The sequence below is a fragment of the Homalodisca vitripennis genome, chromosome 1 (assembly GCF_021130785.1).
Source record: "Homalodisca vitripennis isolate AUS2020 chromosome 1, UT_GWSS_2.1, whole genome shotgun sequence".
NCBI classification, from domain to species: Eukaryota; Metazoa; Arthropoda; class Insecta; order Hemiptera; family Cicadellidae; genus Homalodisca; species Homalodisca vitripennis.
Window position 1 is genome coordinate 118,483,059 of NC_060207.1, and position 72,089 is coordinate 118,555,147.

The 72,089-nt window shown below is 34.4% G+C and overlaps 1 protein-coding gene across 1 annotated transcript; it reads left to right on the forward strand.

Moving 5' to 3' along the window:
• Positions 1 to 4,503: 4,503 nt before the first annotated feature.
• LOC124370377 (retinaldehyde-binding protein 1) lies at positions 4,504 to 48,230 on the forward strand. The gene is made up of 8 exons (XM_046828663.1): positions 4,504 to 4,565; positions 29,512 to 29,708; positions 34,780 to 34,939; positions 36,993 to 37,054; positions 39,400 to 39,593; positions 46,523 to 46,639; positions 46,786 to 46,879; positions 47,819 to 48,230. Exons 2-8 carry the CDS (start codon positions 29,513 to 29,515, stop codon positions 47,983 to 47,985), a joined length of 990 nt encoding a protein of 329 aa, XP_046684619.1. The 5' UTR covers positions 4,504 to 4,565; position 29,512; the 3' UTR covers positions 47,986 to 48,230.
• The last annotated feature ends 23,859 nt before the right edge of the window (positions 48,231 to 72,089 follow it).

The window sequence follows — 72,089 nt, forward strand, 5'->3', positions numbered from 1 at the left end:
CAGTGTCCCTGATTATGTTGTTCATATTGACGCTATATTCAACAGAAAATAATAAGAACAAAGATATCATTTTGTGGTTTATAAAAAGACATGACGGACAGCGGCGGCAGCGTGTTATTACAAGTGAGCCTCTTGGACAGTTTAAGGAACCTACTCACATGAGTACTTTTACTTTTGAAAAATATCCTCTTGCCCAGGTAAATTTTATGTATTAAATTATGCAATATTTGACATTGGAAACTGTGATTCCTTTGGTCTCCATTGATCATTTAGCTATAATCAATGGCAGTTGCTATGTGACAAGTCTATCAGATCATTTCAGCAGCACATTACTCGCTCATTCCACTCATCTTTATTCAATTTTCTTTAAAATGCCCATTTAGGCGTGTCTGCGTCTCTGGTTGTTACAGGCAAACGAACGACAATAACTTGTTATAAATTGACTCTGGTTCCATTTTTAGTTTTTCTGTTTATGCTGGAAGGAGTGTGAATGTAACAGGAATTCTTTCAGACAGTTGTCATTGTTCAATAATTCAAAACTCAGTAACACTGTTTCGAAAGATCTGCAATCTGATGTTTTTTCCTCAGGAGGATATTTAACATATAAATAACATCTTGGCTAATATAAACAAATCATATCAGATTGTGACAAGGATAAGACAAGACTAACAAGCCAAAATAAAATCCCCATACAACATCCATGGTAGTGTGGACAGTTTATTGGATTTGAAATACCTAGTACCTCTTAAACATGCATTGAATAAAACAGATACTAAAAATTATACTGATCTAAAGAATATAGGCCGCAATGGGTCTGCACTCAATGACCTACCACTGCATTTGACAAAGGTATTGCAGTTATAACAACATATGCTGTAGATGGAGCTTATATTGGTTACTGTTAACTTACATTAAAACATAAAACCAATATTTAATACTTTTATTTTTTTGTGAGGCCTTTCGATAGCGAGGCTATCTTCTTCAGACACTTTTTGTCGAAAGGCCTCACAAAAAAATAAAAGTATTAAATATTAGTTTTAATGTAAGATAACAACATATATTTTAGTTAGAAATCTCTAAACATAGTGTTACTAATTTCTTGGATCACAAAATAATCTTAAGAAATAGTCCACTACTATTATTTTTTTCAAATCCTATCTCGATGTAAGTTACTTCTGGAAATGTCTTTGCAGAATATTTTGTCATAACTATATGATAAAATAAGTTGTATTAAAGTAACATTTAAAATGAAAAAGTTTTATTTATATTGTATTTAAAAATAATATTTAATGAGAATTTGACTTTAAATTTCAAAAAATAGAATATCTGAATCGTTTGTGATGGGTGAGGAAGAGTGATAGTAATTTTTTCTGGTCAGATTCGTAAACACCTGACCTCCGACGCCAGATGTATTAAAACATTATATTGCAAACATTCATCACCAATTTTCCAAAAACGAGGAAACGTTGTCAGATTACGACCACTGTTGGATAATCCCATGTAGCGGACAGTCATCTAGAGCATGAACCACGAGCTAATTGTGCGGTTTCCTTGGAGGAAGCGCGGCCGTGAGTTTCTGCCAAATTTCTCTTTCTGCAGGACATACTGTGTGACCAAGTCACCTGTTACCCAATCCTTCTCTCCTGCTCTTGCCCTGCGACTCCTGCGTCCTGCCTAGCGTAAAGCAAGTTTCCTCTAGGTCACCACTTGCTTACCTAACCAGATCCACTTCCTGATTCGTGATAAACCCGCCGCCGCCGCCGCTGCTGCAGCTGCTATCTGTGTGTGAACTTTCATCCTCCTCAGATGGTCAGACTCGAGTACCGTGCAGAATCGAGATTCTCTTTAGTAGTTCTTTCACGTGTCTCCAAATTTGGAAATCATATTATTTCCCTAGAGCTCACATTTTTTAAAGAACGGTAGAAATATTTTCGTCTCTTTATCGAGTTATAGGAGAAAACACCAAACATTAAAACCAAGTAATCTTAGAACAGGTTTTGAAGAGTCACTGTAGTTGAGAGAAAAGTAAAGAGTTTCATTTGCTTTTGGAAAACGTCATTTATTTTTCATCTGAAACTGGATTCAATCTTCTTTTGACAAAATGAGTTTTAACAAAGCTTGATCGCTATCAAAAGGCAAAGTAAACTTGGCTGTCTGAACAGGTTGGGCAACTAATGGAAATAAAATCACTGTTAGCCGACGTTATTTAACAATATTTGTATATTCATACAAATTCTGTAGTTCTATTTCGCGTCAAAAGTACTTTTATAAACACCACAATTGGAGGCTCTATTGTGTATAATTATTTAAGTTTGCTAGATTCTATTTAATAAAAGTATATAAATACTACATATTATTAAATTATATTACTGGCCACACTAGTACCAAATAGTGGTTAGGAAATTCCGAAGAAGTTTTTGTGAATTATCATTTGTAAAATATTGATGGAATAAATTATTATTATTTACAGACGTAAATTGACACTTTTTCACCAAATTAACTTTTTTAGATTTATATGTATATATATATATATATATATATATATATATATTTTTATAAAACAAAACCTAAAATACAACCAGTGAAAATTTATTTGACCTTTGAATATGTTAACCATGGATACCATAATATTTACCTAATATTTATGTCTACTTCAGTTTGAAAAATATCATAGGGCGCTGTTATATTACATCAGAAATGCTTTCAATAAGAAGGCTACGCCCTTCGTTATAGAAAAAGGCATGTGTGGCCGCGAGTAACTGCTAGTAAGTAATAAAAAAGCGTAAAAATAAGGTCATTACTAGAAGATCGATTTTAAAGAAAAGAAATGTACCATGGTATAGCTACATGTAAATGTACATCGTGCCACGGCATCGCATACAATACTTATATGAAGTGACATCTATTCTCTTATAAAGTCTAATCTATTACTGTCTGACAAGCCCTTATTACCTATTAGCTTACCTAAATTGGCAAAGCACATATTACTATATTTTGACTACTTACACTATATTTTAATATCTTACTTTATTGGGAATTAATTGTCCACAACAAATAAATACAAAGTCCGATCACAAGGAAGAAAAAATGTAACTCTTGGATTTAAATTCAATCAATTAATCGAATGCGAGAGAGGTTTAGAAAAGTTAGTACTTAATACAAACCTTTTTATAGCGAACCTAGAATTCAACATGTTAAATAAACCTAATTTTTATTCAATTTACTTTATACAGTATTCAAATTTGTTTTTTTCCCGGAACTAACCTCTAACTGGGTAAAATGCAATTATAACTTTTCCTTCTTCTTGGTGAGTGTACTAACTCATTTAACTGTAAATCATGTACGGTATATATGTCGGTATTCATTAACAACAATAACTAAAAACAGAATAAACCCACTTACTGTCTAAGGTATTTCCAGTTTGCCTTCTGGCGGATCAAGAAAATGTATATAAACGAAAAATAACTTCGATCAAAAGCCTCTTCTCTCAGCTTTTTTAATTTACTTTCTGTCTAAGATTTTTCAAGTACCATAATTGTAGTTTGATTTTTTTCCCCGAAGAACGAATTATACATCTTACAAACGGCTTGAGTCTTAAGTTACTGTGGTTCTGGCAGATTAACTTCACTTCCGGCCTAATTTATTAACCTGATCAAAAAAATACAAAAATATAATATAAAAAAAACACACACACAAGATTACATAGATTACTATGATTACTTACTAAGATTACTAAGTTACTTAAGATTACTCAACGTAACTTGTTAAATAATACGTTTCACTATTTCTTTTATTTTTCGCACAATAGCTCAATACCTCAACGTTTCTAGTATTTCAGATTTTAGCATTGCAGAAATATACGAGTATCTTCTCATAGACTATTATATATATATATATATAATATTATATATATTATATATATATATATATATATATATATATATAAAAGTAATACTGTGGCCTGTGTTACAATGATCCGTGACACGCGACTACATCACGCCCGTCTGTACGCCCTGTCGTATCTCACAAAGAAAATACTTTTTTTTATTCTCTGAGCGTGCATTAAAACATTTATTGCCAACCGTATTGCATGATCCTTGTACACACTCCTGCTCTGTCACCTCTTTGTCCTTTTTAATCATCTAGCCAGATAGCTCAAGGATACATTCCAAGGTCAACTGTTTAGTGCTAAATGTGTAGTTTAAGGCCATTGTTTGTTGTAGAGGTAATTTTGACAGATAACTGCTCATGAATATTTAACTCTTTAGTGTGATTAATCAGAAATATGCACGGTAGTATACATTGTTAAAAGAACCCAAGAAAAATCCCACAAGTAAATTTTGGGAAATAATTAAGTTTTTGTTAAGTTCACCAAATAATTATATAATAAGTTGACCATGAGTATATAAACATTAAATAAAAAGAACTAATTATCCTTGAAGAAGAGAACCCGTTTTTCTCACGCGAGACACTGTTAAATTAGTGGTCACGTAGTTACATACAGAGTAATACAACCTGCGTTAGTAGCGACATTGTTAATATTCCTCCATTGGCTTTGTTGTATGGTGAGTGTTCCTCTACTGTTTCTCCAATACTTATACATTTGTTTGCCTTCTGTACATATATCAACGCCAAATGGCGATAGTTGTGTGGATCCATATTTGCTACATATAATATTTGATAATCAGAATACTTCACGTCACAAAATAGTATTATACAAGTATAGAATAGTTTTTTTTGTGATATTTTCTAAACAAGGTTTGATCAGCATTCAATAAATAGCAAATATTTATTACATTTCTATCTTAGTGTAATCATTTATGAACTATGACGGCCACACATGTGAGTAGTGGTCCTGCGCCGGCTCAGTCCCGTCAAGCACAATTCCAATCGAATTAAAAAATCCTTGACGAGTTATTTTAAATTCTTAAATAACCAAGTTTTATTAGTTAAAATAAGTTATATATTTTTGTTCTACCTTTTATCACACTATTCTTTGGATTTCCAAAACTTTTAAATAGTATTCTAGTTCAGATTTAATTCCGGTCATAACCGTAATACGCAAACCAAAATACTTCACAACCTTTTTCCTTTTTGTGCTTGTTTGTTTTTTCCATAGCTGGAAAATGGCACTGTTTTCAAACCTTGGAAGTAAACAGTGTTACTACTGGAGAATTGTTGAATTCAGTTAAAAGAAATTTTGGGAATAACATTTATAAAATTGCCTGATGCAATAGTAATGCTACGGGAGTACGACTCGTGGCAATTACATCTCTAATTCCAATGCGCCAGCGAGTCTGTAATGACAGGACCAGTGCGGCGTGGCGCGGCCGTATGGAGGTGACATGCGAGTATCTCATATAATTGCTGAGTTGCCATTACACTGCTTGTATGGCTTCCTTCATACCTGGGTCTCGATCATACTGTGGTAACACAGGGCTACATTTTATACAAATAATAAACTTATATGAATCAAACTTTCTCCTTTTGGTTACCAGGCTGCAATGTGAATTTAGCACATTTACGAATAGGTCTAAACAATCTAAGTTGGTACGTCTTTTTTGTTCCAATGCATTTTGGATTAAATTAAAATAAAATTGCTTATTTATCATATCTATATAGATGTTCTTGAACATAAATAATAAACATAATAAAACAAAACAAAATAACATTGGACATTGCTTCAACCTAAAAGTGTTTAATAAATTAAGCCAATCCTAAACCTGTAAGAATGTAATCAATTAAGTTATTTTGAAATCGTATCTACTAATTCCAAAACTAACGCCATTACCTTTACTTTTCATTTAATTTATGTGAGATAGTATAAATGTTAATTAAAAGAGCATGTCTTATGTATCAACCGTTCTGTCTAAAAAAAAGCAAAACAAAATAACATTGAAAATTGCTTCAACCTAAAAGTGTTTAACAAATTAAGTCAAATCCTAAACCTTGTAAGAATGTAATCAATGAAGTAATTTTGAAATCGTATCTACTAATTCCAAAACTAACGCCATTACCTCTAATTTTCATTTAATACATGTGAGATAGTATAAATGTTCTGTCTAAACTTTGTTTATTATTTTCATTTTTTCATTTATACAGATTAAATTCTATATGGAATAACACATATATTTATCACAGTTTTAGATTTCAGTGATTAGGTAAGTTCAGAATGTCACACCGAAGACTCCATTTGAAACAATCGGCAAGAACTAATAGAACTTTCTATACTAGATTAAAGTTCGTTGGAATGTGCTTTTGAACTAATGTACCAGTTCTAGTAATCTACAATATTAACAATAGTTTTAAGTTTATAAAGAAACAAACGTGTAGGTAGTATCATTGTTAATGTACTTTTACTTTACGTTTTATAAAATATTAAGTATTATATATAGAATGCAATGTTACTATCTAACTTTAACTATAAATTTAAAAACTGAAATAAAAACTCACTTAGTTCACTTTTGACAGAAGTAGGCTTCTCTGATCTTAGATATATATATATATATATATATATATTTATATATATATTAATTTTTTCTATACGAATATCTCTACTCGTACATACTTATATATAAGTTATCATGCAATATAACAAAAAACAAAAAAGTTATTGTAAACCCGATAATTACCGAAGTTCTTAAAAGTGCAGACGAATCTTAGTATATAAACAGTATTTGTATATAGCTTCGATGAGTTCGTTAACCAATGAAATCTTTTAAGATAGTGGCATTCACATTTAAGTAAGCGTTTTAACTCGAGTATTTCAGATGATAAATAAAAATTAATACTTTTCATAAAATGTTCGAGTAATTCAAAGCAACATTTATTTCTTTTTCTTCGATAACTTTTAACGTTTCAAGGTAGTGGCCGTTGGTATTTACTAAACCGTTATAAGGGAATATCTTTACCAAAAATATTTCGGATAAATTGTAACTAAATCAAGTCACATTTTTACAAAGATATATATATATATATATATATATATATATATATATATATATATATATATATATACATATAAAACAATTTTGTCTTATAACGTTTGAACATTATGAACTTTCTAAATGTTTGAAAGTGTCACAGTTATATTAACATGCCAATTATTAATATTGCCAATTTAAGTATTGTGCGAATAAAAAATCTAAACTAGCAATCAACAATGCATCTTCAGTATGTCATTTCGAGATTATGGCCTCATATGAAATGTACCTTTACTCCGACTGACCAGAAAGATTATTTTGTTTATGTTATTTGTTTATTCAAATTAATTTTCTGGTTATGTCGTTTTTGTTTGAGTTCTGTGTTTAATAATGGGTTTTTGAAACCCAAAATATTAAAGTTCCATAGCACACTGCAAGGTGATCACATCGTATAGTATCGATTAGTGGTCAGGTAGTGAGTGCACTGACAGGCCACATCTCGCAATCGGGTGACGAACTCTAATGATCGAACTTCGTAAGAAACAATTTGCCCAATGCTATAATGATCCTGGCGAGATGTCAAGGCTGTCCGGTGCCCGATGCGGTCAGACGGTGGAGGGATTGCACTGCATATGGAGATTGGAAACCCTTTCTCACGTACCCTTTGAAGGCCGCTCACATAATCTCCTGGATTACTGTGATTTCGGGGGCTTTGACGTTTGTCCTGCCCTACTGGGTTGCCAAAACATACCGTTGGTTGTCAACATTGTAACGGCATGTTCCACATACGGAAATGTTAGACAATAAAAGAGCGTATTTAGAATTTCAAAAATTAATACAATTAAATGTATGGTTCAGCTGTATTTATAAGCTTTATTTGATTAAAAAAAGTGTTTTAAAATAGTAAATGTATTGAAATTCTTAAAGTACATTATTGGCGACGCGACGTGGTGGTTGATTAGAAAACACAAAGTATAAATAACACCGTTAAGTATAACGTTCTTATAACAGATATGCTTGCCTCTTCAGTTGAATATATCGAAAACATTTCGGGCGATGGGTGGGACACAATATGTGACGCTCGACTACGGCATTCTTGCTATGTTTCCATGAGTTTATTTCGATGTATGCTTAAACTCGTATTATGGGTCACGTTTGAAGAAGGGAGCACATACTATTTATCCAAATGTTGTTCTAAGATATTGAAATCCTTAACAATGCCTTTCAGTCCTTATATTCATGCTTACAACAAAAGCATATATGGTCGAATTTACATAACAAATTTGACAAAACAATTCAAGTGATCAATTATTCCACGGTTTGTTTCTGCCGTTTATTATTAATTTGCAAGAGCAATAGTTTTAAGGTTATATTTGTAAATATTATAATAATAAGGTAAAATATTATTAAAATGAACTAATAATATTTTACATACTTATTTTTATATATACTTTTATTGACGATTGAGTGATTCTTAGAAAGAGTTGCTATTTCTAGATTAATAAAGTAAGTAAATAAGTAATACAAATAAATGCCTTAGTTTCGATATTAAAGAATCCACTAAATTGTTTACGTTGTTATATAATACTGAGGAAATATAGTGAAATGAGAATCATTATTCTGACATCCATAGGCACTAATTTACTTACTCTCTAGATTTAATATTTTGGTAACACTTTCTCTATTATTTAAAATCATCTCCACATTGCATCTCAGAGGAAGCACAACAAATAATGATCATAACTGTATTGTTTTTTCGTTGTAACTCGCAGATTTTACGCCCAAGTCAAAGAATGCTGAAATATGAACGCCCAACTTAAAAAATATATCATCAAAATACATTCAGGAATGAAATAAATCAAGAGGAAATTTAATTAATACGTTAAAGAAGGTTTTATCGTATACTGAACCCATTGGAAATCTTTCCTGGATTTGTAATTTTACAGTTAATACATGTTTAATAAAATATCATTTTTAATATTAAGAGAGAAAAAAAACATTTAATATTTGATGATAAACATTGCAAATTTGCTAAATTTGTTCATAGAGTATGTTCCTCCGAAGTGTCAGAATGTCATGGTATCACTGAGAAAGTATTTCTGGTTTAAATAAAAATAAGAATGATCAAAATGCTTCAGAACTGCGACGGTTATGTTTGAAGTTGTAAAAGAAATAAACACATTAAACGAATTGACACGTCAGATGGAAACAAAATCCAGATTCAAACTTTTAATAATAAACGTACAGTAAATTTAATTTTAAAATTATATGAGGACTTTCTATTGCCAAAGAAATATTTGTATAGTTGTTTTCTCAGTGGTTTGTGAAATTTACATTGTTAATTTTAAATTTAATTAAAAGTCCATTTATTTATTGCGGTATTAATGATAAATAATAATTTCATTTATTTTAGGTAAAATGCTGGATTCCAAATGATATGCCATCACTCCTATGATAAAATATTTGGTGGTTGCATTTAAATTAGATAAAATAAACTACTTCATTCTTCAGTGAAAACTATTTAAAGTTGTTATTCACGACACAACGTAAACGCCTGAAAACTCAATTTGTATGTTCTTGTAGTTTGTTGTGGCATATACGAAAACTATTCCGGCCTGCAATATGCAGTGTAACAGATAGTATTTAAATGCACTGAATTAAAATACTTATTAGAAAGAGTAAATAGATTTGCTGATATTACATAAATAGACCACTACGTTTCGAAGTTTTGAATCCATCACCTTCTTCATGTGTCATAAAACCATATAAACCTCTTCTCTGGTATGGGATGATACGTTCTGCAGCCTATTTGGTGCAGTGACATTCTACCCACTCTGGGGTCTCCACCTTTAGGTATTTGTTTGAGTTTTCTGACGTACAATTTCGTATATCGTTAACTTTGACACCTTAAAAAGATGACAGATTCCAATTCTCGAATTATAAATGACTTCCGAAAATCCCATTTATATCTTCCAACTTCACAGCCTCATATAAGTGAAATTGTACTGTTTAGCTAAACAATTTATATTTAAAACCTTACTTTAAAATGTAACAATTCATATAATAAGTTGAATAGTACAGTTGAAATTATGAAAGTTTTGCAATTAGTTAATAATAAACGTAAAGCAAGGAGAAACCGTCCCATCCTTGGACTTGGAACGGGTCAGTAACTTCCAGGACGCAGGTTTACCAATCGCTGCAATCCCCAATTACCGAGCCCCACATCTGACATCAGGTTTGCCAACTTCCCTTGACTAGCTGAGTAGATCACTGTTGAGGTTAGTTGCGAAACTGATAGTCAGCTCTGTGTCGGTTACTGATAACCACTTAAGAAACACTTATAGTCTTATCACAAGTGCGGTGCTTATTTGTCAATTTTATAATCGCGTTTTAAACTTTGTAACGGGAGGATTTCCATACATTTTACATACCTGTACTTGATATATGTGTTTAACTATATTTAAAATAAAATATATGCTGGCGGCACTGAATAGGAAAACTTGGCTCATGAGTCCCGAACCAGTACTGCAGCCTACTACAATTGCCAACAATAGTTTTCCCGATGAGGCTTTTACAAGGTTTGGACCTGGACCTCCCCCTGTCTTCTGAAATTACTGCAATGAGACAAGGAAGATTTCAGAGAAAGAGATTCCCCCCAGTCTCGATAATACAGAATAGAATAGAATAGTAATAAACAGGTTGGGAGACATCTCGCCATTTCGGTGGATATGCCGATGACACCTCTTTAGGGAGTTCTTGCACAGCGAGATGGGGCAGGGTTCTGAGATAGTTTGGTTCCAATAACAGTTTTGGTTCTTGTACAGCGAGATGGGGCAGGGTTCTGAGATAGTTTGGTTCCAATAACAGTTTTGGTTCTTGTACAGCGAGATGGGGCAGGGTTCTGAGATAGTTTGGTTCCAATAACAGTTTTGGTTCTTGTACAGCGAGATGGGGCAGGGTTCTGAGATAGTTTGGTTCCAATAACAGTTTTGGTTCTTGTACAGCGAGATGGGGCAGGGTTCTGAGATAGTTTGGTTCCAATAACAGTTTTGGTTCTTGTACAGCGAGATGGGGCAGGGTTCTGAGATAGTTTGATTCCAATAACAGTTTTGGTTCTTGTACAGCGAGATGGGGCAGGGTTCTGAGATAGTTTGGTTCCAATAACAGTTTTGGTTCTTGTACAGCGAGATGGGGCAGGGTTCTGAGATAGTTTGGTTCCAATAACAGTTTTGGTTCTTGTACAGCGAGATGGGGCAGGGTTCTGAGATAGTTTGGTTCCAATAACAGTTTTGGTTCTTGTACAGCGAGATGGGGCAGGGTTCTGAGATAGTTTGGTTCCAATAACAGTTTTGGTTCTTGTACAGCGAGATGGGGCAGGGTTCTGAGATAGTTTGGTTCCAATAACAGTTTTGGTTCTTGTACAGCGAGATGGGGCAGGGTTCTGAGATAGTTTGATTCCAATAACAGTTTAACGTATGTAATGAAACGGCAACATTGCTCTCTGTTTTTTTACATTAGTCCTTGTGATTGGTTAGGCTATGGCAATTATAAAACAGCTCCGCCCTTTGAATTCAGCCATGTAAGCAGAATTGTGTTATTTTAGGTTTAACATAAATAATAGGACGAAACAGTTTCTGTAAACCTAACAACTAAGATCGACAGACGCTGCTATCTATAAGGAGTTTGAAAAAGGTCGTTTGGAATTCCTCCAAATTAAATACGGAATCCAATAATAAAAGCCAGTTGAGGTTTTATTGTAAACTACCCTGTTTTTGGTGGCCTCTGGGTGTGTTTCTATATTAAGGTGGAGGTAGTTTTTTATAAATATCGTTGTATAAATAATTGTAATAGATGTAAATCTATTATCCTAAAAATAGTGAAGGTTAATTGAAGAATTCAATTTACGCACCGTGAGTACAATATTATTTGCAAATACACAAGTGAAACTAATAACAAATGGGGGATACCCGTGCTTGTTTCTTTATAGAAAAAATCGGTACAAAATTAAATATAGCCTGTCCAATAATGTTATTTTGTAAATACGTTTCATTAACTAAAGAAACGATAGCTTAATGAATTTTAGATTTTCAACTATTATTAACAATTTTATAATCTGATTCAGGTAATTAACATTTGTATCCCATAATTTAATTAATGTATCAATTTGCACGTTTGAGGCTAGATATACTTAGATAATTGGTAGTAATTATCTGTATAGTAGTATAACAGTGAGGAGAAAACAGTAAACAGCTGACGCTGCAGTGTTGCTGAATCGTGCTGACGCTGGGCAAGGCCGTTACAAGTTACGTCAGCAGAGCAGGAACTGTTGCTGGTCCAGGCCGGACTGTTTATCAATATTTCGGCAAGTATTTATGAGAGAAAGTAACAGGTCACGTGACCGTACTGGCCACTGGGACTGCGGAACTTACCTGAATTAAAACCGGATACGCCGCGCCGCGCCGTTGCGTAACCGAATGTTTTATCCGCAACTCCGCAATATACCTAGTGCCGTTATGTGTAGCCTGTCGTCTGGGTCTGAGTAGAATATCTCGGTCTCAAGCAATAGTAACCGTAAACTGTCAAAGACTGTCATGACCCTTGCAATATTGAGTTTGAATATGAGTCAGCAAAAGTTGTCGATTAAAATTCCTGGCTAATTTCAGTTCAAATATTTGTGTCTGAAAAATTACGTAACATCTCTGTTTCAATGTTATAACTGAAGTTATTACAAATATACCCGCTATATTTATAATCCGAATAATCTATTAACAAGGTATAAATACTATTGAAACGCTCTTTATGATAGCCAACGGTTTCAAGATGAAGTGACGAACTGCCACCAAAGATAATAGCGAGCGATTGTAAGTAGACTAACTGGGAAAATGCTGTGTTTTATCATTGTCAATTACGAAAGATGACAGGATTATGGATATTTGTCATCGTTACATGTAATGTATGTTTCTTGCTTGTTTAATTTTAAGTTTTCACGTCTTTTGATGAAAACAGATACAAGTTATCGAAACAACTTTATTCAGTTTCTTTAAATAATAATGATATCTAATTAACATAGTCATTTCAAAACAGCTATTGTTAATAATGAATTGTGAAAATGGCTAGCTAGTATGGTTTCTTAAAACTACCCGTACAAAAACATGACGATGATTAAACGTTGCTAACAGATACCTAATAGCCATAAAATGTTTAGTTTAAATGCTATCAAACAATTGCTACTTGTTGAGGAAAGACATATTATGTACACACACAATGAAAAAGATTTGTGCCAAGAGTTTACTATTACCAAAGTAAGTGTTCAACATACTTACTACCCAACAACATTTGGTTGGCTGCGGCAGAAAATTAAAAATTTCCTCAACATGTCAAAATACTCTGTGGGCCTTATTCACTCCGGCCAAGGCCACTTATGTATATTGAAAGTATTGAATAAATTTATGTAATCTAGTCTATGTATTAGCTATAGTAAACTGTTTCATGCTCGTAGCAAGTAGCTTTAAATGCTTGCCAAATGGCTGATTACAAACGGAAGGCTTACTATAGGGACACGGTCCGGTAAAATGCTGTAATTCCTGCCGTCAAACTCTATCATTCACCATTCAGAGAAATGCGTTCGATTCATTAAAGAAATCAGCTAGTAATTCCACGTGTCGAGAGATATTTATGAACAACGTTGCGTAATATTTACAAACTGCTGCATATATTTTTATTTACTTCAGATAATATTCAAATTAATTCTCACAAGCCACCCACTCCTTCCCCCTTTATGGAGAAATTCTTTCTACACCAACGGTATTTTAATTATTTTACTTACATTTTAAGAGAAAATTCTCAAATCTCATTTGTAAATGTGTAAATGTTTAAATGGTCTCGTGAACCGAACCCGTAGCCTACCTCACTTCAAAGAGCTTCAGCCCTTGTACTTGTACAAGAGGATCATGTTTACAAGTTTCAACAGCTGCTTAATGTAAGGTAAAATTGTGTTATGAAACATAAATATTATTGTTATTTCTCCAAATTCTAAAGCGTTTCGAGAAAATTTTCCAGTATTTCTTAAATCCACAGTTCCCAAAAACGAAGGGCGTAGCCATCTTAGTGAGAAATTATGACGTAGATACGAGATAAGAGTAGATACGTCAGGTACGTATTATTTTAGTATCCAAGGTAAAGAGAATCAAAAGTTAAATAAAAATTTGACTGGTTCTGTGGGTATTACTGTATGTAAAACACACACACACACACACACACACACACACACACACACACACACACACACACACACACACACACACACACACACACACACACACACACAGTAATACCAACAGAACAAGTAAAAAAAATATGTATATATATATATATATATATATATATATATATATATATATATATATATATATATATGTATTTATATATATAGGTATACATATAGGTCTCGAAAACATAATTTAATCCAAAAGTGTCAACTTCAATTATATTTTGCCCTTTTGTCCAGATAAAGTTAATATATAAAGTACGTACGACTGAAATGTTACTGCTGTCAAATGTATCAGTTCCGGCCGTTTAATTAAATTCACTCCCGGTCTAATTTATTTACGGATCCACATTTGAGTTTAAGTTGCTGCACTGGCCAAGAAAATAAATACACATTTGGGATTCAACTTAGAAAAAACAACTTTTCTAAATACACTTCTATATCCGTTGCTTGTGTTCTGCTTTCGGTTTAATGTGTGCCATCCCTTTTATACTCCTTAAGCTACAGTGAAAATGCCATACACAATGTCAAGGGAGCCAACCAGTTTCGAGCGTCTGACGTACAAAGATGCACAGCTTTGATCATTAAGTGGGTTTTATAACAGCGTTTATATAGTATTTCTAATGCATGCTGGTTCATTCATCGCTGATGCAAAATAAAAAAGTCAAAGATTAGATAGTAACTCTTCTTTGAAATGTGCATTATTACACTACTGGTTGAGCACTGCATTTATAATATTTTACAAACATTAAATATAAGCAATTTCTGCCTCTTTGTTGAATGTGCTAACAGCTGTAAAGTGTCAGTTAACTTTAGATTACCTGTCGTAAATATTTTAATTATTTTCCCAAATTCTTAAATATTATGGGAACTTTTCTAAATGTTCTCTCCTTATAAAATCTTCCTCGGACTTTAATATCTAAAGAAGAATATTACAAAAAAATTTGCCAATCGGTCCAGCCATTCTCGAGATTAGACATTCAGCAGTTATTTAAAATATTTTTAGAGATCACCAACGAATGGCTTTGACAGATTATATAGGTTCGAGTATCTATATTTCCGTCTCGAAGAATAATTATATCAAGTTTCATCAAATATTCCTTGATAAAAACTACCGATTTCTTTATAATAAATATTTAGATATCCAAAATTAAATTAGATCTTTTACGTTGTTAGACTATAACTACACCCAAAGCATTATTTTACCCCATTTTGCCATCAATACAAAATATAATACCAACACGCTTTATCGTATAAAATTAATGATATTACAATATCTTAAACATATAATCAGCTGTAACATTGGAGGGTGATCATACTTTCTTTTTTCTTTATTAATCAAGATTTTTTATGTATTGGTTTTATCTTTTTTTTACTTGACATTCGTGAGAAATGTACTAACAACAAGAGACGCGCCTCAGGCAACATGCGATGTAGTCTTGTATAAATCGATTGGTTAATTACTTCATAATTGAGTATTTTTTTGTACAATGGAATTCAATTTTACACTATATCCAGAAAACTCCATTGTTATCTTTCCGGAAGTTGAAAGGTCTTTAAGACTTCACTTCTGTGTTTGACACCAATATGACAATCACTAGAAGGTAATATTTTCAATCATATCTACGTGGTTGGGACAATTTCAATTATTAACCTTCCACTCAGCTTTTACTTTGCTTTCTAATGTAATTAATCACTTTTGGTATAATATTTAACATTTATAAAGCACAGTAAAGTTTACAACTAACAGATCTTAAAGTGTGAAAGACTCATTGCTGTAATAAGTTGGAAGATGACATTCCATTGAGGTCGAGTTAGATAAGGCAAGACACATCTGCACGTGTCTGTTACTTCATTGCCTATGTTACTTCCGCATAATATCCATACAATCCCGTCTTCGCTCATACAGGGCGTTCCAGAAGACGCTTTCATATCATACTTTCACTTCAATCTTTGTAGATCAAAAATGTATTTTGTTATGTTTCATATATATTTTATTGTGACGTAGCATATATCGAGCCTTAGTTCTCCGTCTACGCGGCTGGTAAATTGTTTCTTTGATAAAAAGGAGAGGCAGATTTCCTACACCAATTTATCTAGTAAACATCCTACTAACATGTTGTAAGTATGAAAGTGTGAATGTATGCCTGGGTGCAAGAGTATATACACTGTACAAGAAGGCCTGGAGTGACCACCCTCAAATTCGACCTACACATAATCTAAGAATAATCATTTAACCCTACGGCAAAGGTTCAATTTGATTTATATCTCAACACGAAGTCACATTTTACACTTAATTTTGAGGACTTTAATACAAGACGTATATTAATTTATGACAGATAGATTTGCATTAGTCAACCAAACCTAAGACTGAGCAAAACTCCAATGAAACTTGAAAGTCAGGGCTGCCGCAATTTAAACTCGTGCATTAAAAATTTAAACAGTAAGTGTGTAGTAAGTTTCACTATTTCGTTTGTGTTTAGTTTTTGGGAGTATATCTGTACTGAATGTTATACGTTAATTATTTAAATCCAGCATTATTAATTTGTTGTCTGCTGGGTTAATATATAATGCGTGCGATAAGCTTAGGAATATTCATTACAGCTAGTATTCGATTCGAAGTCATAATGAATGGTTCAAAAACAAAATCCGTCACTCATATGTTGTTGAGAAAAGTAAATATATTCATTTGTTCACGATATCCGAGGGTACAAACGAGCGAAGTGAATCTGATTGGCTCCTAGGAGTAGGCAGTGTGCCCTTTTAAGAATTAGCCTCACTCTAAATATTAGGCTACAGATGAAAGTGTGCTTATATCACAAACTACATTATTGCCTAAGACTGTGCTGAAGTTTTACTTAGGCGTAGTGAAACACTGAAATTTATTAACGTTTCGAAAAACATTATTACATGACTCCATCATATTACATCATAGGTACTCACTGAGAAGGTTCAGGACTCCGCCTCTCTGACCGTAAGTACGTAGTTCAATAGGAACTGCTGAAATCTGAGTAGTTATTTAACCAAATACTCTATAATTTTGCGTATACGTTTTAGTTATCTTATTGGTGGTTATAGAAACTATTACGCTCTTCAACTTCAAAGCCCTAGAACACAACAGTGAATATCAAATTGTACGAATGTTAATCCAGAGAAAGGAATATCTTCCAGTAACTATCACTTGAAGTGCTTGATATGCCATTATAATCTGTACAATAATAGGCGATTGAGTTACGCTCTGGACCTCCAGAAATAATCAATATAATTTTAGTGGTCAGCTAAAACTTTCAAGCGTTTGATTAAACCAACAAATTCCGCAAAATCACCTCATCACATGAGCTAATGTAGTATAATTTTGCAACATATTATCTCCAAATATTTTTTTCCTGCCCAAAACCATTCTCTAAAATGTTATTCAAAACTCATTTGCTAGATTTCATGATCCACTTTTTAACACTAGCTCGTATTATAAAGTTATATACACTGCGTTTGCCAGAAACATGCCTAAAAGCGTAATCTCATTAGTCTTATTGGATACTGTGGTCAAGATAATGTACTTTTGTCCACAATGATATTACGACCAGAGACGGACAGTTGAGCGATTCTACTTTTAGCCACCAGGCTAGTTCTGCAGTTCCCAGATAGTTCGCTCTGTACCTTCATTCTGTAGACTGTTATTGTGTTGAAATATTTTATTTAAATATAAACTATAAACATACTTCAAAATGAAAGATGTGGTAAGCGTTTATAGCTTTTAAAGCGGAAAAATACAATTGTTATATGGTGAAAATTATATAGGTTGTAAAAATAAATAGTTCATAGTATGATTATTAGCTAAAGTTGTCAGTGACTTCCTGTTTGTAGAAGGATTATCCAATTCAGGGTCGAGTGTGTTCTCAGCATACAACCTGAGTGTTTTTGATAAATAACCTTTAATAACCTGCATGTTTACTATTTGGAAGATTCTTGTCTATCACCCTCACCTTGGTGTAGTAAGTAGCCATTATAATAGATAGCTGAGGTGTGGGAATCCGCTAATTTTAATTCTACAAACATACTTAAAAACTATTCATGACATTTTAGTAATAATGTGTCAAATTTTTCATAAAAATGTGATCTGAAAGATATTTTTATTCTATAAAAAAAATTAAGCAACAATTTATATATTTAAAACTTGTCTACAACGAAAACAAATAGAGTTGTTCTCTATTTGATACATAGTGGGAATCAGACATCTTATACTGCCCAAGTTAATAGTGAAAAATTGGGTGTTTTTTTTTTATATTTTAATAAACACAAAATCCTATGCATCTTAAGTGTAAGAGATTTTAAAAAATCTCTTTTGGAGTTTTGTAATATTTGTATAGATGCTTAAAATTTCACACAAAAAACACTATAAAAATTACTGTGTAAAAAGCTGAAAAACAAAATAATAAAACAAATTCTAGACTTAAAATACATCTAGGAAAGCCTGACAAAACCAAATCCATCTTGATATCTGATACAGTTGTCTAAGTAGAATACAGTGGCAAGCTGGAAGTTTTGGTGAAAAGCGATATAGCTGAAAAACTAATATTATTGCACGTAAACGTGCCTTCTCCTGTTCCTCTACACATCTTGCTACCTTTTGGTGCAATAAAGCTTCTGCCTACATTTATTTTCAGTTTGTTATTCAGTTCCTTCGTTCTAATTTATACATTTTCAAGGTGAAAATATTATAAATATTATAAAATCTACATATTTATATAATAACAAATTTTAAAATTTGTTTAACTACTCACTTTAATTTGATATTTGAAGTGAAATCAACACAAAAAGAACACTTCTTCCTCCTCTGTCGCAAGTGGATTTATTGTTACCTTGAGATTAGATAAAGCAGTTCCTGCTGGCGAATAACGATAATAATTTTTGTTATTTATTAATACAAAGTACACCAAATTATGAATTTATAATGAAAACGTTATTATTAAGTACCAATCGGGACGGTATTAGTCTAACACTTTTTTCACTGACAATTAATTAAGTGCGAAAAAAACTCATACCACATGATTTCTTTGAATAAAAAAATTGGCATTCTTGACATTGCTAGGGACAGGAACGGGTCCCGCTAGTTTTTCTGGCCTCTCGCCGAACTTGGCCTAGTCACCCCCCGTTAGTAGGAACTGACCGGTTGGAGGAGTGTTGTTATACCGCAAATACACGACTTAGTTTTTGTGGGGCATTTTATAGTTGGTTTAATAAAAACTGTTTGTTTGTCCTTGTAATGTATTTTTTATCCAATACATTTTCAGTTTCAGTTGTAACGTTTACATATAACAAAACGTAACACATTATAACTAAATTATATCATAAGATTGCACTCGGCACCTTGCGTTATGCCTTTTACGGTAAATTTTAATAGAAGTTACTAACATCTTCAATTGAACTGTAGGTTGAATTAAAATTAAACGAAAGCTGAGAAACTGAATTTCTGGACTAACCGTAATGATTTAAATACAAAAATGAGTATTTCATGTTTACACAGGTTACTGTAATACTCGTAGTAGGCTGTACTTAAGCACTAATTCTACTGGAGGTACTAAAGTATAAACTACTGGACGAGGAGGTGACTAATGTCAGTCTTATATAGTTTGTGAGCGTACGCCACAATTACATTAATTATATAACATACTGAACTTTCGTTGTGTTACGTCACTTGACGTGCACATCTTCGAAGCGTAGTATAGATTACGTAAACTAGAGCGACCACTACGTCATGGTAGTGGACACTTCATCACTACTACGTGTTTACTGCGGGCCGTGTTCCATAGTGAGGCAAGATTCACTTTGGAGGCCTTCAGACACGGTCGGACAGAACATATAAATTAATATTTACATTTATATTACTTTTGAGTAGGGGTTTGTGGGAAGCATTCAGAGAGATGTATCGCTAATTTGGAGTGCCTCAGTGCTAAAATTAATATTTACATTTATATTACTTTTGAGTCGGGGTTTGTGGGAAGCATTCAGAGAGATGTATCGCTAATTTGGAGTGCCTCAGTGCTAAAATTAATATTTACATTTATATTACTTTTGAGTCGGGGTTTGTGGGAAGCATTCAGAGAGATGTATCGCTAATTTGGAGTGCCTCAGTGCTAAAATTAATATTTACATTTATATTACTTTTGAGTCGGGGTTTGTGGGAAGCATTCAGAGAGATGTATCGCTAATTTGGAGTGCCTCAGTGCTAAAATTAATATTTACATTTATATTACTTTTGAGTAGGGGTTTGTGGGAAGCATTCAGAGAGATGTATCGCTAATTTGGAGTGCCTCAGTGCTAAAATTAATATTTACATTTATATTACTTTTGAGTAGGGGTTTGTGGGAAGCATTCAGAGAGATGTATCGCTAATTTGGAGTGCCTCAGTGCTAAAATTAATATTTACATTTATATTACTTTTGAGTAGGGGTTTGTGGGAAGCATTCAGAGAGATGTATCGCTAATTTGGAGTGCCTCAGTGCTAAAAATTAATATTTACATTTATATTACTTTTGAGTAGGGGTTTGTGGGAAGCATTCAGAGAGATGTATACCTAATTTGGAGTGCCTCAGTGCTAAAATTAATATTTACATTTATATTACTTTTGAGTAGGGGTTTGTGGGAAGCATTCAGAGAGATGTATCGCTAATTTGGAGTGCCTCAGTGCTAAAATTAGAGGCGTTTGAATATTTTGTCAATCATTGAAAATATGGATGTATTTAGATCTGCCTTGTGGCTTACTTTTAGACCTCTTCACTTTATGAAAATTCAGTAGTTACGTTTACTCGTAAAACATTTTCCGGAACATGGCTCTGAATTGTACTACTTGGTACTCATTAAAATTGCTTCATTCTCCGACATCAGTACCCCAAAACATTTTTCTTCAATTCTAACGGGATCAGTGGATTTGAATATCTTTCAGTGGTCATCACTTATTTTTAGTTAAATCACCTAAATTTACAGTTTTGTTCTTTTGTGATTAACCTGTCCAAACCCAGGTCTTAGTTATATTGCAGTGTTTAATATGGGCGGCACCAAGTCTCTAATTTGTGGCCGAGTAAGCGATGACCAACCAGCTGTTGATTATATATATATTATATACTTTTTACACGAAGAAATTACGTTTTTTTATGTTTTTACTTAACCATTTAATGAACCATTTAGTTACGCATGATTATGTAGTAATCTTGCTTTCTAGACATTCAAGTGACTTTTCAAACTTGAATAACGATTTACTAGGTTTAAAAACAAAAAGTGGCAAAGTAATATAAGGTACCTTTGTATACTTATTACGTAGCTTTCTCCTCAACTTATTAGTAAAAAAAGGTAAATCCTAATATATATATATATATATATTATATAATATATAATACATATATATATATAATATAAATATATATTATCCCTTTTTACAAATATATTTTTCATTCTACAACTTTGAGGTCATACAGTACATAATTATTTGCAATTTTATATTATTTTGATAGTTTATACTTATACAATAGATTTTTGAAATTGCTAGATTTATAGATCATATATGAAATTGGACAAATGACTAAAGATAGCCACCAAAATCGCATGTATGTCGCTGCTATCAGCTCTAATATACTGGAAATTATATTTGGACAGATGAGATGGATGAGATTCTTTGACAGTGTTGACCGGGGATGCGCTAACTCTCCACATCAATCTTGTGTAAAGTTTGGGGATAACGTACCTTACTACTAGACCATACTTTTTACACCCATAGTTTATTCATGAACTTCTTTTGCCATGCCAGTAATTGTGTGTTACTTCGATGAGCAGAATCGCTGCAATGTGATTCGTAGATCAAGTGTGACGTGTGGCACGCTACACTAAGCGGCGTGCTGGAGCTAGTACTTTCTCGCCAAGGCCGTACTTGCTCGCGAGACGGGACTCTCCAGAGTGGCCGGTCAATGTTACATGAGAGGTGGGTGACATAACCCGGTAGGAGAGGCAAGACGACCTGTAGGTCAACCGACCTGTAGGTCACTCAGCATCTTAACGCTATCCATGTGTTGGCGGGGCTAAACCGCCGTTGGACTACACAAATTAAAAACTTTCACCCGCCGTAGTGATTTCCCATGTTTTTACATTTTTAAGAGAGTGGTACTGGATAAGAAAATTAGTACTGTAGATAAACCGGAAATGTTGGTAATGTGGATACTCCTGATTATTACATGACATGGGTAAATTCCTTAAGCTAATAACGGTTTTTCTGATGTTATGTACTGCAAGTTAGAAAGCTAGCTAAGTGCTTTATAAATAGACTAGAGGAGTCAATAGTTTTATTAGTACAAATATTCATTGTTAATTTTTGAAGGATTTTTTGGAATTATCGGAACTCAGCCAATATATGAGTAACTGTTAATTATCAAGGATGAATCAAAAACGATACATTATAGGTATATTGCGTTATTTATTCAAAACATTTCATAAAATTCAAAAAGTTATGTAATATTTTTAGAACAATGTAATGTAGAAGCCATTCCAAAAATAGTAATGCGGATCGAATTTAACCATGATCCCAAAAAGTGTTAATTAAACTGGCACATGCAGGCCTCAATGGTCCGGTAAAGCCCTGACTGTGCGGAAGTTGAGTCACTGTTTGTTTACAAACTGAGTGTCAAGGCCGGTCACCAGGAGGATCTTGGACTCACTTCCTCGGCGAGCCAGTCATTTCAGGTGACACCGGCAGTCAGTCACACCAGTTAGGTTAGTCATTTTCATTTACGAGTAATTACAGATTAATAGGTGAATTTAAGATGTAACTTTTTTTAGTTTTTTTATAATTATAATCGCTATTTAAACCATGGTTTATCACTCTTCGTTAGTTCTCTTATTTAGCTGAGTCAATAAATTCCTGTTTACAAAATAACGTAAATCTTAAAGTGGTGTAGACTTCTACTCGTATAAACTCCAAGTTAGTCGTTTGTTATTTGGTACCATTACAGTATTTTGAGTATGTGCGCTAATCACAACTTAATTATATTTTAATTTTTAAGCTCTCTAGAATTTAATCTGTTTAGTTCAGTCTGAACACTAAGCATTAAATAGAGTGTACTTTACTACATACTAATATTTGTAGTAAAATTATTCTATCCAGAATAAGAGTTACGTAATCAAATAATCCATACAATTAATCATTCTATAAAATCTTTAGGGGGACATGAAAAGGCAATATTATAACGTTTGATATTTCCTTCATTTTTATTACTTTTCTCTCGGTTCATAGCAAAATTCAGTAGTTCTATAAATCGCTTTACTAGATTTGAGAACGAGCTGAGTTTTGTTCATTAATGTTTTCAACACCAAATACTTTAATCACCTAACCATCAAAATTGGATGTGATCACATGTGTACCATGGAATTGTAAAATTATAAAATTTTATTGATAGGGCAACCGTGTATTTTAATACGATTATGAATGGAGGATCTTTGTAATTAATAGGCTAAATGACGTGTTGCTAGATAAGGTAGATTGTTTCCTAGAATTACCATTAATAGTCCAATGACATTCAAGGGTGTACTACAGTTTCACAGAGTCCGAACCATGAAGATTCCAGTATTTGGCTGTATTGATAGGTTTTTGAAATTCAGTGTTCGATGGTAAATCCCATTCCTTCCTTCTCAGAGGTCTGGCACCATTACTACACCAAACAGTTAGCTATCTTTGAGAAACTCTCTCCTCAAGTCGGTCTCGGAATAATTGTTCAGTTCTCTCTCCTCAGGTTGGTCTCAGGTTAATCAATAAGCTTCCTGATAAATCATAAGATTTATTAATTAAAATCTGTTTTTCAACAACTCTTATTACCAAATGCTTTTTATTCTGCGGAGGAGTTCCTAGCTAGCCGCTTGGAGTAATAAATTAGTTTACTACTCTGTCCCCTGATATGCTTAGTATGAAGGGTGTTATATTTGTGTCCGGTGTATGAATGAATAAAAATATCTCGTAATTCTCATATTATATCGCAAAGTATTAATTGCAAAATTGTTGTTGGCTATTGAAGAGTTGTATATTGATATATAGTATAGTAATTACTATGTTGCTTTTGCTATGCATTAAACAGATTCCCTTTTAGCAATAAAACATTTGGATTTGAATCAAGATTTTCGCGTTGGTTAAAGAAACTCTTTCAATTCCTATTTTTCTCAAAAAGTTAAGGAATATCAAAACATACTTAAAATATCACCTCTAAGAAAGACTCCTTAAGCCACTCTCTTACATAATTCGTTGAATTATTCTCAGGAGAGAAAACGTGGGAGGTAGTTTAATTATCATTACATTACATTGCAATTACGTCAATTGTTCTGAATTCTCATAGCATAGGCTTTGCTGTAATTTATAGCAATCATGGGTCAGCAAGAAAGGTCAAATAATTAGTAGTGCATAAGAATTGCGTCAAATACGATTTTAAAACAGTAAGACACTACTGAAGTTATAAGTTATGAATGAAGTTAAGTGAAATGAGAAATGAAATGAATATGTCTTTATTTTTTAGGCGGAGTTAAGGCTTGAAATGGTTCATTTATAGTTTAAGATATTCAGCAGATCCTATCTGACATACGTTAAATGATATATTGTTTCGTGCTTTTCTAAAAGAAATTCTAACAGTATTTGACTTCATTTTGACTTAATCGCTAAGCATACACAGAATCTCTTTATATTTTTTCCTTTTTTGAACTGTTGTTTTAGGTGAGACACTATTCTGGTAGAAAAGTACATTAGTATACAATCTGCGATAAAAACTCATTTTAACTTATTCCTTTTATGAGAAAATTATGTACAACTTTTAAACATACATATAAAATATCACAGGCAGTATATTTTACAACATTACGCTTGTAAAATATTTTCCCCTCATGGCAACGGGGTTGTTATTGAATATTTTAAAACTGCTTTTTGCTGTTCTCTCCATTAATCTTTACTTTTTGTGTTCAGAGAATTTATGAACTGCCGACATAGAAACGTTTAATATCGAATTATTTGTACCAACCCATTTCATTTATAAATGTCATTCATAGGAAAAAAATATTTCTTTCATCTTTTAAACAAATTATTCGCAACACACTCCATATAATTATATTACTACTGTACATAGTTATATTCAACAGTACACAATCGCAAAGGCCCAAAGTAAAGTGATACTCCTACAGATCCCAATAAGATAATGTGCTATTTTGTAGTTATTGGACCTTTCACATCAAATATTGTTCGTTTAAAATAATGTACACCTTGGGCTATGCTTACGTTAAATTGTTTTGCCGAACTCCTTGTAGACAATCCCCCATTGGATATGAAGAGGCAATGGCTACCTTAAACAGTATTCATTTAATAAATTTACCTTTCACAACTTGAGCCAAGACACGAATATTAAACCACCTAGAACAGACCTACATTGTAAATGTTTCAAACTTTAAACCAGCGTAATGTTTTAAAGATATAACCTTTTCAAGTCGGATTTGTGACTATTGTACTCCACAAATAGAAACCTTTAATTTGATGTACTACTCAACCTATGCTCTAAATTTAAGATTTCCTTCTGAATCCTTGCAGGCCATCCCCTTGACATGACAAAAAAGGTAATGACTTCATAAAGAAGATTTAAAAGTGCAGTAATGATATACCAAGTTTTATTGCTTCACCCGTAATCGTTCGGGAATTATCAAGCCCGTGCGGGATTTTTTTGACATGTAGTATAAACCTTAATGTATGGGTTCATTGGAGTACAACATGAAGTTGTATTTTAAAATTATTATAAAATACGATTATATACGTATGCTACGGTAATGCGAACAATTTATGGTTAGGCTAACTTCTCTTACTTCAGCTGTCAAGATGACTTAGACAGAAACACTAAGAAATATTTCTGGATCATTCCATGAAGCTTTAAAAGTAGGAATTTTGAATAAGTTTTGTAACAAACCCTAATAAAAAAAGGCATTGTGTATATGAAAGATAACCGAAGTAAATTACATGTTTTAAACGATTTATAATTTAATAAAATTATTTTCTTTAGTGAATTAAATTTAAGAAAATTAAATGTTGGTAATAACGTGTTACTTAAACTACTGTACCATAACTGTCCACCTATTAAAGAAATTACTTATTTATGAATAAACAATTATAATTCAATCAACTTTGATGTATACGCTGTAAAAATTATTCATATCTTAATATTGGCCAATTTTCATAGAAAATAATTATAATGTGTTCCTAATTACTAATTTAAATGCCTAATTGGAATGATAACATAAAATATTGTCGTTGTTTTTCCGTCTTAAAGAAAGACATGTTATAGGATTGTGACTGAAAACTTTTAAAATTAAAGCAACTGATTTTTAAAATTTTCTCACGGTACCCCCTGAAAAAGTCAATCAATGAGTTTGCCTACTTGACGTATGATAACGGATGCCGTGATTTCTCTGTGGGAGTCAGAAATTAGGCTGCTCGAAACGTGGCCCCCCTCACGTAACCACTGCACCAGCTCGGTCTAGACATTAATCAAATGAATCGTACTCTGAGTAATGCCGTTACGACAAGCCGGAAAAAGAAGTACGCGTAACTTGATACAGTGACGGAGCGAAACGTGCACGAGAAACTGCTCACGGGATGTGACGGGTGTGAGCTGCCAGGCTTGCACTTACTCACAATAAACAATGTAGTTTCAATTAACAACTGCATTAGTGTCTGTGCATTTCTGTGTGGGAATTTTAGTTACATATTTGTCATGAGGCTTTGTAAAAGCAACCTCATTTAATCTGTGGTTTGAAATTACTGGCCAACACTTACTCTGATTATAGTTTTATGTATGTTTCTTTTGACTGAAGGCTCTTTACAGCAAGCTTGACGTATATAAATATTCTATCTGTACGAATAGATCTTTTAATAAAATCTTACAATAGAATTGAATTTTGAGTTTAGCTCCGGTTCACCTTCCTTTTATTGCAGCGTCCGTTATCTGACGCTGTCTTATACTTGACTCCTAGAATTTAGTCATGTTTATTTGAAGAGATCCAAAGAAAGTCGACGACATAGAAGCTCAAAACGAAACATTTACATCTTTTCGACATCAGAGACATCTATAAATAGGTGAAGTTGGTTGGTAGTCTCATTGTCGCATCAGGTACACAATGGAGTGCATTACGATGTGTCTCTAAGCACGGTGGAGCTACCGGGTTTTCTACACATAACTTTAGCTATGGTAGAAAGAGTTGGTTCAATTGAATTCAATTCAATTGTATCTTACAATAGTGTTTCAACGCCGTGTGAACGGAAAACTTATTCGCTACACAGCTTTATGAGTTGTTCTGCTTACACAAGCAGAAGAACTCATAAAGCTGAAAATATTTGTTAGCAATTAATTGTTATTGAAAAATTTTAGCGAACTTCTGACTCCAAATAATGAATAAGACCCCACGTAATAACAATAATATAGTTTCCGAAATAAAGGCTTAATGCATTTTATAATATGAAAAAGGCGAGTGATCTTAGAAGGTCCAAACACTTTTTAACCTCATATGTATAACACAATTTTTTGGCTTCAATCCTAAAAACATAATTTGAAGTTCGTTGACACTGAAGTAGTTTCAGGTAATTTAACTGGTCTGAAACTATTTACAACATCAAGAATTGTGCAAATTTAATTTATGTAATATTGTTCTGCGCCGTCAAGGTCTTCTGACTATATATGCAGAAAAATATATGCATGAAGCTTGTCTTCTGACTCTTCAACAACCGCATAATTAAGAGAGAGATGTGAGAGACTAACACCAGAATCTATATCAATATGGCATTTAATGTAGTACGTTTTATTACAACTTATTTCGATAATTTCCGTATATTATTAATATTCGTAATTAATTAAAATCAATATTTTTCATAGAAACCATCAGGAAGTTATATACAGCACGGTGAAGTTTTCTCAGTGGTAATTCCCCAAGGTCAACCAAAAGATTACAGAAGAGTTAAATGACACATGTGGAAATGCGTCTGGAAAGAACACCATCAACAGTAATATTTAGACATGCTGTATAATTGCGTCGATTAACTGAAGATGACCAGGGATATCATTCATTCTGACGAAATCTAATGACGACAGTTCTATCATCAGGATTTTGTTTTAGTATTCAGGTCGGAGAAGGACATTAAGGCCGCCCAGATACTTACGAACTGAGTAAACTTATCAGCTAATCGTAGATACAACGGAGATGAAATTAATTATACATATAATGAAGAGAAATCTCAATTCTTTTTTCCCCAAAACTGAACAATTATTATATTTTTCTGAATCTTGTATATACCTAACTAATTTTGAACCAGGTGTTATCCTTCTCGTAAATTGATATTTGACATTTTTAGATGACGTATAGGGGAGGACTTTTTTAACAAGTTCTTACAAAAATACTTGATTATAAAGGTCGATATAGACTAGAAAGCTATAAAAATGTGTATCTGAAGTACGTTATAACAAATGGCGAAGAGTAACGTGAATCATACAAATTCGTCGACCGTATCAAGAAATTAATTAAAATTGCTGAAGCGTGGGTAGTGACAACTGAAAACTATGTATTGTAAAAGAGAATAGAATAATTTACTTCACCATTATATTTTTGGAAAATACCAGTTCTGAATCCTATTATCAGAATTAATTACATGTTATCTCTGTATCCCAACTATCGTTAAGCCCATTTATGATTAATTTTGTGTGCAACGTAGCACATACAATTTTTCATTTAGCATTTAACGGCTTTAGACGGTCATATTGTACTCTTTGCTAAAGGCAAAGAACCATTTATTTCATACAATTTTCACGTCTCATTCACTAAGTTATTTAGCACCACTGTTTGTCACTTTTGAAAACTGTACAGTATCCTTTCATTTGATCATGACCTAAATCTGTTTTAGGATTACAATAGATATCCAGTAGACGTAATGTCTTAAAATACTTTTGCCGGAAACCGCGTCAAAACATGTACGAGTAAAATAATAAAAATGGAAAGGAGGGAAGCAATTTAATTATAGTTATTTAGTACGATTAAAAGTCTCTCGTAGAATTGCCTTCACTGTTTGCTCAATGAAAGGAAACCGTCCTTATCGGAAAAAATACTTGAAGTAATTCTGGACTGGATATTTGGCTATAAAATATTTAAGTCCTTTCGAGTGCCACAACCTTCGTCCTACTGGGAACACTTACGTGCTAAGCAGCAGAGGTTGATAACACCTACGTCACTGAGTATTCTACTGCTAACTGCTAACTCTCTGTATGTTTTGTCTAGGATGACGACAACCCGGGTACTGATGTCCAGTTGTTGGTTAGGACTGACGGACCACCAGTACGTGTGTCCACTGGCCGAGCAGGTGCAGGGTGTTGCCCGCCAGGAGCTCAGAGAAGATGAGTCAGCCAGAGACCAAGCGCTGCTGCAACTGCAGGAGTGGATCTCTAAAAATAGAGATCTCCACAACTGTAGGACTGGTCAGTACATTTAGAGATACTCTGTTTTAAACATATTAAATTTGCCATTTTTACCCCACATATGTTGTTATACACATTTACTGAAACTCCTTAATTTTTTTACGTGGAATATAAAGGTTGTCTGTCAGCTAATATTTAACCACATTAATTGCCGAGCCACCCTATTGTAAAAGAAACATTATCATCACAAAAAAGTATCCAACTAAGTGTAATACTTACATGTTGTACGAACATAAAACTTTTAGATTACACCAAAGTCTCATTTGACCGAAGCCAATAGGACCGAGCTAATTCGGTTTAACGAACATTCAGTAAATACAAGTAATATGCATAATCAACTTTTTTATGGCTACTTCTTTGTTAAAAGTGCATTAAGTATGCTGTGGGTAGAAATGACATTAGAATACATTGATTATACTGCAGATCGTATGTATGATCGTTGTTTATTTGTCTAAAAGTAAAACATGTAGGCAAAAATGTTTTTGCTTATCTATTCGGGTTTCGGTTAATCTAAACTATATTATAGACTATTCAATTCTTTTTGTTATTGTAATTAATGAATGAATTAATAATTGTCACAGCCAATATTATTGAAAGGAGTACAATAAACCGCTCGCTTTACTACTCAACAACACGTCCGCAATATACAAGATAGTGTATGGATAAATAGTATCTCTAACCCCAATACTCTAGAAATGTAACACTCAAGGTTTTCAGCATTATTTAAAAATTTCGTAATCTACCAGTCGTAATGGGTGAGTCAAAACCCTAATGTATATATCCACAACAATAGTTTTTTAAATAACTTCTACCCCGTAAACGGAAACTAATTGTGAAATGAGTTGACATATCACAGGAATGTGACGATAAAAAGATAATTGGCACCCAAGTACTGATTGCTTTTAATTCATGCTCAATATCATAGCATAGGTATTCATTTTTACTATAGTATTATGTTCAGTTCGTAAGGCTGTTACTAGACCAACCAAATGATAAATGAACTAAAACAGTGTTGGTTACAAATGTATATCACTACCCTGAAGAAGTGTAGCTCTTTATTAACTAGACAGTCGAGATTTTAGACTCAACTCATCATTAGCTGTGATACATCCAGATTATGTTCCAAGTGAATGTAAAACAATAGTCTTTATTCACTCTGTTCTAGTTCTCTAATGTTTATGGAAACTTCCAATTCTAGTTCTATTCTAGAAAGAATAAACAGAATAAAGATAGATAGATAGATAGAAAAACCAGTTTGCCATTCCTTAGGTAATAGTTAAGAAATTGTACAAAATGTTAAATCTATAGCCCAATTCGTTCTCGGAATATTCTGCGGAAAGTTAAACTTCCGCAGCGAACAGACAGACAAGCAAACAAAGAGAAGATACATTTTCCCTACTTCCTGAGTGACAGGATTCGCTTCGCCAAGAGTAAACAGAACGTCACATTTTTGTAAACTATTGAGTTTACGGTCTTCCATAAAAAGTAATTCTGTGTCATAGTCCAACCAGCATTCGATTAAATGACAGTGCAACATCATACAGAGTCACACCAAAATAATCTGTTTTGAACCAGCTCTAACATGAATTCGAATGATATATTTTATCCGATGATTTTAAAAAGTGAGCAGATAAACTAGTTCACCGAATATCATCCCCACTTCTTCACATATTGATAGGATCCCTACAAAGCGCATAATAGTGCAAAGCCGATTTTTCGCTTGAAATAAAACAGGTTTTCTATGTAAAATCACTCACAGGTTTTCACCAGCCCTCACAAAATGTTAAGTGCAAGACGAAAAGAGGTGACGATGTGTTTAAAACTACTGTGTGTTCAAATAATAGACAAGGCACTAAGAGAACACGTGCAAGAAACTGTTACACCAGCTGTCCATCTGCTAGCAATCCATTGCACATGGTGAAAGCTGGAAATCCACACAACTGTAAAATCCAAAGGTCTACTACTTCCTATCATTAGCACGCCCACCTTCCTTGTGGTGACCGGTCTCAACCTCAGAGGGCAATTGAACACAAGTCGAGATTACGCGCCACGCTGCAGCTCTAATTGACTTCCGAACTCAGACCATAACAGAGAACTCAGATGTTACAGAGCTTGTTATCTGGAGACTGACTGTTCGCATTTTGTGGTCATGGTGCCAGAGGTAGATACCACATTCAATTAGTAAACCCACAATACCTTTTACTCTGTGGACAGTAACGGAACTAAGACTGGTTTTGAATTGTAGCCTCGATGGTATAAATTGCTGCCGAGAATTGACCTCATTGTCACCTTCTGATCGTTCTAAGTTAAAACTTACATCTCAGCTGACTTTAGAGTAAGGATGTAGAGTCAGTCGGGATGTCAAAAAGCTTACGAACTGAACAACTTGATGAATAAATGAACGTCAGCTGGTTGCACAAGAACACAGTTATATAACCTCACGCGCGGAATCGAATGAATTTAAAAGCGATAATAATATTAAGATCAGCAGCCCCTAGAGGCATTGTCATATTTTTCCTAATCTTTTACACTTCTCTTTCTCATGTTTTCTTTCCTTACTAGACGTTCTTCAAAGTAAGCTCTCTTAGAGACTTAATCATCATTTAACCAAAAATAATAAAACATTTCAATTAACTTAGAAATGTATATAATCTGAAAATTTTGTCTCGCCGTACTGTATTAGTATTATTATTTATATCCCATAAATCTGTACCTTATGTGTTTGTATAAGACTAATACTATCTGAGACGGACATTTTCGTAGTAAGTGTCATGTAACGAACATCACACAAAATAAATTTACTGTATGTGGTGTACGTCCCACGGAGAGGTATTGGTTTAACTAACTTAATTTCTGACATTTAATTTAATGTACCAAACGCCATATCTTCATCTGGACACCCTTAGAAGTATGTTTCTCATTCTAGACCTCAGGTGACATAGAAACTGACTCAGTATTCAAATTCCGACTCAGTGTATAGGATCCGCCCAATCGAAGATATTGAGCTGCTTCTGTGGCATTGTGAAATAGTGCTCATCGGTGTAATGCTCTAGATTCCGCAAAAGTGACCTTAGATAACCGTGATGTAACCCACAGCGCTGGGCGCAGGACGTTTCCCACTGGACCGTGTAAGTGGAACACCGCCGCTCCGTCGCGGTGCTGCGCTTCACGGTAGACTGACCTTTGTGACAATCACTCTATCAGCTGAGCAGTCTGCTCTACAGCTGATCTATCAGCTGATATCAACCTTCCCTCGCTTTCACCGAGGCCCACGCCATTGTACGAGGCGGAATAACATGAATAATCCAGGCTGAATTATACAGGGAACGACCACCGGACCTCGATGTCTGTGTTTATTTGCAGCCCATTGAACAGAACCCCGCCATGAGGTGCTATTACCGCGATCGATGACGTGTGAATGTCATGTTTATATACCGCGTTAGCCAACCTAACTGTAGTCCATTCAGCATAAATGTATGATAAGCATAAAGAGATTAACCGCCGCGCCGCATTAATGAGAGAGGCCGTTTTGTAATGTCTAATTTAAATATGTATTAAAAGTATAACGGTTCTTAGTTTTGTCTGTTAAATAACAGACAATGTTATTTTACCTAAATAGGTAAAATAAATTACGATAATTTTGTACGATAGTAATTAATTAAATTTATTATTAATAGTAACATCTAGCAGTTCCCCGCGGCTTCATACGCAATTTTCTAAATCAAAGGGCATAGCTTTGTTAATGAATGTATGATGTAATATGATGGAGCCCTTCATTTTATTTAACTAAAGTAGGAAAATCTGGTACATATTATTTCAGTATCTATATTTTAGAGATTCAAAACATAAATACAAGTTAAGTTTAAGTTTTGTTTTATTAATAAATATATACATATAAGTCTCGAAAACCCAATTTGGTCAAAAATTGTCAACGTCTGTGTAGATTACTTTTCTATCTAAGATATTTCAAGTGTCATAGTTGATTTTGTCTTGTGTCCCGATCAAGAAAATATATACCAACAAAAACTGACTTAGATTGCAAAGCGTCTACTTTCGACTCTTTTCATTTACTTTCTGTCTAAGACTTTTCAAGTGCCATAGTGATAGTTTGCTTTGTTGTCCCGATAAAGAAAATAAGTAACTAACGTACGACTGAAAAGTTACTGAAAAGTTATATGTATATATCTGCGAAAAGAGTCAGACACGACTGATTAAATTCACTTCCACTCTAACTTGTTTACGGTTCTTCACTTGAGTTTATGCTTTTGCACTAACCAAGAAAATAAACACTTAGGTTGATTTTGGAATACAACTTCGATTCATAAGTCTTTATTCATAGTAATAATAAACACTTACCCGCACACCACTTACTTCGGGGTTTTAACACGATCAGGAAAATACGTGCATGCGTAAGCTTAAAAAGACTACTTTAGCCAAAATGCATCTACTTCCGTCGCTTGTATCTTCTTCTGATAAAAAGGAAAGAGTGTGCCATCCCTTCGCTTTCCTTTAACTACAGTAAAATTGTTACGGTAGACCACCAGTTTCGATAACCTTATGTGCAAAACACTCATATTTGTTCATCAAGGTGGATTTTAGAACACCGTTTAAATATTATTATATAGCTTATCAGACATTATGCATAATATTTACCTGAATGTCTGTCCTTAGGTCACAGCTTTCTGCTGAGGTACCTGCAAATGAAGAAGTTTAGCGTACCGATGGCTTATCAGACATTATACACAATATTGACCTGAATGTCTGTCCTCAGATCACAGTTTTCTGCTGAGGTACCTGCAAATGAAGAAGTTTAGCGTACCGATGGCTTATCAGACATTATACACAATATTGACCTGAATCTCTGTCCTCAGATCACAGTTTTCTGCTGAGGTACCTGCAAATGAAGAAGTTTAGCGTACCGATGGCTTATCAGACATTATACACAATATTGACCTGAATCTCTGTCCTCAGATCACAGTTTTCTGCTGAGGTACCTGCAAATGAAGAAGTTTAGCGTACCGATGGCTTATCAGACATTATACACAATATTGACCTGAATCTCTGTCCTCAGATCACAGTTTTCTGCTGAGGTTCTTGCGGGTTAAGAAATTCAGCGTACCGATGGCTCAACAGACGTTACTAAAATACCTGAACATGCGTCAGCAGCTTCCGCACCTCTGTCTTCAACTCGACTTCCTCAGCCCTTCCCTTAACGCACTGTTTAACAACGGGTAAATACGTAACTATAAGTGAAACCAAATCCTTGTACTATGCAACACTAGATTTATTTGTATCATAGATCAGGGACGATTAAATCACAATTAATTGATAACTGACGAAGTTTTCAGCCCTTCCCTTAACGCACTGTTTAACAACGGGTAAATACGTAGCTATAAGTGAAACCAAATCCTTGTACTATGCAACACTAGATTTATTTGTATCATAGTTAAGGGACGATTAAATCACAATTAATTGATAACTGACGAAGTTTTCAGCCCTTCCCTTAACGCACTGTTTAACAACGGGTAAATACGTAACTATAAGTGAAACCAAATCCTTGTACTATGCAACACTAGATTTATTTGTATCATAGATCAGGGACGATTAAATCACAATTAATTGATAACTGACGAAGTTTTCAGCCCTTCCCTTAACGCACTGTTTAACAACGGGTAAATACGAAACTATAAGTGAAACCAAATCCTTGTACTATGCAACACTAGATTTATTTGTATCATAGATAAGGGACGATTAAATCACAATTAATTGATAACTGACGAAGTTTTCAGCCCTTCCCTTAACGCACTGTTTAACAACGGGTAAATACGAAACTATAAGTGAAACCAAATCCTTGTACTATGCAACACTAGATTTATTTGTATCATAGATCAGGGACGATTAAATCACAATTAATTGATAACTGACGAAGTTTTCAGCCCTTCCCTTAACGCACTGTTTAACAACGGGTAAATACGAAACTATAAGTGAAACCAAATCCTTGTACTATGCAACACTAGATTTATTTGTATCATAGATAAGGGACGATTAAATCACAATTAATTGATAACTGACGAAGTTTTCAGCCCTTCCCTTAACGCACTGTTTAACAACGGGTAAATACGAAACTATAAGTGAAACCAAATCCTTGTACTATGCAACACTAGATTTATTTGTATCATAGATCAGGGACGATTAAATCACATTAATTGATAACTGACGAAGTTTTCAGCCCTTCCCTTAACGCACTGTTTAACAACGGGTAAATACGTAACTATAAGTGAAACCAAATCCTTGTACTATGCAACACTAGAGATCATAGATCAGGGACGATTAAATCACAATTAATTGATAACTGACGAAGTTTTCAGCCCTCCTGGATCCGACCTTCCATCAAAAGTGTATGAGTAAAATGTACAGTTTTGAATAATAATTGTTTTGTATTGAGGTCTCAAAGAATGTATGATTCAACAAATTTGAGATTTTAAATAATTGCTATGGGCATATCCACACAACAAAAACGGGACGTTATATTATTAAAAAAAGGAACAGGCTAAGTCATCATCTGGTGGAAATATCCCACTACAGCTTTCATGACACCTGGCTGTTTTATAAAATAGATACTCAGTAAAATAATAATTTTTAGTGGAAGTTATCTCAAACAGAACTCCACATAAAAATACAGACCCTAAATTACAAATGGATTGCCTATCAGATAAGATTAAGATATAAGATTTAAGATTTAAAAAAATATACAATAGAATAGGTGGCGTGCAAAAACACAGCTGCATTGACTTCTATCTATTGGTAGATGCTGACTGCTGATGTAAACATTTTACTTGTAAACAAATTATTATTTGATGTTTCTGTACCCTTCTCTAACCTGCTATTCAACTTCAAGTAAATATAAAATGGCTAGATACATTTCTAACTTATCTCCATCGAATTTAAGACAAACTACATCGTGTTCTTATACAGTTCAAATTGTCTCTCAACTCACATAATGTTGCATCAACTTTATCAAATTAATGATGGCTAAAAATTCAGTTTAATATTTTAATTTATAAACCAAAAGTAGTATACTATTTAAATTAAAGTTAAACTCTTGTTATGATAACATTTTTGTAATATGAGCATATTCGTGCACATATGTATGAACAAATCTATAATTTATAAAAATATCCAAGTCTGAACAATGGATAATGTACAAAGTATGTTGCCAAGGCTTAGCGTATAATATAGTGCATACAAATTTTAAAATATTTGTTATTTATTTTGTGTTTACAGCTACATATTCGCTTCTCCGGTAAGGGACCGAAACGGTAGAAGAGTTGTCGTTTCAATTGCACGTGAGTATCATTTTAATTTGATTGTTCTGTTTGTAAATTTAAAAAATAAGCTGGATCGATTTGTTACGTATATGTAATATTAAATGTTTATCAAATGTACGAGAGTAATAAATCTGGGGTGAACATTCATGTAGTTCACATCGTAGCTGAGCACTGCAAGCACATTTCAAATCTTGAGATATTTTCGCCACGTTATTTTATTGGTTTTTATTTTTATTTCGAGTGAAAAGGTATAAATGAAACGGGCAGAGCCCTTGATGCACATCCCCTTATAAAGGTGAGTGGAGAGGGTAGAGCTGTATCATAATTTACTGATGTGCAGTCAGTCAGCGACCAGTATAACTTCTTTATCAAATGCTGCCACATTTTTAAGTCTTATGACGTCATTTTTTTGCAATTCTTTTCTTTCTTGATAATTACTAAGATGTTTTTATTATGTTAGATAATATTATTAAATTATTGCATATTAATTTTTGTTGGATTCTATCGTATGTTTGGGTCTGTAAATACGTTGGGCAATGGCCGATTTTTCGTATATGGTATGTGTTGTGTGTCTAATACATTTACGGACTCGTATAAATATAAAACGTGTCTCCTAATGTAGGTTGAGGCACAACTACATGGAATTTCTTATATTTCAGGTTTCAGTCACACACAGTGTTCTTTACTGATATAAAATAATTCTTCAATTTCTGAGTCAGCTTAAATGCTGGTGGGGTATTTAGAGTTTGTAACATCCAACTATCATCATTGCATTATTTGCTGATCGGCAGAAAGAAAAATGATCGCTGATTGGTTGAGGTTCAGCCAATTATGACACAGCTCCAACCCCACCACTCACATTTATAAACATATGCGTATTACTAGTTCTATAAACTTCAGTTTAATGTTTTTTTTTTTTTTTACTAAAATGGGTTTCCTCGATAATTCGAGAGAGAAAACTTGACTATATTTACTACACAATGGGAATCGATGAAAAATATTTTTATTTATACGTAAATAAATATTACCAGAAATCGACTCTCGCCAAATAAACATTGTAATATCAAAGTAGACGTGTATTGCGAACACTCTCTCCTGTCACATATGACACCTTAGACTTTTGACTCTTAACACGACCATAGACTTTTGAAAATTACAGGTTGTCTTAAAAAGTAAACAATGTAAATAGCATTCGTATACAATATAAAAATTAATCTAACTAAAGGTAAGTTTGAATATTCAAGAAAATAAAACTAATTACTTTACAGACATTTTTGCTTTTTTGATCGCACATTTGCTATTTTAGGATTTAGATTGTTTACAATTTGTCAAACATAAAATAGTTATTTTTGAATATTTCTAAATAATACATGTATATTGAACTTTAAAATGTTTTAACATACTATTTAAAATTGAAGTTCTGTGACAACCAATAAAACAATATATTTATTGGTAATATTTAGTTAGTTTGTTAATTATGAATTATTGCCTCTAAAATGAAACGGGCGATGTTCAATACTTTTAAAACATTGTAACATAAACTTTTATTGTGTAAATCAATCTTGTTTTTATAGTATTGTTTATCGTATAGATGATCATTACCATATCGTTTTTATATAATTTTCACCCTGATATTTTTATAAAACATAAAAAATATAAACATTTTAGAACTCATGAAAACATTTTATTGATATGTGTTTTGTAGCCTTTCTTATATATAAGGATTAAACTTTAATAAAGATCAAAGGAGTATTTCTTGAAAAATTGCTTGGCGCACAAAACTTAAGACATGATATTTTAAGCTGTATAAATATTAGAAAGTTATAAAATTATTAAAACGTTGCTATGTTATTTTAGCATATTGCATAATATGTACACACAAATTTGAGAAATTATCCTTTGGGACGGCTCGAATTCAGTTGGTCCAGAGGAACCCAAAACCAATTTTCAACACAGCATGGAAAATTATTTAAAAAATAACAGGACCTCTCTTATCCACATAATTCTATATTAAAAACATAATAGTTTAACTCGAGGTCTAGCCTAAAGTGATGAAAAGGAAAATAATATACTGTTCTTTTTATAGATTGTTATCGATATTGTTATAGATATTGGTTGATATCTTGTAAGCCTTCAAGATGGTGGTTGGACTTTAAAACCATTGAAAGCTTTATTTAAAGGGTTTTTATAGAAGGGCCGGTACGAATTAACCTTCAAAACTATTACTCGTATATTCAGTCTGATATATCAGCTGCTCATATTCATCCGGCTGTGCAGAAAGAGAGGATTTTAAAATTATCTCTGTAACTAAACACACTCAAAATAGCTAGGTGTTAGTTTATCTGTTTCTTTGGCGTTTGCAGAGAATTTCGACCCGTATAAGTTCACGAACAGCGACATGTCCAAGGCCCACATGATAACGTACGAGACCCTACTGGAGGATGAGGAGTGCCAGGTGATGGGGTTCACTCACGTGGGAGACGCTAAGGGTGTTTCAGCGGCTCACATCACCCTCTGGTCACCCATTGAGTTCTCCAATCTCATCCGCTGGGGAGAGGTCAGTAATGTTCAGGAGTCCATGTAGCTGTTTTACTGCGTCTGTACATACACTCCATAATCTAAGTTTATATTGAAGTAGTGCACACTTTAAATGACCATAACAAGTCATTAGTACTGTGTGTTAAACTTACTATTATTACAAGGAATAAAACTTACTACTGACAATTGATGATTTTAAACGATAACACACATTGGGACTTTCTCCATGCGATCCGATATATTTTCTATAAAACGATACTTAGAAATATTGTGTATGCTCTTGTAACATTTTAATTTTAACACGCATGAGAATTTATAACTCAACAAAGTTACTGTCGTAAAGTATACCTTTGGGATGTCCATTATTATACTTTGCTGATTTGTTATTTTCTATGGATGCTTAATATGATGCCCTACGTCTTGACAATTGACAATAAAAATAACAGTAAGTTCTTGAAATTTAGTATTTCCGATTATGAAACACATGAAGATGGTACATTTCTGAAGTTCTCTTATCCTTTAGATTATACTTTTAAAATCATAAGCAAAAGTTGAAAAAACGGCATTGTTTTAGTAAGGAATTGAAAATGTTAGAATATCATGGAATATATAATTGTGCATAAAGTGTTCTTTTGCCCTATTTACCCCTCATAACCAGCTTACTTAATCATATTTTGAATAGAGTACTATGCTATACAATGAGATCCACGTGTCCGCCATTCTTCGCTGTGTTTATGACTTCGTCCGCTCAACGAACTTTTACCATGTTGCAGCAATCACACACTATGATACACAAAGAGATCTACTGTGACCACGTATCTGCCGCTCTTCGCTGTGTCCATGCCTTTATCCGCTCGTTGTATGATGAAATGTTATCATGTTACAGCAATCATACCCTATGGTACACAAAGAGGATAAATGTGTCCACGTATCTGCCGCTCTTCGCTGTTGTCCATGCCTTTATCCGCTCGTTGTATGATGAAATGTTATCATGTTACAGCAATCCATACCCTATGATAACACAAAGAGATCTACTGTGTCCACGTATCTGACGCTCTTCGCTGTGTCCATGCCTTTATCCGTTCGTTGTATGATGAAATGTTATCATGTTACAGTAATCATAACCCTATGGTACACAAAGAGGATAAATGTGTCCACGTATCTGCCACTCTTCGCTGTGTCCATGCCTTTATCCGTCGTTGTATGACAAACCTATTATCATGATGCAGCAAAGCCTAGCCTATGATACACAATGAGAACCAATGTGTCACCGTATCTGCGCTCTTCGCTGTGTCCATGCCTTTATCCGCTCGTTGTATGATGAAATGTTATCATGTTGCAGCAAATCACACACGATGATACACAAAGAGATCTTACTGTGTCCACGTATCTGCCGCTCCTTCGCTGTGTCCATGCCTTTATCCGCTCGTTGTATGATGAAATGTTATCATGTTGCAGCAATCACACACGATGATACACAAAGAGATCTACTGTGTCCAATACCTATCTGCCGCTCTTCGCTGTGTCCATGCCTTTATCCGCTACGTTGTATGATGAAATGTTATCATGTTACAGCACAATCATTACCCTTATGGTACACAAAGAGGATAAAATGTGTCCACGTATCTGCCACTCTTCGCTGTGTCCATGGCCTTTATCCGCTCGTTGTATGACAACCTATTATCATGATGCAGCAAGCCTAGCCTATGATACACACAATGTGAGAACCAATGTGTCCACGTATCTGCCGCTCTTCGCTGTGTCCATGCCTTTATCCGCTCGTTGTATGATGAAATGTTATCATGTTGCAGCAATCACACACGATGATACACAATGAAATAAAAGATCGTGGTGTTACTGTGTCCACGTAATCTTTTTTTGCGCTACTTCGCTGTGTCCATGTCTTAATTTTTTTATTACTTTTTCCTTTATCCGCTCGTTGTTTGATGAAATGTTATCATGTTGCAGCAATCACACACGATGCTACACAAAAGAGATCTACTGTGTCCTATCTGCCGCTCTTCGCTGTGTCCATGCCTTTATCCCGCTCGTTGTATGATGAAATGTTATCATGTTACAGCAATCATACACATATGATACACAAAGAGATCTACTGTCTCCACGTATCTGACGCCTCTTCGCTGTGTCCATGCCTTTATCCGCTCGTTGTATGATGAAAATGTTATCTTGTTACAGTAATCATACCTATGTACACAAAGAGGATCTCCAATGTGTCCCACGTATCTGCCACTCTTCGCTGTTGTCCATGCCTTTATCCGCTCGTTGTATGATGAACCTGATTATCATGATGCAGCAAGCCTAGCTATGATACACAATGAGAAACCATGTGTCCACGTTATTCTGCCGCTCTTCGCTGTGTCCATGCCTTTATCCGCTCGTTGTATGATGAAATGTTATCATGTTGCAGCAATCACACAACTCGTTGATACACAAAGAGATATTACTGTGTCACGTATCTGCCGCTCTTCGCTGTGTCCATGCCTTTATCCGCTCGTTGTATGATGAAATGTTATCATGTTGCAAGCAATCACACACGATGATACACAAAGAGATCTACTGTGTCCCACCTATTCTGCCGCTCTTCGCTGTGTCCATGCCTTTATCCGCTCGTTGTATGATGAAATGTTATCATGTTACAGCAATCACATACCCTATGATAACAAAGAGATCTACTGTGTCCACGTATCTGACGCTCTTCGCTGTGTCCATGCCTTTATCCGTTCGTTGTATGATGAAATGTTATCATGTTACAGTAATCATACCTCTATGGTACACAAAGAGGATGCTAAATGTGTCCACGTATCTGCCACTCTTCGCTGTGTCCATGCCTTTATCCGCTCGTTGTATGACAAACCTATTATTCATGATGCAGCAAGGCCTAGCCTATGGATACACAATGAGAACAATGTGTCACGTATATTGCCGCTCTTCGCTGTGTCCATGCCTTTTATCCGCTCGTTGTATGATGAAATGTTATCATGTTGCAGCAATCAACACGAGATCGATGATACACAAAGAGATCTACTGTGTCCACGTATCTGCCGCTCTTCGCTGTGTCCATGCCTTTATCCGCTCGTTGTATGATGAAATGTTATCATGTTGCAGCAATCACAACGATGATACACAAAGAGATCTACTGTGTCCACGTATTCTGCCGCTCTTCGCTGTGTCCATGCCTTTATCCGCTCGTTGTATGATGAAATGTTATCATGTTACAGCAATCTTAACCCATTATGGTACACAAAGAGGATAAATGTGTCCACGTATCTGCCACTCTTCGCTGTGTCCATGCCTTTATCAGCTCGTTGTATGATCAACCTTATTATCATGATGCAGCAAGCCTAGCCTATGATACACAAAGAATGAGAACCAATGTGTCCACGTATCTGCCGCTCTTCGCTGTTGTCCATGCCTTTATCCGCTCGTTGTATGATGAAAATGTTATCATGTTTGCAGCAATCACACACGATGATACAACAAAGAGATCTACTGTGTCCACGTATCTGGCCGCTCTTCGCTGTGTCCATGCCTTTATCTCGCTCGTTGTATGATGAAATGTTATCATGTTGCAGCAATCACACACCGATGATACACAAAGAGATTACTGTGTCCACTATCTGCCGCTCTTCGCTGTGTCCATGCCTTTATACGCTCGTTGTATGATGAAATGTTATCATGTTACAGCAATCATACCCTATGATACACAAAGAGATCTACTGTCTCCACGTATCTGACGCTCTTCGCTGTGTCCATGCCTTTATCCGCTCGTTGTATGATGAAATGTTATCATGTTACAGTAATCATTACCCTATGGTACACAAAGAGGATAAATGTGTCCACGTATCTGCCACTCTTCGCTGTGTCCATGCCTTTATCCGCTCGTTGTATGACAAACTATTATCATGATGCAAGCAAGTAATCTAGGCCTATGATACACAATGAGAACCAATGTGTCCACGTATCTGCCGTCTTCGCTGCTGTCCATGCCTTTATCCGCTCGTTGTATGATGAAATTTTATCATGTTGCAGCAATCACACACGATGATTACACAAAGAGATCTTACTATGTGCTCCACGTATCTGCCGCTTCTTCGCTGTGTCCATGCCTTTATCCGCTCGTTGTATGATGAAATGTTATCATGTTGCAGCAATCACACTCGATGATACACAAAGAGATCATACTGTGTCCACCTATCTGCCGCTCTTCGCTGTGTCCCATGCCTTTATCCGCTCGTTGTATGATGAAATGTTATCATGTTACAGCAATCATACCCTATGATACACAAAGAGATTACTGTCGTCCCACGTATCTGACGCTCTTCGCTGTGTCCATGCCTTTATCCGTTCGTTGTATGATGAAATGTTATCATGTTACAGTAATATACCCTATGGTACACCAAAGAGGATACAATGTGTCCACGTATATGCCACTCTCCGCTGTGTCCATGCCTTTATCCGCTCGTTGTATGACAACCTATCTATCATGATGCAGCAAGCATAGCCTATGATTACACAATGAGAACCAATGTGTCCACGTATCTGCCGCTCTTCGCTGTGTCCCATGCCTTTATCCGCTCGTTGTATGATGAAATGTTATCATGTTGCAGCAATTCACACACGATGATACACAAAAGAGATCTTACTGTGTCCACGTATCTGCCCGCTCTTCGCTGTGTCCATGCCTTTATCCGCTCGTTGTATGATGAAATGTTATCATGTTGCAGCAATCACACACGAGATACACAAAGAGATCTACTGTGTCCACCTATCTGCCGCTCTTCGCTGTGTCCATGCCTTTATCGCTCGTTGTATGATGAAATGTTATCATGTTGCAGCAATCACACACGAGATACTCAAAAGAGATCTACTGTGTCCACCTATCTGCGCTCTTCGCTGTGTCCATGCCTTTATCCGCTCGTTGTATGATGAAATGTTATCATGTTACAGCAATCATTCCATATGGTACACAAAGAGGACTAAATTGTGTCACACGTATCTGCCGCTCTTCGCTGTGTCACATGCCTTTATCGCTCGTTGTATGATGAAATGTTATCATGTTGCAGCAATCACACATCGATGATACACAAAGAGATTACTGTGTCCACCTATCTGCCGCTCTTCGCTGTTGGGTCCATTGCCTTTATCCGCTCGTTGTATGATGAAATGTTATCATGTTGCAGCAATCACACACGATGATACACAAAGAGATCTATGTGTCCTACAGTATCTGCGCTCTTCGCTGACGTGTGTCCATGCCTTTATCCGCTCGTTGTATGATGAATGTTATCATGTTGCAGCAATCACACACGGAGATACACAAATGAGATCTACTGTGTCCACTATCTGCCGCTCTTCGCTGTGTCCATGCCTTTATCCGCTCGTTGTATGGATGAAATAGGTTATCATGTTACAGCAATCATACCCTATGGTACACAAAGAGGATAAATGTGTCCACCTATCTGCCACTCTTTCGCTGTGTCCATGCCTTTATCCGCTCGTTGTATGAAATGACAACCATATTATCATGATGCACTCTTCGCTGTTGTGCATGCCCTTTATCCAGCTGCGTTGTTGAAACTAGCCTATGATACACAATGAGAACCAATGTGTCCACGTATCTGCCGCTCTTCGCTGTGTCCATGCCTTTATCCGCTCGTTGTATGATGAAATGTTATCATGTTGCAGCAATCACACACTATGATACACAAAGAGATCTACTGTGTCCACGTATCTGCCGCTCTTCGCTGTGTCCATGCCTTTATCCGCTCGTTGTATGATGAAATGTTATCATGTTGCAGCAATCACACACTATGATACACAAAGAGATCTACTGTGTCCACCTATCTGCCGCTCTTCGCTGTGTCCATGCCTTTATCCGCTCGTTGTATGATGAAATGTTATCATGTTACAGCAATCCTATACCCTATGATACACAAAGAGATCTACTGTGTCCACGTATCTGACGCTCTTCGCTGTGTCCATGCCTTTATCCGCTCGTTGTATGATGAAATGTTATCATGTTACAGTAATCATACCCTATGGTACACAAAGAGGATAAATGTGTCCACGTATCTGCCACTCTTCGCTGTGTCCATGCCTTTATCCGCTCGTTGTATGACAACCTATTATCATGATGCAGCAAGCCTAGCCTATGATACACAATGAGAACCAATGTGTCCACGTATCTGCCGCTCTTCGCTGTGTCCATGCCTTTATCCGCTCGTTGTATGATGAAATGTTATCATGTTACAGCAATCATACCCTATGATACACAATGAGAACCAATGTGTCCACGTATCTGCCGCTCTTCGCTGTGTCTATGCCTTTATCCGCTCGTTGTATGACGAACTGTTATCATGTTGCAGCAATCCTATCCTATGATACACAATGAGAACCAATGTGTCCACGTATCTGCCGCTCTTCGCTGTGTCCATGCCTTTATCCGCTCGTTGTATGATGAAATGTTATCATGTTACAGCAATCATACCCTATGATACACAATGAGAACCAATGTGTCCACGTATCTGCCGCTCTTCGCTGTGTCTATGCCTTTATCCGCTCGTTGTATGACGAACTGTTATCATGTTACAGCAATCATACCCTATGATACACAATGAGAACCAATGTGTCCACGTATCTGCCGCTCTTCGCTGTTTCCATGCTTTTATCCGCTCGTTGTATGATGAAATGTTATCATGTTACAGCAATCATACCCTATGATACACAAAGAGATCCACTGTCTCCACGTTCCCGCCGCTCTTCGCTGTGTCTATGCCTTTATCCGCTCGTTGTATGACGAACTGTTATCATGTTGCAGCAATCCTATCCTATGAGACACAAAGAGATCCACTGTGTCCACGTTGCCGCTCTTCGCTGTGTCTATGCCTTTATCCGCTCGTTGTATGACGAACTGTTATCATGTTGCAGCAATCCTATCCTATGAGACACAAAGAGATCCACTGTGTCCACGTTCCCGCCGCTCTCCGTTACGTCTATGACTTTGCTCGCTCGAGGTTCTCCAACAAGATGCGCTCCAGATTTATGGTCTGTATTTATTCTATTTATGTCGATTCCCCCGGTCGATTATGTTAAAGTAGTAGTTAAATGTTCATACGCTGCAAGAATTCCTGTATAGCTTACTCGGGTCTGAGGTATTCTAGGGTTGAAATTGATTGCTTTCTTGTGTCTAGATCCACAATTCGATAGAAGAACTTCACCAGAAGGTGGACCCTCAAACTCTTCCTCGGGAGATGGGAGGAGATATCCCGATGAAGGAGATGATAGGTGAGAAACCAAGACGTGACACATTAATATAATTATTGATAATGTTTCTACATAAATTTTAATGATCTTGTAGTTTTAGACAAAGTTCTGTGACGGGCAGTTTTAACTATTCGAGTCTACCTTAGTTTTACCTACTGTTAAAGAAACCTAATCTTACTTGATGATTACCTGGTAAAAAGATTTAAGCAATGGTAACAAACAATAAAATTATTTTGTTTGGTTACCATTTATTATTCAATTTCGGAAGGAAAAAGTAATACCAGACATTATCTTAAAAATCAGAGGTTTGTATAAATAATAACCACATACAAAAACACAGCACGAGCACCCGCGCTATAGTATCGGGGAGAAACATTCAATAATGAGGAGCGATTCCTTGAATGTTCTGTATTATGTTGTTCTTATGTACAATTATTTCATAACATATAAGTGTTTATGTTTACAACAAACAATACACTGCGTTGTAACCAATTTTAAATAATAAAATTATATGCGTCTAGTGGAATCTAGTAGGATCCTGCAGGTGGAATCGAATAGTTAATGTTTTATAAATCGAATAATGTTTTTTATAATCGAATAGTTAAATTATTTGTTTAAGTATTTGTTATCATATATCAGTAATAAAATAACTTATTGTATGCCTATTTATAAACCTTCAAAAATGTTCAAGCTGTGAAGACATACTTGCTGAAAAATTTACACATCTATGGGAGGATTTGAAATGCTTAAAGAATATTGTTACACTTATAAAATAATTAACACAATATCAGTGTTATTGAGACTTTATTTCATCGGTTTAAAAATAGATTGATTTCATTGACGGAGAGAGAACGACACTACCTTAAGAAAAATACATTGGATCCTTAATAAATGTCATTAAAACTTAAAAACATTTTCACTTTTCATTCATTCAAAACGAAACAATGCAAAATGTTCCAGAAATGTTTAAGAAGGAGATGTTGCTGAAAAGGGACCGCCTTTTGGCACTGGACGATATGCGCCTCCTGGACACCAAAGGAATCACTCGGATGCCACACAAAGTATCCAAGAAAAGCATCGACTCCGCGAGCATTACCGGAAGTTTCAGAAAGTTGGAGGTGGACTAGACCTTTAAGTATTGGGGATCTTGACATCTTGAGGACATCGAGATTCCTAGCATACAAAAGAGCACTTCGAGTGGAAATCATCACAATACTCTAGTACGTAACCCAGGGAAAACGTTACCATTTGCTGTGCATCTGTCGATTGTTTTATTGTATTGTATTTATAAATATTTTAGTTTATAGTCACGTTTTTGTATATAGTTCATTTTAATGCTTCAATAATATTGTTTAATTAAAATATGAACATATTTGGCTGTGTTATTTCTTATTTTCCCTTTCCATTGACCAAGTTCCCAGTCCTTAGGATCCCCAGGACCTTTCTATCGAGAGTTGTCCCACGGAAAGACGGATAACGATGCGATTTTAAAAAGGCCTTAATAACTCTTGACAAACTATCTTATCTGTTGAGAAGGATTTCATAATTTATCAACACTGTATTTAACTTTTTCGAACAATAAGAAATATTTTTTTCATTCAAATTGCCTAAAAACTTATAACTACACTTATAACATAAAGATATTAAAGTTTGACAAGAAAATCTTATCACTGATAAAACGTAAAATCAATTAATTAATGTCACTAGTTAAAAAGTTTGTTTTACCAAAATCTCTAATAATCAAAGATTTTTTTTACTAAAAGGCTTAGCAACATTAATATTAAATTACACTGGATATATTTTACATTTTTTAATTGAGATAAATATGAGAACCAAGATTATTCATGTACATTACTTGACACGTTTACTGTAATGTTTACAAAAAATACCACGATTAGTCGTTTTCTATTAAATAATAGTTTCTGCCTTTTCCTTAGGCCAATAATCATGAACATCTATTTAAATGAAGTTTCGAGTAACAAACTTATAGATTAGTGCCAGGATCTTCCAGGCATCAGAAGCTTATAGATGCTGGAAGATAAAAAAGGATCTTCTGGAATTTAGTAGTCGAAAACTCCTACAAGGCAGGACCTTTCAGAGGAGAAGAACTGTCAGAAACTAAAAGTACCAGAGTCTAGCGAATTCTACCCATTTAGATACCAGAAGCTCTGAAGCTTGTAACATAATTATTATTCTATGACGCCTGGAAAGATTTAAAAAAACTCACACTGGTTGTGGTCTTCCAAAAGCCAACATTTCTCAGAGGCCAAGATCCTGAGAATGTCCATTGGTCTGGAAATCTACAGTAAAACTTTATTGCAAATCTGCAAATACCAGCAGCTTCAATAGGTCGGTGTCTGACCAAGAGATGAGAGACCGAAAGTATCTACCGATCTAGATGACTGGTAGTTTTAAAAGATAAAAATCCCATAATCTGAAGATTCTCACATTCAAAGAGATGCCACAGACTGATAGGATCGAGGTTCCAAAAAGTCTGTAAAACTTGATATAGATGTTCTTGGCTGAGAACACGTAATAACGTGTTAATATTGAGTGCATACATAAGTAGTGATAAATCCTGACTATTTCTAGTATCTACATCTAGCAATACCTGAAAGATCCAATACACTGATATATATATATATATATATCACGACTCTCTGTGACACTAATATTGATTTCTATTGCAGTTGATAATACTTTGAATTTTAACTTTCGGTATTGCCACGATGTCCTGAAAGTCTCTAGAATATAAAACATACAAACCAATGAACACCTTAGCCTTTGAAAAGCTTGTACTGGTGATTATGATCTTTCAGGTATTGCTAGATGTTGATACTAGAAATAGTCAGGATTTATCACTACTCATGTATGCACTCAATATTAACACGTTATTACGTGTTCTCAGCCAAGAACATCTATATCAAGTTTTACAGACTTTTTGGAACCTCGATCCTATCAGTATATATATAATATTTATGTTGTCGAGTTTGCAGTTGCCAATTTGATCGCCATTCATGATTGGTTTATCATTTATATACATGCTGAGTTTTAGGTCTTCAGTGTTTTCACACATGGAGAAGATAGATTCCAGTTCGAGAAACGAAATATAGACTACTATTTTTGTTAGATATAACGGTGGTAAATGTCCGAAATAGTGTTACCTTTTAAAATTATCCATAGTGAATAAAAAAGTTTAAACAAAAACCCAAGTTTAATTTAATCTGTTGGAAGGGTAAGAATCGATACGTTGTTTCATAACGAGAGCATATGGAATTACAGAGGAAATGTTGCGGTATATGATTATGGTATACCAATAATTGTACATGGAATTGCTTACAATGCTGTTTTTATATTTTGTTCCCCATTTTGTCACTGATAAAAGAGCTAATTTTACCAAACAAATTAATAGCGAATTGTATTTACTAACAAGTTTAGCAACATTAGTATTAAATTACCCTGAATTAGTTTTACATTAAAATCAATATGGCAACCAAGATTATTCGTGTGTGTACAGCAACTATTTTGTGCAAATGTTTCGTTAACACGAATTAAATTTAAATAAGTACCAATTGTTATAGGCCTAGTTGACAATCAATGGATTAGGAACTTTTATAAAGGATAAAAATATACAACAATACAGCATCTACGAATCGAGGTGTATGAGAAACCTGTTTCACACACTGTGTACTCTTTAAATAAACTTTACGATTTTACGGCACGCAGTTATGTCGAATGAAGTAATTTTCTGATAACAAACATATTAACAATCCCATCTTATTGTGTTTCAAAATGTAAAAGACCCTGACTTCTCAAAAGAGACTGGCTGGTGGGAATTGAGTTTCATAATCAGATTTTATTGCCTACTCGACAATAATAATTAACTGATGTTATATTCGCGCTGGATTCTTTCTCGTCCCTCTGCGGAGACGTACGAGGAGTGTAACACTAAATTAATGTATTTTCCATAATTCAAAAACTCACTTTCAATCCCGTAGTCAAAAGCCGTGCCAACACGGTTGATTATTTATTATCAAACACAAAGTAAATTTGTAGAAAAAGTAATTTAAATTCTTAAGTAATATACTGTTAAATATTGCTTAACATAATATGTTAGATTCGATCCATAAATAATGAACGTTATGACATTCTTTATATTATGTGTTGTTCACCAAAACAGTTATTACATACAGTTTACAAACCTCTACAAAAATTATATACTCCAGTATAATTATCATGTTTTAGATTGTGTGAACTATTAAAAACATTTTGCCAGTTTAGATACAAAGATAAGCGTGTTTAAATTTAAAAGATAATTATTTGCCTATTATTTCGCACTTTTTAAAATGTTAATTTGGAAAGCGTATATTTTCATAAACGTTTTTATGAATACATCTCAAATACAAATTATAATATAATAATCATTATATTATAAATATTAAATATTATAACTTACACAGTGCTGCTTTAACATACACACATATGTTTTTATAAAACCTCTTTCAATAATGCTTTAAATTAAGTAACAAATATGTTTTCACTGGCGTCTATTTATGGGAGCATATAATCGTCATTGGCTATTGTAATTGGCTTGATTTATTTCAAAAGTAAAATCAGCTGTTGTCGTTATAATTTTGGTTTTGATATTCATCCGTAATACCAATATTATAAATTTTTAAATTTACAGGTACTTATTTTAAGGAAAGGGGTAATTAATAATTGAATTTGAAACATTGATAGGAATAATAAGACTCATTGTCAGAAATATACTCAGTTAAATTATATGTAACACCACTAGAAGATATACACAGAAGTACACAGTGCCAATTTCGGGTTAAGATTTCATGACATTTTCAAACTGGTGAATGACCTATTACGACCAATTCATTTTTAGTTAATTATCTTAATAAGGTGTCTTAATTATTCTTAATATACTCGAAATATTCAACTCCAAATCTTATATCTCTTGTATTTTGCCTGAAAACAATTCGTTTTAGTTAAATTTTACTATCACGAACGCTGAGTTTATAAACATTTTAATTTTTATGTTCAGACTGTGAACACGTTTTATAAGAGTAGAGGAATAATTTGTGTTTTAATTTCAATTTTACTGGTTAACTACATCCAATTATTTTAACAGCTGTCCTATAATGTGGAGATCTTTAGACAAAATACTACCTTTTTGCTAGTTTCAATTTTGTACGAAACGCCTACAAATAGTAATTGGCATTCTACGAACATGTGTGTTCATAATCTGTGTACTCTGTCTTTAACAGGTGAGAAGATTTACAAGTTTAGTTTTATCACTTTACCTTTTTGTATTAATAGAGATAAGTTATATAATTTACTTTATCCTTGTGTCTCCTAAAGTAGTTAAAAAACTAAGGACATGCGCTTCTTAAATAAAAGAATGCGCTAGAATATGTGTTAGCATTAGTAAGTTCCTAAACGTCCTCGAAATTCTGTGTATTTAATATAATTTATTACGAGTAGTTTCCAACAGATTTTGTTCTGCCCTTGCAATAATAATTGTTCCAACATATCAAGTGCATTTATTATTATTGAAACATATTAGTTAATTCCCTACTGCTTAAAGATTAGAAATATTGGTTGAAGTAATTTTACTTCATTAACTATATAACATTAGTTTTCGATATTTATATTAAATTATCTTAAATCAATTGCATTAGTTGTTTCCAATAAGTGAGACACATTGGATTGCTTAACTGACCTCTAAATTGGATGTGCAGTGTAATCATTAAAGCGAGAAGGAGATAGAGACATTGGACTACGGAATCAAGTTAACAAAGTCTGTTTAGTATTGATTAAGTCGTTCTTGCATACGCCAAAATAAAATGTGAGTAAAATTACGATAGCCTAAATATAGATAGTTTTAACTAGGATTGTCTATAATATTTTAGCATATTAATTGTAAACCTTTCCACAAAATTTTAATTGTATGTATTAAAAACCACACATTTTCACAGTAGTGCCAAGTGATTAGCCTATCACATGTATAAATATTATTACTTACTACAGTGGTTATGCAGAGTTAGCCAATACCAGCTCAGCCTAAGGGAATAAATCGATTCATAGAAGGCTATCGAGAGTGCTATGAAGGATAACGCCTTAATATATCCATTTTATGGTGAACAGAAATACTCCACCTCACGATTTTTCGTGCTTAGGTTAACATTAGATACAACACTTTTTTTAAATATATACAATCGTGTATTACTACATGTTCACGACTTTTTGCATAAAACGTTTGTATAATGTCTCAGGACTGCAGCTGATGTAACTGGTAGTATACCCTGGCATGTCCGTCTTAGTAGCCATCTTGAGCTTTGTCTCACATGGATAATGTTATACTAAAAAGTTGATAACTTTTTAATTAAAAAATAACATTTAATTTTCTTTATGAAAGACTGGTCAAATCTTTTTCCAGGGCATTTTCCAGTTAATTTTGCTTGGTTTAGAAACGTTATCCTAAACAATACAACTTTTTTAATTAAATTTCTCAGCCCAAAGCATTGACGTTTTCTATGTGCAAGTCTCCCTTTGATACCTTCGCAAGTAAGGAGATGTCAATAGATCGTTGAATGTATTCTTCTGGAGTACAGAATGTATAATCTCCCTATTAGTTTGCCTACAAACAATGGCCTACGGGTTAATTGTATTTCTATATCAACTGAACCAGCTACATTTCTAGCTACCGTGAACACTTCATCGCAGTCGCTTGCCTTATTTTCCAATGTAGGTATGTTGTAGGACACTGGATGTCCTATTGAAATCTAAAGGAGACAGCCGTATCAATCTACTGAGTTACTAAAATTGATTAAACTGAAGATTCTGGAGTCTAGCTACTAATACCTACTAATATCAGCCTATTCTAACAGCTCAAACGATACCAATGGGTTAATTTTAAGCGTTAAATGACTATTCCTGCCTTCGCCAATACAAATTACAAATTAAAAAATAATTCCACTTCAAATGTTAAGCATCACAACGCAACAAATCACACATGACTAATTAAACTCACACAACATGTCATACCGAGCATAGCTCACAGCAAATAATCTTTTTCAGCCAACAATAATTAGGCAAGGATGGAGTAAGCTGAGTTGTGGTACTTCCATGTAATGATACCTTACGAACTACCAAAGTCACCAAATCATGTTTACACTTAACTTTAGAACCATGTTAAAACAGTGTAAATTTAAAAAAAATACCCAACATTTTAAAAAGTAAACAACAATATATTTAAATTTATTCGGAATATTTAGAAAAGCCTTAAAAAAGTGAGTCCACAGATTCTCGGGGGAGGGATTGCCCCACCCCCTGGTAGTCCCCCTTGATTGTTAGTCACGAATAAAATAAACATAGTTTTATAGGTTCAACATTATTATTATGGAAGAAGGAGAAAGAAGTTTTAATATGTTAAATTACATACTCGTGTTTATTCACCATAAGACCTTGGAAAATACTAAACGTCTGAGTATTCTTAGAGTGTTCTAAGCGTATTACATTCATACACGTTTATTCTAGAACCTAGCGTGTTAAAGTAAATTCTAGTGTATTCTACTCACTCAATCTCAAACGTTACGAGGCATTTGACCTCGGTAGGTGGTATAAATTGATCTATCTCCTCAGGCTGTGCTGATATTGCACACACACATGTACGCAGTGGAAAGTGTAGCTATGTGTCACCCAAGGTACAAGTAAGTAGGGCAAGAGCTTGTTTCAAGTTAATCTGTAGAAATGGAATAAACGGATAATTAGCAGTATTTGAGAATAACATAAATCGATAAACGAGTTGACGGTTATTTCATAAACACAATCATATGAACAATGCTAATGAATATTTTCTTCATTTTAAATGCAACAGTAACATTTGGAGTAACTAGCTCTACCAAAACGTCTGCAATGCTACATTGGCTCACCCTGTCAAATGTCTTTGAACATCTAGAGATGTACAATAATCACGTCAGTAGTGGTGGGGGAAGCCAGTAGTCTCTTCTTTAGGTGACGACTGCCATCTCCGATTCGAAGAACTCGCTAACGATCTCAGCTGTGTCAAGCGCAATGCTGTGATATAGAAAAAGAAGAAGGAATCTCTGACGAGATAACACGTTTGCTTCTGATGTTAAGAAGATGCCTTACCAGACAATGAACTAACTCTTGTAAACCGAAAGTCGAGTAGTTGAACGAGACAGGCTTTTTTGCAATAGATATGGCCCTAACTAAATTATTTTCAGCAAACTCTAAAAGAAAGCCTTAATTGAGACAAAGTAACATGATAATGCACGATTGGCCGGCGGGAACATAAAATAGTATTGAGAGTCAAAAAGGTGATCTATGTAGTCTACCACGCCCCTATCTAGGATATCTATGTGGCAGACATGGAATAAAACAATACGCAGCAGACACACACGTTGGCAGTGTTGAACGTGCGAGATATGTGGGGAAGCGTGTATGTATCAAATATAAATAATACAAGTCCGGAAGCCATCAGACAGTGAAAGGGTATCTCCGGTTATTTCTTGGCACAAACCTCGCAGAAACCTCTGTGTCAAGCCATGCATTGAACGTCTCTGATTGCATCAAATAAACAGATAGGAATAACCTCGTAGATTGATGATCTTAGAAACCCAGCACAGTACACCTTTTCCCTTGCCATTAAACTTTTCGAGGGACAACACTTGCTTTGAGTCTTATCTAGTCCATCCCTCCCCGAGCACGACACACGTCATTCAACCCGTCTAGATGCGCTCTTCGGTGAAAAACTCCTAGTTGTGGACGTTCTTAGGCAGTTCGCACAATTTATTAGTCTCGTCAAAACGAGAACAAAATCTGGGTGAGGTTATCGGTGAATTCTCGAATTCACAGAATCCCCCGGGAGGACACTTTTAACTATGAATGAGAATTTCAACTGGTTTCTTATCTCATCTAACAGGCTATATATATATATATATATATATATATATATATATATATATATATATATATATATATATATATATATATATCGTTATTTCTCTACATTTCGGATATTATGATTAGATTAATTTTGTATTGTGCGTCCCAATTGTGGACCTTGAATTTTCTTTAATTAATTCGTCGAAAAAGACGTTTAATCTTGTTTACCTAATTTTAAATGTTCAATAATTTTATGACGAAGAAACCTTTTCCAACTTTCTTTCTGTTCCATGAACCCTGAGTCAGCATTCAGTCGAAAAGAACCACATGTCAAATTAGTAGACGCATATTCTGGTGACCAGTGGCTGACTCAGAGTATTATATCATACGTCTCTTTTGGTGCAGTTCTTCATATGCTTTGTATGAAAATAATGAGTGAAAGATTATACAAAATAAGTTAAATATATACCTAATAAGATTTTAAAAGTTCGGGAATACGAAAACTGAGGGAATAATAAATTATACTATTTGAAACTACGAATAATATTTAATATGGTTGATTATGGTGTTTTGTAGTTCCTGTATTGCCCATGTTAAAATACAATGTTTAGGTAAACTGGAAAAAACAACTAGGTTTTCAAATATACTATTTTATGCACAGCATAATAAGCTCAGATACTGCAATTGGTGCAAAAAGGTGGCTTTAAACATGTGAGAGAGAAGGTTAATAATAAAAAATCTAATGTGAGAAACAAATTTGTAGAGCACTAAAAAAAGTGTGCAATAAATATTTAAGTGTATTATGTATCTAAATTTTCGAAAATAAATGTAAAATTGATAAAACCTAATTTTATTTTGTCGCTGTTAGACTAGAAGGTTCGCTTAAATTTTTATATTGTAGTAATATATAGACAAAAAATAAAAAAAAACTTTAACATGACAGAATTGAAAGAAAATATGGTGGATAAGTTTCTGGCACTATTAAATATGTAATATATCAGATATGTCAGTGTATTGTATTGTATTGTGTGACTCTTTATGATCACTTAAGACTCAATTACTCAAAATAAGGTAGCGTATTGTAATTTCTCGGTAAATTGAGACCGTACACCATCAGTTGAACTCCCCCAATATTTTATTTTTCAAAGGAAATGTTCAAGTCAGGGAACGTGGATAATGAAGAAAGAGAGGCTGTCGAGATGAGTTGTGCTGGAGAACAGACTCTGGAGAGAAGTGGCGCTGTAAGAGAGAGAAGTAGTAATTGGGTGACTGGGGACAAACAAAAGCCTAGGGTTTTATTGTAATACGTTATATACAAACATAATATAATGTTTTATTGTTATTTTTAAATATGTACTATAGTTCGCAGCCATTTTTATTTTTCACACTTCTAAAGTTAGGTTAAATATTCCTAAGATACTTATTATATAAATAACAGTTAAATGTATATTATTTTAAAATATTTTTATTGCAATGTTTTTAACAGCGAATGCGAGAATGAGCATTATTTTAGTAATTAAACGCTTTATAATAAATATACATTTAATCACCATGACTTTATAATCAGTATCAATAAAAACATTTAGGTCCGTGCATAACAAACGATTAATAAAGAAGACGTTAGAGATAGTTCTGCTTTTGCTTGAATTGCGTTATTACTATATTTTTATAAATCAGTAATGATGTACTATCAAGTAGATGATTGTGTGTGGAAAAATAATGAAAAAGAAGAAAAACAATGCTAACTATTCAATGCAAATGACTTCAAGGGAGGTATCAATATTAGTTCTGCACAATTAAAGTTAATTCGTATTTATGAGAAATTTGAAATATATTTTAACTGGTTCCAAATTTTGTAATAACACGTTTCTGCAAATAATCGTAAGTCAGATTATTGTAAACATTGTATTACACATTTACCAACGTAATGTTCAGTATAACAATAGTAATTACTCTGAATATAACTTATTTACTTTAACTTATTGTTCTACATTTGTAATTCTGATACCAGACTCTCTTATGCTTCTAGTGCTCTGAACTCTGAATACAACCTATACAATTTGGTGACTTCTTACCGACCGCACCTACAATTCTATTTCTTATCAAATGTAGTTTATAAGCAAATTATTAATAATTTATATTATTAAGACGTCAATAAACTACTACAACAGACCACATACAGTACGATGGGGGATATTTGTGGTAGAGATGTTGTCCACCATAAAATTTTTTTAGGATCATAACGCTTTCCTTCGAACGAAACCTTTAGTACATCACTATTGCCTGTTTATGTCGAGAACGTAGTTAACTCAGTTCTGCTTGACTCTCCTGGGAACCTGTCCCACACAGGCTGGGGTTGTGAAGGCCCCAGGATCAATAGGTCCACATCCACAGGTCGGCCGTGGCGGACTAGCTCACTCAGTGATGGAACAAGATAAAGATTCTTGGTCAAGGTCTCAGAGCCAAGCCGCGGACCGGTTTGAAGCGGAAGTTTTCTGATCCAAGGTGAATTACTGTTCAGTACTTCCTCTTCTTCCGGTCCTCATTCCCTTTCACTCTCTGTTTCATAGAGAACCTGTTGATTCGTAGGTGTTAGATCAGAGAATGGCTCACCTGTAATCCTTTGCACTGAAATAAAAATTTTATCGAGTAACTCAAGAATCACAAGACCATCTATTAAGACTTGTCTCTCACTTAACTAAGTTAAAACTAACAATGAAAAATGCACTTCCAGAGTAATAGTAATTGTAGTTTCTCGATTCTACGCCTCCAGAACGAGTGAAATGATGCCACCGAACCTTAGCACCGAAAATAGCAATAACCACTGACACCAAATGAATTCTGGGACAAATTAGCTTCGCCTCTGTTACTTTCACAAGTGCTCTTGACTTTTCCTCTGGAGGGGAGATGACTGATAGGATACCCATTGTCTATGGGCCGGGCCGGACATGACGGGTATGATGGGTATCAGGCCAGGGTCGGTGCATCAGCGACGGTGTTCCTTGAACCAGAAACTGCGCCCAGAACTTGCGCCCGCGCCTCGCAGTCTGAGGGCGCGCATCTGGGCCAAGGGCTGCAGGACACTCACCTTTCGCGTCAGGATACTGTTGTATTCTCCTGCATTCTGCGATTTGGGTCGTAGAGCGCGCGTATATCAGATATTACGGCCAAATACAGTCAGTCTAAAACACATAGTGAGTTGAGGTATCATCTTTCTTCCGACCCAAAAACTTCAAGTCGACGTATTTAGAACACGCACTATTGTTATAGTTAGGAAATGCTTCATCCTTTCTACAATATTGTTACATACATAGTTTCTATATGTGATATCATTCAGAGGTTTAAATTTTCCACCATCCTTTCCATTTTGAAAGCAACATTATTACAATTTCGAAAAAGCATTATTTTATGTTCTATGGAACTCTGAATTAAAATTCTTCGTCAGGATTCAGAATCAATTCAATAGTTGAGATAGAAAGAATAAATTTGTTTGTGTATATAAGGTTAAAGTAGAGTGAAAAAGCTACATTTAATTTAATAAAATTTGTTTCTTTTCTACGATCCTTATTCGTTCTCCAAATATTCTAGCACATTTTAAATAATCGCGAGTTTTTAGATCTCTGCGTGGGGTTAAACATTCTTAATTTGACATTGTTCTGTTGTTTCTTTAAACCGAATGCGCTTGCAATATTGATCATTATTCGTCCTCTTCACATAAAAGTTTTCCTTTTAAATAAATAAATAAATGGATCCTATTGAATTTCCTTTTTTCTAAATGTTCAAAAAGTATCAAATGAATATCTTTTATTTATTTATTGCTCACAAGCGAGATAAACTTAAATATACCCGAACACTTATCTTCACATTTGATGTGTGTTATGCATAGATTTCCTACAAAACCTACCCATTGCAATCACTCTCATGATAGAATTTCAGGGAGACGTTAGAATTTTTGCCAATTACAATTCTCCACTCCATCACTGGTAGGTATATTTCCGTGGTATGAGGATGAGTAACCAAGTAATTGATGAAACTAAAGCGACCGTTACCACTCCCGTACTTCAGTCGTCCATTCTATACACCGGAAAAACTTCTTGGTTTAACTAACCAAGTTGTACAAAAGTAATTTTATCACAAGCTCTCTCAACTTCAAAACCATGAGGAAACAGCAGGCTAATGATCTTATATTCCAGGCCCCAATCAATAGACTAGACTCTTCTGGTCATCGGATTCTGAGAAACCAGTAACATCATGAACATAAAAATTGGAGCTTCTAAAAATCTCTGCGTACAAAACGAAAACAATTTATTAGTACTCTGAATACAAACACTCTTTGTAAGCTGGGCAACATAAAAAATAAGGAACATTTTGGAACCCTTTCAACTTACAAATCCTATCAATCCAAGATACAGACTCCTGATGAGAGTCACTTCAGCACAGAAAACCTCAAATATACAAAGGAAAACCGGCAATTCAAATTAATGATCCTAGATTGTTTGGCACAATATTTGCAACACACAAGTCCACCTTCTGAAAAGATATCAACTTTCAACTTCAAATCTTTAATAAAGCATGCACAATAATAGATGTCCACGCACCCGCTAATGGCCGCAGTAAAAAATATCTCTAATTAGTGAGTAATTTCTGGGAAATCTTGTAGAAACTACAAACAAAACATCCAAACGCAATATAAAGATCCTCATGGATGACTTCATTACGCAGACTAGAAAGTACGCAAGTTTAGGAATACAACCAGGTCAAATACTGCACACAATAGAATGATCGAAAATGGTATACGTCTACTAAACATCAGTGAATATTTTGATCTCAAAATTTTGTCACATTTCAAAAAAACCCCTAGAAATAAACAATAACATTGGCGAAATCCAGATCACTCATGTAGCCATCAGCCAAAAGATGCCAGATAAAGTTTTAACGTACAGACTAGGTAAGGCATTTTTAAATAATAAAATCAAGTTGTTTCCAAGAGGAATTCACCTCATGAACAAAACATTTTCAGACCTGATCTCGAACACTTGAAACGCAATCAGGAACTAATTCTTGTTGGTTATGAAGCTGACCAACAACAAGGCCTTGGCAAGAAATTGCAAAGAAATTTAAAACGCCATAAAAGTAGGAAAACCACTGCGGAAGCGGAAACAGAGATGGTAGAACATTGCTTGTGATGAGACACCAGGAAGATGGTAGGAATTCCTCGATGTCCGAAGTAATTCTTTAAGGCAATCGGAAAAGAAAAACGTGGTTATATAAAGAAATATAAACTGACTATCAAAAATACCAGGAATGTATTTAGAGAAAATCTTACAGGTTATTAACCATCTGTGTTTCCACCAGACAGGCGTAAGACTAGAAACTAATACTGAAACAAACTGTCATATCCTGGCTGACTTTAGTGCAATATTCAACAGTGAGCCACAGACCGAAAGTTTTGTTTAAGAAAAACCTGTACCAAATCCTTAATCGAAATCTTCCACATACAAAAATATCATGGAAATCATCAAAACATTACAAAAAACAATGGAGCCCCTGATGAGTACGGAATTATTGCAGAATTTTTGAAATTCAATAAGATGGATTTAACTAAAAACAATTACAGAATCATAATAGACATCTGGAAAGCCGAAAAATTTCCTGATGACGGAAGTGTACGGTGTTTCGCCCAAACAGATGACAAAACCGGCCCAAAATAGTTATAGAGGAATTTCCTTACTACCGATTAGTGGTAAAATTGCTTCTATGCACTCCAAAACAGACTATAACCACAAGCAGAATCAAAGCTATGTGAATATCAAGCTGGTTTCAGGAAAGTTCGAGCTTGCGTAGGCAGATCTGAAGCTTGAAAACAATTCTTCAGACGAAGAAGTGTGTGAGTGTAGTGTAACCTTCTCTGATCAAAAATGAAACATATGACATAGAAGATGAATATACTCTCTTTGATATGCTTACAGAGTGTGGAATAGACCAAATGACAATATCAATCAATAACGAGATATTAACATGCACAAGTAGGTAGAATTTAAAAAGTAAAATCGGTAGGAGAAATATCTGACCAGTTTGAAATTCAGATAGGGATTAGACTGTGTCTACTCTTTTTATCATATCATCATATCGAGCTTACGGTAAAAAAGAAAAACAGAAAAGAAAACAAATCTGAGGAATCTTATAGACCCAAAACTTATTCACACATTCAAGAAAGGAAGTGTGAAACTTGACAGATTATCAAGAAAAATATGTTGGAACAGGAACCTTCTAGGAAAACTGTAATCGAATGATCAGACGAGCGTATAAATCAGTGCAGTGAACGAATGACGAGATATTGGAGTGAAAAAAGGAAAAGGAAAGCAAAACATGAATACGCAAGTTCAAACGCTCTCTCAATAGGGAATAATCTATGCGTAATAGACGCTTGTACAATACAAGGTACCTTATGCTTGAAAACCATACCAGATATCAATTTTAAAGAGATCCGAATTGTCGGAATATTTCAACAAAATTTGATATCTTCTTCGTTAGCTACTATATATGAAAAAATTGCAATTTTAAAAACATCAAATTACTGTGGCACACAAATTGTACGAGAAATAATGTAGAGAATTAATTTTTTTTTACAACATCAGAAAATTTTTATGGATTTGTATTGAAATTTCTTTTTTATTATAGTAACTACTTCTATTACGAGTCGTTTAGATATGGATTTATCAAATCAGAAGAGTTAATTAGGACTTTTTGTAAATATCAACGATTTTACAACACAATGTACAAAGATTTTGTATGATGATGTTTTATATGAAACAAAAGATATTAATATAGATAGAACTTCTTTAATTTGTAGAAGTTGATGGAGGGACTTTTTAAGAAATAGTGTGGGGTGTTTGTAAGTGTAATGTTAAATTAATGAGACTGACGTTGTAAGTGATGAATTAAATGATAAGGTTTGGGGAATTAAGGAATAGGGGAAGGGTTTGGGGAATAGTGCACCAACCACAGTTGTCACTTCTAGCTCTGTAGTCATTCACACTATGGCCACTTGTATAAAAAGGTGTGTCCAGCCATTCAATGACAACTGTGTCCTCAATAACCAGGATTAGGCGCTCGAGGCCTGGGATTTAATCCCAGAACCTCGAGTTTTAAAGGCGGACACTCTACCACTGACCTATCCAGACTCCCAATAATTCTGTGAAAATAAGTATCTTCAACGAACTTAGTGCATGCTATCACAAACTTTACCTGCATTTATTTAATACATTTTTATTTAAAAACTGCCTGACCAATTTTCATGAAATTTGCTACACATGTGGCAAATACTTGACTCTTTCAACTGAACTTACTTTCAAGAGTGAAGTCATCTCCTATTTCTTAATATTCATAAAAAAATAAAAAATGTATCAAAAATCTAAAACTTTAAAAAACAAGAGTTCTACTAAAGTTTCATGAAAATAAAAAAAATTCAATTCACTCCTATCACCATTTATCTCAAAACTTATGTATAGTAAACTATTACACCTTTTTGATGAGATTTGGTATACAGGATCAGTAAATAAAGGAATTTTTTTAATCGTCAAATCATCATTTCCGGTCCAACCCTTAAAAATAACCTTGAATAATTTATTTCCTAATATATATATATATATATATATATATATATATATATATATATATATATATATATATATATATATATATATATATATCCCCAGTTTTAAAATACTTCTTTGATAACAAATACTTATTTTAGTGTCTCTAATATTTGTACATAATATAAAAATTTAACCAATACAAAACAAAATGTAACCTAATCAATATTGAAGATTATTTATAACTAAAATCCGATGGTAACGTAAAATAAAATTAATATTTGACTGAGCTAATTATGAAAAAACACTTGTAATTTATAAAAATATTGTACACTATATAGGAAATTTGTGTGTGATGTGACATACAATACAAACAATATTTCAGTTTCATTGTCAATTTCTTCTGAGATTTCCTATAGACTGCAATTAGGCACGAAACCTCATTTTGGAGCCTAAATGATGCTTCATGCGAATTTAAAAGTCTGTAGGTCAGTTTATATTCGACACATCGTGCGGCCAGAGACAAATAGACATAAATGATATTTTACAGGCTTTGCATACGCTCAGCCTAAAACACTAATAGTTTGATTTATTTGTAAAAGTTAGTGGGATAATGATTTTAACATTTGCTGTATTTAAATTATTTTCACATTGTTAAAATGGTCTACTAAAAATGTTGTTTAAGATCATTACTTTTTAAACTTAGTGTGCCTGAACCTAATCGGGACATAATTTTTCCAATCTGACATTAACGATGTATAAAGAAACAAACATTAATAAAAGATCAATCCTGAAAAAACTTAACAAAACAATTTACCGTACAGTAAACTTCCACCTTATAAAATTGTTGCAAAATTAATTATTTACCTTCAAGTGAATACAATGCAGACAAATTTAATGAAAGAGAACAACAATGCTAAACCGTTTCTATGCAATTGCGTACGTTTTAACTTCATTTTTTAACTGAAATCGATTAAAAACCTTTCTGAAATGCTAGACATTCTCAAAAATCTTACTCCGACGCAACTTGTAGGTGGTGTGCTGGCGGGGGGCCTCATTGTTGGAGGCTTCGTGTACATCCACCGCAGGTACGAAAGAACCCTTTGAGAAGAAAAAGTTAGTACATTTTATGGTCTTCCCGCACTCATTATAATTATTTCTACAGTTCAACTGGATAAAAATGTTAGATTAGATTTAATTTATAAATAACAATAACGGCAATGAATAACATTTTGTTATAAGATTTTCAGATACGGCCGACGTGGACCATCTGACAAGGGTAGGATTGAGCCAGCCACCACCGTCTTGTATGTAAATCCCCGATACCAGTCGGAATCCTCTTCTTCGGATGCGGAAAATGAACCGCTGCCTGCCATAGAAACGCAAGTTGGAGTCGCCGGTGGATTTTCGGAAGGCGAAGATCATTCACAAGCATCAATGGTAGCAATGGCAGGCGGTATTGAGAGATTATGAAGAGACAGTACAGGTAAGATTGGATAATTCTCGCAGTTAGAAGTAAGGAAATGAATCCTTTCTCGTATTTTATCATTAATCATCCTGAACAATTAAATAAACTTCCTTTCTATTAAAATTTTATGTTGTGCGTTTTGATGTGGTTGTTGTTCATATTACCGTCATAAAAAAATCATTTCAAAATTTCAAATCCAACCATTCATTGTAAAATATAGGACATTATTACCTCATTTTTTCAGCAAAACAAACTTATTTTGACCAGGACAGAATTATGACCCTGATTATGATACAAGATCTGTATCTAAGGTAAAAGACCACTACTCCCGGATTTGACACAAAACCTGATCAACCTGATGTACGGGGTACAGTGTATAAGGTACCATGCTTGGCAGTTGAAAAGTCCCCGCAACATACAATCGGCCGGCTTTACAATGTTTATAAGATTTGCATGTTCATGTTCTGAAAATATGTAATATTATCTGTAATAAATTATATATATGTAACAGCACATGTGTAATAACATGCATTAATATGTCATAAAATTAGTTGATTTCTAAATATAATTTACTCTAATGAATAAAGCTAATATTTACATGAATATTTTGGCAAAACCATTAAACTCCATGCAGAGCTAACAACTTCACTACGATATGACCTAAAATATTGTCAACACATAGTTGGTAAAATAATGAATGGAAATTCTGAAGTATTTTAAAATTTACGCTACTTGAAAGCTAAACCTTAAACGCACAGTAAAAAGAATACTTTATAGCATGTCTGGTTTTAAATAGAAAACAAACATGCTGTTTACGAAGAAGTAAGGTTTTAGAAGAAGTTTTACGTTCCATTAGAAAATTTGGAGAGCACAGAGTTATAAATAAAAACAATCTTTAAAGCTAACAATAATAAAAATAAAATAATTGAAAATCGAAATTTAAAGTAAGAAAATTTAGAAACTAAGTTAATGGAAAACTATATTATTTGTAAAGTTTGTGATAACAATAATTTGCGCGAGATTTAATTGATTTCAAAACACATTATTTTTAAATATAATCTTGATGTTTAAAGAATACAACAAAAATAAAACTAAAAATCGATTAAGAGAATTACAACAAAATAGCCATGGTTTACTAAACATTCTATTGACTATTGGTCATATGCAATACCTTTTGGGTGTATTACCACATCAAATGTATGTCATCGTTTCGCCTAATTTATATTTTATACTATTAAACTTATTTCTTTTACGATTTGTTCAACTTATAAAAATAATTAATTTTATTTTTAAAGTAATGTAACCTACTTACAAAAAGTTTTGCCTATATTTGGGCTAAATTAGGCTACTTTTATGTATGTTGAGTTGTGTTTTTATTTATTAGATCTTTTTCGTAAAGGGTTAGGAATGTTTAATGTAAACATAAAATTTAATTATAATATAAAGATGAATAATTTTTAAACAAAATCCTGTAGCGTACCTTAAAACCTTTGTGAATTATTATAAGCAATTAAAACATTCACATAGAAGAACCAACATCGTAAAAGAACAGTTAAAATATTTTATTTAACTTTAATTGCACAGTTAAAAATAGACATTCAGTGCACACGTGTTGTAAGGTATTGTACAACGACATTTGGCATAAAGTAACAATGACGTTTCATGTTTTCCATGCGAGTAAAAAGAAGTGTTAGTATTTTATCAAACCACAGTCCTTTAGTGTACTCATGATATTGACATCATTTCTGGTCTGCCCAGCAGTAATTCCTACCATCTCAAACGATTACTACGAACTCGTGGTGCAAGTACGCAGCAACAACACGGACTGTAATTTGTTAATCGCGCGTCGTATTCGCAATTTCCTGACTGGGTTTTCCTCCTTCCCGACCTCACCCGATTACTATTTTCGTCTTTTTCTCGAGAACCTTGAATGCTACTATGAACTCAATATATACGCTGATAAACTCATGAATATATTATACCCAGGAATATATGTCTAAAAACCAAAACCAAAATTAACAATATGAACAATACCCAAGATCATCAGCCAATCATGCCTTTAAATTCAAAGTTTTTTAATGGGACAAAAAGTAGGTTTGGGCAATCCTCATTTTGACTGTATATGTTTAATAGTCAACGTTTGTACGTTTAATTGTCTAATGTTTATGTGGTATGTTTTGTATATATTTATGTATGAAATCGTAACAAAAATAGCAGAAGTATCCAGAGGCCGTAGTGGTAATATCCTGTTTTGTGGATTCAACTACAATCTGGGTCTCTATTTGGGCCTATTTAAAGTTAACCATCCACATGTTCTAACAAAAGTGAAAATGAGCACAACACACACACACACACACACACACACACACACACACACACACACACACACACACACACACACACACACACACACACACACACACACACACACACACACACACACACATATATATATATGCTAGTTTCCTCACATTAGCTAACATAACTTTGCCTGGGGAAGGTTATATTAGGTTAAATTGAATTAAGTTCGAGTAATCTCAAGCTTTTAAATCAAGACAACGGGTTCAAACTTATTCTGGCTGGCTTATTGAGCCTGGAGAATTAAGTAAAACGGCTTCTATAATTTTTTTATTTGTATAAAATGTTAGTTTGAATTTTAAGTTTTTGTAAAAAAATTAATTGTTATTTCAACAAGACCAATATTGTTATTTCAATAAGAGTTATATTGGCCAGTGTCATCCGACAGTAGAGCTCTTCAAAGTACAATAGTGTCAAACATTCCCTCAAATCAGGCAGCATTTTAGAAAAATGAGGTCTCACTAAAAATAAAAATAATACCAGAATAATTTACATAGACACAGTCCACTATCATTACACATTTACTTAATATATTGTTTAAAGAAGTTTCGTGTAAACATTAATGGCATGGCGGTAGGGACTAAATCTAATGAACAAATAATATACTCTAAAAACAACATGATATTTCATACGAGGTATTGTACCCAGGAACTAGAGTAATAGAGATACGAGGATTGTTCTTTCGTACATTTTCTTTTGATGGGCCGTGACCATGCAGATCTCTACAAATAAAAACCAAGCACAGGATGATGAGCTAAAAGTACTCGATATTGAAAGTCCTCCGGTATATCTTTTCCATGTAACTCTCAGGTTATCTACGAAAGTCATTTCTTTAGCGGACAACATACATACTCATACTAAGGATCTGTAAAATATCAGAGAAAAACTAATAAGAATACAACTTTGAACACTTTTGTATTTTTTTTATTGGTACAATGTACATTTCAGATTCGAAGAATCCATATTCAGGTACTTGTAGAGGTTAAGGTCTAATAATAATCATAGAAAAGTTTACAAATCTATATAATATGCAAAACAAAATAACGAGAACATATTTAAAGAGTGAAATTAATTCCACCGTTTCACTGAGGTTAAGGGGTTAATGTACCCTAAAGTAGACTTGATTGCTGATTGTAGAGCCAACTTGTTTGATTTCTGTGAATCGATGGAGAGATTAGTGTCATGAGGGTAAAAGTTGGTCGCCGCAGTCTAGTACAGATGTTATGGCAGTCATTGACAGTAACAAAATGAACAGGGTTCCAGCTGGTGACGTGACGAATTCCCGATTTAGTAAAAAAAGTCTTTTAGAAAGCCATTACCAAACTGCACTAAACTACTCTTAGTAAAGGATAGGATCAAATCCTAGGAATAAAACAATTATTATTAGAGATATACGGAATGAATGTTACCCAACGCTACATTGAAGATTTTCTCTCAGAACAGCTCTCATCGAAAGATTGACGTACAGAAGCCAAAACTTAAACACTCCAAAATTTCAGTACAGCTCAGGTACTGTCATAAATACTGTCATTAGTATTTATTTATTGACAACTGGAATTGAGGTACAATTATCACCAAACTGGTTCAAATACTTACAGAAGTTTGCACTATAGTAAAATTGATTTATTTAACGCAAATTAAAAAGATTCCTAAAATACTGTAGTGGTATGGAAACAACTACATATATAGCAACATTTAGATTATACGAACAATATTCTAATGCTGCGTATATATTATATTATAAAAAAACTTAAAATACGAAGTACTAAATCAGTTGTTGATGTAACGTCAAACAAGTGAAAGATATGCCTCAACAAGACCGACATTACGAGTTGTAAGTGACTCGGGTTCGTAGTAGGTGCTGGATTCGAGCCAATGTCCGACTGTCGATCTCTCAGTACGAACTCTTTGATAATCGTGACATAAGTATTTCAGGTAACAACTATTTCTTATCTGTATGTTGTGACGCATGTCAAAGTATTAAGACCGACATTACGAGTTGTAAGTGACTCGGGTTCGTAGTAGGTGCTGGATTCGAGCCAATGTTCGACTGTCGATCTCTCAGTACGAACTCTTTGATAATCGTGACATAAGTATTTCAGGTAACAACTATTTCTTATCTGTATGTTGTGACGCATGTCAAAGTATTAAGACCGACATTACGAGTTGTAAGTGACTCGGGTTCGTAGTAGGTGCTGGATTCGAGCCAATGTCCGACTGTCGATCTCTCAGTACGAACTCTTTGTTAATCGTGACATAAGTAATTTCAGGTAACAACTATTTCTTATCTGTATGTTGTGACGCATGTCAAAGTATTAAGACCGACATTACGAGTTGTAAGTGACTCGGGTTCGTAGTAGGTGCTGGATTCGAGCCAATGTCCGACTGTCGATCTCTCAGTACGAACTCTTTGTTAATCGTGACATAAGTATTTCAGGTAACAACTATTTCTTATCTTATATGTTGTTGTGACGCATGTCAAAGTATTAAGACCGACATTACGAGTTGTAAGTGACTCGGGTTCGTAGTAGGTGCTGGATTCGAGCCAATGTCCGACTGTCGATCTCTCAGTACGAACTCTTTGTTAATCGTGACATAAGTATTTCAGGTAACAACTATTTCTTATCTGTATGTTGTGACGCATGTCAAAGTATTACTGGTTATTTATAAAAACAAATACCGTACCTGAGCGTATATTCCTAAACATTCTTTTACTTAAAGAAACGTTATCCATATTCTTTACATTTTCATTTAATATACTATGAAGGCCATTTTTACGTTCAAAACCGTTTTAATGAGAACTTTTCTAAGAAATTACTCTTACGATTTTGAATAGACAACGTTTAATAAACTTTTACAAACCGATATTCTTTAACAGTTTGTTGAAACTTTTATATAACACAAAACTAAAGTTCTATTATGGGTGGACATATAATTTATGAATATAATGTTAGGCGTGTAGATTGCATTCTACTAAGTAATTTTGTTTTTAAAGTGTTTTAACCAGATCAATTAATTAATTCTGATTTTGTACCTAAATTATTCATGTTATTCTTCAAACAGCAGGGTTTTCAAATTAGAGCTCTTTATTTTAACAAAAAAAATGATATTTATAAGATGTGTCTCTGCAAATGAGTGACAAAATATTCACAATCATAAACATTTGTTGAAGAACTAAGAAACAGTTTTGGCTACTTAGTTAAATTCCCGCTTTTCTGGAAGTTATTGAAGTTTCTTAGAATAGCAATACAAAAATTATCTTTTGTAATTACATAAAACCGTAGCTATATTTTTACATGACTGAAAAGTTTTGGCCAACAATAAGAAAACAAAGTGTACTAAATTTTAAAATCAATTTTATAAGCCAAGAAGGTTTCAAGGATATTTTATAAAAACAGAAAATTTAATTGTGAAAAGGGTAGAGCACACGATTTACGATATACTGGAAGATGAATGTGACGGTTGTGTTTTGCAACCTTACTGTCCCTACTGTCTCTCTAACGGGTGTTTCTTGTGCAACGCTGCAGACGTCTGCCAGGAATAACAGTTACATTCTTACTGTGGCGTCAGGAACACAGCTGAAGGATTGTTATACAGTGATAAATCATCGATCACAATGGTCGTCCTCTCGGTATGTACTGAGGACATCAAGTACTTGGTAGCAAACCTATACCTTTACCACTTTGTACAGAACGCGATCTCGTTGGTATTGTTCAAGGAAGTGTATTTTGGAAATACGGCGGGATTATTAACTTTACTAGATTAACAATTTAAATTCTCACAATTGCTCATTCTCAGGATATTCTTTGGTAATTTAGTTTCAAATTGAGTACTTTTCTGCCAACAGGAAACTATACTCTTATCTTTCTTGTCCTTGAAATATACAAAATTGATCCCATCTTGATTCTTTTCCTGGATGTAATGGACCGAGCTAAAAGGAAACTGCCAAAACTGGATGTAAGCGACACCGCAAACCCGGAAATTTCCCCTCTCTTCCCCTTTTGGCGGGTATCTTATCGCGCATCAGCCCCGGGTACTGTGCTATCAGCGCCGCGCCTCCAAGCTGACTCACCGCCAGCGCTCCCGGCCGCGCTCTTCACCTTGCGCGGAGGTCGACGCAACAAGGTCCGCCGTCAGTGTAGCCGCGACGATGGACCTGCAACCATCACCCTTAGAACTCTCCCGTGGGGGCCAACCCCCAGTGAACCGTGACGACCCGGACTTTTCTACCGTTCCCGAAGACCGGGAATCCTCACCCTCCATGGATCCGTGCCCCTTAGACGAATGCGGGACCCTTCCCAGCCTCGCCACCATCAAAGATTCACTCGCCATCGCGGAACGCCTGGCTCAGGCCAGCCTCATGACTTCCCCTGCCGCCAAGAGGAGGCTGCAGGCCCGCCGCATGGAGCTGGGCCTGGGCGAGGACCCCGAATATGTACCGCCGAAACATCTCCTCCTGTATTTAGTCAGGTAAGTCTTGGCATCCGTACTTTAGACCAGAGAAGTTGCTGTTGTCTGCGATTTAAGCTATTAGCAAGGATCATAACGTGTATCAACCGCTCTTGTTCAAAAACACGGATCCTCAGCGCAAGACATGACTCTGCTAACAACATAACTCCTGGTCGACCTGTTTGTACATAGAAGGATAATAAACTGTTTAATAAGATTTCATCAACATTAGTTACTCGTAAATCACCCAAAATGTAGTAAATTCCAATCAACATTAATTTTTAGAAAAGGATACACTATTTTAACAAGAATCCTTATTATGCTTACATGTTCTTTTTTTGAGCTCATTAACTTCGTTTAAAGCTCCAAAACGTAAACTGGCGGTAACGGGTTACAGATTCTGTGTTAACGTCAATTGTAATTTTCAAACTGTGAAATTGCT

Coding starts and splice junctions, on each gene's coding strand:
- LOC124370377 (XM_046828663.1), top strand. CDS start 29,513: ATGACGACAACCCGGGTACTGATGTCCAGTTGTTGGTTAGGACTGACG. Junction 29,709..34,779: donor TCTCCACAACTGTAGGACTG/GTCAGTACATTT, acceptor CTCTGTCCTCAG/ATCACAGTTTTCTGCTGAGG. Junction 46,880..47,818: donor CCCGATGAAGGAGATGATAG/GTGAGAAACCAA, acceptor AAAATGTTCCAG/AAATGTTTAAGAAGGAGATG.